This window comes from Salvia miltiorrhiza, chromosome 6 (assembly GCF_028751815.1).
Source record: "Salvia miltiorrhiza cultivar Shanhuang (shh) chromosome 6, IMPLAD_Smil_shh, whole genome shotgun sequence".
Lineage (NCBI taxonomy): Eukaryota > Viridiplantae > Streptophyta > Magnoliopsida > Lamiales > Lamiaceae > Salvia > Salvia miltiorrhiza.
The window spans coordinates 31,592,714-31,664,802 of record NC_080392.1 but is presented as its reverse complement, the minus strand read 5'-3'; the positions used below and the strand labels follow the sequence as shown (position 1 = coordinate 31,664,802).

General features: G+C 42.4%; 4 long non-coding RNA genes across 6 annotated transcripts; 3 read left to right on the top strand and 1 right to left on the bottom strand.

The window, feature by feature from the left end:
* Positions 1 to 24,178: 24,178 nt before the first annotated feature.
* Positions 24,179 to 25,866, bottom strand: LOC130989086 (uncharacterized). Of its 2 annotated transcripts, none has more exons than XR_009090456.1 (3): positions 25,779 to 25,866; positions 24,755 to 24,848; positions 24,179 to 24,474 (listed from the first exon to the last, which is right to left on the bottom strand). It is a non-coding gene; the product is annotated as an uncharacterized LOC130989086 (long non-coding RNA). The 2 variants fall into 2 exon arrangements; XR_009090457.1 differs by having other exon boundaries at positions 24,755 to 24,854; positions 25,779 to 25,862.
* Positions 25,867 to 30,494: 4,628 nt separating this feature from the next.
* LOC130989085 (uncharacterized) lies at positions 30,495 to 31,397 on the top strand. The gene is made up of 2 exons (XR_009090455.1): positions 30,495 to 30,861; positions 30,955 to 31,397. It is a non-coding gene; the product is annotated as an uncharacterized LOC130989085 (long non-coding RNA).
* Positions 31,398 to 41,172: 9,775 nt separating this feature from the next.
* On the top strand, positions 41,173 to 41,942 carry LOC130989084 (uncharacterized). The gene is made up of 2 exons (XR_009090454.1): positions 41,173 to 41,539; positions 41,633 to 41,942. It is a non-coding gene; the product is annotated as an uncharacterized LOC130989084 (long non-coding RNA).
* A 13,621-nt stretch (positions 41,943 to 55,563) lies between these two features.
* LOC130989083 (uncharacterized) lies at positions 55,564 to 57,227 on the top strand. 2 transcript variants are annotated; one of them, XR_009090453.1, is made up of 3 exons: positions 55,564 to 56,229; positions 56,328 to 56,489; positions 57,000 to 57,227. It is a non-coding gene; the product is annotated as an uncharacterized LOC130989083 (long non-coding RNA). The 2 variants fall into 2 exon arrangements; XR_009090452.1 differs by having other exon boundaries at positions 56,928 to 57,227.
* The last annotated feature ends 14,862 nt before the right edge of the window (positions 57,228 to 72,089 follow it).

Sequence of the window (72,089 nt, the reverse complement as noted above, 5' to 3'; positions counted from 1 at the left end):
AATCTTTTATATACAGCCAATGGCATCACATTAATGGAAGCTCCCAAGTCCATCATTTCCTTATCCATGTTTGTTCCGCCTATATTGCATGGTATGGTGAACATCCCTGGATCCTTCCGCTTCGTGGGTAGCTTTCGTTGGATCACTGCCGAGACACTCTCTCCCATCACGTAACGGACTTCTTCCTCCATCTTGACTTTTCTTGAACAAAGGTCTTTCAAGAATTTGACATATTTTGGAATTTGCCTGATAGCATTGAGTAGGGGTATGCTCAATTCAACCTTTTGAAACATCTTCGTCATTTTACTTGCCTCCTTCTCTTTAGTTTTCTGTCTCAGGCGTCCTGGGTAGGGTGCGTCGGTTGGGTTGCTACCTCCAGCTTGTTCATCAATTGGACCCTTACCACTTTTATTCCAGCTTCCTTGAATCAGCTCAGCCTCAGCTAACAACTCTTCTTCCTTTTCTCCTCCTTCTGGAAACTCAGTTAACACAACTTGGGCGTGTTCTCTGGGGTTGATTCCCATGGCTGGGAGCTTACCAGCGTTCTCTTCCAGTTTGGCCACTGCCTTAGTCAAGTGACTAATTTTCTGGTTGGTTTGGTTCATGCCGGCACGAATTTCATTGCGAAATTTCTCACTCTCCTTAGCCATGTTTTCGATGGCTTCTTCCCAAGGTGCTCTCCGGTGTGGTGGCTGGTAAGGGAGTTGTTGTTAATTCTGGTTGTGGTGTTGAGGTGGTCCCAACTGGTACTGTTGTTGAAGTTGGTTCTGATTATACTGAGGATGTTGCATATGTGCGCCCATATTGTTCTGCTGTTGGGGCTGGCCATCTTGCTTCCACCGAAAGTTAGGGTGATCTCTCCACCCTGGATTGTAAGTGTTTACAAAAGGGTCATACTTCCGTGGATTCCCATCATGTCCTCCGATGGCATTAACGTCAACAATATCCTCGCCCAAATTGGGACAATTTTTAGACTGATGTCCGGTGTGTTGGATTTGTATACTGAAAGCAAGAACGTTTTATGCTTGTATACAATGTTTCCTAAGTTCACTATCTAATCTCCTATCTGATTGTGTTCATGATTGCATATGTATGTTCTTTATCTCTATATAAGTAGATTATATGGTGTGTTGTAGATCACAGAAGACCATATAATTGGAATAACCTTAAGAGATATAATATAATCACAGCCGAAATAACTCTAGGACAAGTTATTGGTTTAGGCTGCGGTATAGATGGAAGTAGTTTGTCTTGACTACTTATCTATACTGGTACGTCATACGTATTGATAGGACTTCAGTGAGATATATTCTTCTATCTGACTTAAGTGAAGAATTAGAGATCTCGGTGACTTATAAGATCTTAATACTAATAAGATGTCAGATATATATGTTGATTCGTTTATCACTTTGACTTACTATGAGCAAGAGTTATATAGTAACTTGAGTACTCTGTATCTTGGGTGATAGCGGTTAATATATGATATCTGATTATCTGTATTAGTACTCGTATCCGATATAGGATAATGACATCCCCTTAAGGAGCTCAATAATGTTTATTGCGCTAAACCCTGCAGGTTGATTAAGTTCAGGCGCAATAATAAAGTTTGAGTGGTACTGCTTAAGGATTACAAAAGAGATTAATTAATTAAGGCTGTCAGAGCTGTAATTAATTAATGGATGTCGGAGATTTTAAATACGAGGATTTAATAAGTCTAAATACAAGCCCCGACTCATCACCGGCAATAAAGGGGTAAGTCAATATTGGTTCTCTAGTGGAATGAACTGATATTTATAAATTAATTATGGTCTGGGCTGACCATAGATAATTAATTTATTTGAGGCCCATCTTTATTCCTTGTATTTGGTCCCTGGACTGGCCCAAAGTCTCCTATCCCTAGAAGAAGAGAAAAACGCCTCATACACTAATTCTGTGTAAATACAGCTGTCAGCTCTCAGGAAAACACACTGATAAAATATTAGGGTTTCGGAGAGCTGTGGGGCGCAGGGAAACGTGTGGAGCTTTATTTCTCTCTTGGGACTTTCATAGAACGTTGTCCATCCAACGGTGAAAGCTGAGCGGGATACAGTTCAGAAGATCAGAGCTGGAGTCAGATTTTCCGCAGGAAATCAAGTTCTGGCAGTTTCGGTAAAACGGCCATAACTTCCTCCACAAAACTCCGATTCAAGCGAAACAGGCGGCCACGGAAAGCTCTCTCAAAGACGAAGAAGTCGTATTTCCGGGCAGAATACGATTTGAGGACGTTTGAGGCTTCAAACGAAGGCTTGAAGCTGACTGGTCTGTTCAGCGACGAGTTTGACGAATTCTTATGAATTCTTCAGGTATTTCTGAACTCCAACGTGCAGTACTTAAATACATAGGAGCATGTTAGGATTAATCGTTGTATGATAAATTAATAATAATCCATGAAACGATCTTCGGGTAAATCGAGTATTAAGTCAGTTTAATATTCCTTCAATTGGTATCAGAGCCCAGGATTAATTTCTTGGCTCTATTATTAATTTATGTACGATTAATAATGTGCGTTGTCTTACTGCTGTTGTTCTTCGTGGTCTGTTGATTCGTGGAATACGTCGTTTGACGTTGTAATCATTTTTCACCACGAGAAAATCCGTGGTTAGATTAGGATTTCAATTGTATTTTATTTTTCCGTTGTAATCTGTAAAAACTGAGGAACGAGACGGAGATGACGACGAATCAACGACGAAGAACGGTGTGAGGAGACACGACGGGTACGGTGCGGCACGGGCTGCTGGCGCCGAGGGCAGCGCGCGCACGAGCGCTTGCGCGCCGTGCGCCGCGCGCGCCTGGTCAGGCTGCTGGGCTGCCTCGTGCTGCTGTTACTGAGATTACCCAGGAGGCGAGGCGAGGCGGGCTGGGCGAGGCGAACGACGGGAAGCAGCGGGCAGGGGCGGTGCGCGCTCGGGGCTGCGCCTGCGCGCTCTGCGCGCTGCGCGCCCGGCGGGCGGCACGCTGCCGCTGTTGCCGCACGCTGGAGCCGCTGCTGCGCTGCTGTCGCCGTCTGTTGCTGCTGCTGGAGACGCCGAGGCCGAGCCAGGCGCTGGAGGCCGCGCCGGGCAGCTGCTGCTCGCACAGGGGGCTGCCGCCTTGCGCTTTGGTCGCCGGCTGATGCTGCTGCTGGAGACGCCGTGCGCTGCCGGCGAGCTGCTGCAGCGCCGGGTGTGTTGCTGTGCGGCGGAGGGCGGCTGTACAAGGAAGGAGGCGGCAGCTAGGGTTTCCAAACCCTAGCTGCGAATTCCAAACCCTAGGGGGCCCAAACCCTAGTTTTTCTAAAGACGGACCTAAGTGTTCGGGCCGAGTTTATGTTTTTGGGCTTTCATTTCTGTTTTAATTTTAATAGATTAGAATTGGGATTCCATGAATGGGTCACGAAGAATTTTAATTCTTTTAATTCTGTTCTTTGCATGTCGTGGTGTTAATCCTTTATGCTCTTTGCATGCTGTTTTGTCTTTGCTTGTTAATATGTGTTTATTAACTGCGCTTAGACAAGCATGCTAGGTTTATCGTTTTCTTAAGCATGATTTACATGTTGCGTTCTAGATGAGCATGTTTAGGATTATGTGTTGAGCATGATCAAACCTTTTTGAAAGAAAAAGACTAAGCTGTATTAATAATTTTATAGACGATTAAAATTATTTAGGTCTCCACAAACGGTCTCTAGACAAAGTGATTGGCGATGTGAGTAAACGTCCACCCGCGTGGCTTACTTCATATTTGTCCTTTCATAAGTTTGTCAGATGAAGTTTCTATAAAAATATTTAAATCCATTAAAGTAGTGGGAGTTATGCAGTAAACGTCCACCCGCGTGGCTTACTTATATAATTTTTCACGAGTACTTTAGACGATGGAATTAAATAAGATAACTAAGAAATTAAATTGAATGCGGCATGGTCCGAGTGAGTATGTCAAATTCGAAAATTTAATTTCAAAAGTTAGGTTGTGGTTACTACTTAATAATTTTATTCTTAAAATTATATAGACCTCCACAAGCGGTCTCTAGACAAAGTGATTGGCGATGTGAGTAAACGTCCACCCGCGTGGCTTACTTCATATTTGTCCTCTCATAAATTTGTCAGATGAGGTTTCTATAAAAATATTTAAATCCATTAAAGTAGTGGGAGTTATGCAGTAAACGTCCACCCGCGTGGCTTGCTTGTATAATTTCCACGACTACTTTGGAGAATGGAATTAAATAAGATAACCAAGATAATTAAATTGAAAGCGGCATGGTCCGAGTGAGTATGTCAATTTCGAGAATTTAATTATCAAGGTTAAATTGTGGTCATTGCTTAGATATCATATCAAGTACAATGTACAACTTCCCGAGGAGTCCCTTCTTGATTATGATATGGTCTAGTTAAGGTCCAACTATTAATTTCCTTTGTCAAAAGGTTAAGTTGACATGGATGGAAATTAAACGACTAGGTAAATAGTCTGGTTGAGGAGTTCGTGTGTAAACGTCCACCCGCGTGGCTTGCACATGGGATTCTTTGAGCGGTTGGAGGTTTCAATAATATTGTTTTATCAAAAGGTTACAATATTATTGTTACGAATTATGTGCTTTATGTTCGTTACTTTCAGATATGTCTATGTCTCCTGTTTCTTTATTCTTTATAAAATGGAAACGCAGTTTTATCTTTATCACAAACTAACACAATTTTTGTGTTGCTAACTACTCCACGTTCTTATGTCTGAACAATGAGTCAACTGATGAGAAAAAGAAATTACATAAAAGGTGGCATGAGACGAATAATATGGCTATATGTTATATTATGAGTATAATGTCACAAACCTTGTAGCTCCAACATCAGGGCATGGACCATGCTATTAGCATCATGCTGAATCTCAAGAAAGTGTTCGGAGAGTCGGACTGAGTTGCTCATTTAAATTTGATGAGAGTAATCTTGTTATTTTTATGAGTGAGCACAGCTCAGTGCACGAGCATGTCATGCAAATTTTGACGGACTTGACTTGCTCAGTGGGAGTATCGACGGTGAGGCAAAAGTCGATATTATCCTGAACCTTTTTTCCCAGGTCTTTTAATTAAGAACTTCCGCCTCAACGCTGTTATGAGCAAGAAAGATAATACTCTTTTTGAGTTGTTGAATGCTCTAGTTACGACTAAGGAAGTTGTGGGAAAGAGATGTGCAAGCACTTGTTATTGCCAAAGGGGAGCCATCTTCTTCGTCGAATGACGGGAAGAAGAAGGGTCCAAGGGCAAGAAAGACAAGGTTGCTGAAATGAAAATTTTATTGAAAAGAAAGAAAGAAAAGTTGTTACAAAACCGGTGTAACGAAAAGCAGTACAGCAAGGGACCAATGTAAGGCGCAACACGACCTAACGAAAAACCAAAAAACAAAACCACAGTTCAGGGGGACGGGAAATTCGCCGCCACAGATTACGGCCAAACCAAAACCCATCGGCGACTCGTCCCCCTAAGCCGGAAGAAACACAGCTCAAGCACAAAAGAGCCAACAACAAAACCCGAGGGGGCTGCACTGGCCATCCAGAGAAATCTGCATTGGCCGGACCAAGCCGAGCGTGCAGCACAGGATGCCCACCGAACGCATCATGAATCTTCCCTGCTCTGGTCACCTCCGGAACCACTTGAGACGCCGCATCAGCGCAAACGGGAAAAAGCGCAGATCTCAATTGACAACCCGAATGTAAGGAAGTTGCCGCCTGTCATCCTTCACCAACTGTAGGATATCCGGGATCGTAAAATTCCAATAGCCTTCCTCCGCTATAGAAGAAGCCAAACAGTCCGCAACCCGGTTCCCTTCCCTGTAGATGTGAGTGATAATAAAATGAAAACCAGCAAGGGAAGAGAGAACCTTACGCCACCGGCTGAAGAACCTCCAAGGAACCGTGTCTGACCGAGAACTGAAAAGATCCACCAAATAAGCGCAGTCAGTCTCGATCCAAACGTGTCTCCAACCATGATTGACAGATTGCTCCAAAGCAATGATGAGGGCAAGCAGCTCTGCCTCAAAAGCCCAACCACGTCCAGCAGAGAAATGAAAACAACCCAGAACGCTAGAAGAATCTCTGATAACTCCACCAGCGTGAATCAGAGGAGGGGATCCATGAACCGAGCCATCAATATTGATTTTGCGCCAAGGAGTCGGAGGCGGAATCCAGAAAACATAAACAAAAGAGGTCGGGCGACGAGGTCTGCTTGGCACCCCAAGACCATGAAGAATCAGTAAGTCCTCAACAGAGTTAGCCATCTCACCAGTACATAATTGGGAAGTTTCCAAAATAAAAGATTTGATCTGGATCGAAAGTGCCCTCTCAGAGACCGAAGCCGCATCAAATACAACTCTGTTACGAATATTCCAGATGCTCCAAATCGTGGACATAACACCCATTCGCCAAAGATTTACAACCTGCTTGCTAGTCTGCACCTTCATTGCCCAGAGAAGCAGACTCCCAATGTCGTGAATCAACGGACTATCCACCCTGAACCAGCCGAAAAGGGAGCGCCAAATTTGTCGAGCAAAAGTACAGTCCCAAAAAAGATGATCAATATCCTCATTCGCATTCCGGCAGAGAGGGCACCAGCCAGGACCAACCAGCCCCGAACGACGAAGAGAGCTAGCAGTCAGAAGACGCCCCAGAATCACCCGCCAAGTGACAATGGAACGCCGCATTGGGATAAACGGAGCCCAAATCCACTTACCCCAATCAACGGTCGGAAAGCAGGGACGAATATGATCCGAAGCAAGCGACGCGGAGACCTCACCAAAATGAGAATGGGTCCAAGCTCTTCGATCCTCTCCCTCGCTAATAGGAACCGAGACAATATCAAAGGCAATATCCGGAAAGATCTGCAAAAAATTCAAAGTAAAGTGCCAGGTATAATCAAAGTAGTAATCCGAGATCGGCTGCAAAAGAGCATGATGAAAAGTATCTGGAATGCCGATTCTATCAACCAGACGATACCCTAACCAGTTATCAGTCCAAAAAAGAATAGTAGAACCAGAACCAATAGAACAATGAGTGTCGCTGACGAGAGTCTGGATAGCAGCTCGGGTGCCCAACCAAATCATAGAAGAGAACCAAGGGGAGCGAGGTCTTAGGCACGCATCCAGATAGCGTTGGCGAAACAACTGAAAACCCATCGAGTCCGCAGTAATCAGCAACCAGCCTAACCTCAACATGAAACTCTGGCTGATGTGTGTAAAGGATTTTACATTAAGCCCACCCTGAGTCTTGGGGGCGCAAACTCGATTCCAAGCCACAGATGACTTAGGCCTAGAAGTAGTGCAGCCAGTCCAAATAAACGACCGACAAGCTCTATCCAAATCATGAAGAAGCTTAGTTGGCCAACGATATATCAGCATACTGTGAACAGCCGCGCTCTGAATGACTGAAGTGACGAGGCAAAGACGGCCCGCCATAGATAACTGCATGCCCTGCCATCTAGGAAAATGGGCGATGATGCGATCACGAGTGCTGATAAGACGGGCAGCAGAAGCACGACCAGCAAAAATGGGGACTCCCAAATAGATAAAAGGAAGGGAACCAGTTGAGAAACCCAGATCCCGCTGTAGTCGACGTCTCAGCTGAACAGAAACACCTTTGCCAAAGAAAACCTTGGATTTGGCCTTATTGCAAAACTGTCCAGAAACCAAAGCATATATATGAAGAATCGATTCAATCATCCTGCAGCTGCGCCAAGTAGCTTTACAAAAAAGTAGGACATCATCAGCATACAGTAGATGAGAGGGAAAAAGCAAAGAGCGGGACATCCTCATACGGGCAATGAATCCCCTATCAGCAGCGTCCGAGAGCATACTACTGAGGACCTCCTCCGCCAAAGCAAACAGAACCGGAGACAAAGGGTCTCCCTGACGAACCCCTCGAGAGCAACCAAAGTAACCATGTTGCTCTCCATTAAAGAGAACCGAAATTCTGGCAGATTGAAAAATAACTCTAATCCAGTGTCTGAAAGTTTGAAGGAAACCAAAGCAATCCAGCACAACCTCCACAAAATCCCAATTCAGGGTATCGAAAGCTTTCCGAATATCTACCTTAAGAGCCATGTTCCTCCCTTGAATTGAGCGCTCCATGCAATTCACTCCTTCAGAGGCCAGCAGAATACATTCCTGTATAGAACGCCCAGAGATAAACCCAAACTGATTGGCCGAGACAATAACAGCAGCTACCTCGTTCAACCTAGAGGCAAGAATCTTGGTGATGACCTTGAAAAGGAAATTTCCCAACACAATAGGTCGGAAGTCAGAGACAAGAACCGCATCAGTCTTCTTTGGGAGAAGGCAAAGCAAGTTGGAATTAAGGCCCTGGGGAAGATAGCTATGAGTGAAGAACCGACGAACGGCAGCAATAAGGTCCTCCCCAACCACCTCCCACGAATGCTTAAAGAAAGCGCCGTTAAACCCGTCTGGTCCAGGGGCACTATTCATGTCCATGGAGAAAACAGTCAGCCGAATATCCTCAGCAGAGGGAGTAGCAACGAGCATGTCAGACTGGGCAGGTGAGACTGAAGCTGGAATGTAACCGGAAATCCAAGATCTATCCACCGGCGGAGAAATCGGCTCCGAAAAGAGATCCTCATAAAAATGAATCACATGGGCCGCCATGACACCCGGGTCCTCCGAGATAACCCCATCAATATTAAGCTTCTTAATATTTTGATTGGAACGACGCCACTTAACCATAGAATGGAAGAAGCGAGTGTTCCTATCTCCATCAGAAAGCCAAGAGACCCTACTTTGCTGCCGCAGATGCTCAGACTTACGCAGAAGGACCGATCCTATGCGAGCTTGCAAGTTAACCTCTTGATCAAAGAGCTCATCTGTATACCCTCGTTCGTCAATATTCTCCTGAAGTGAACTCAGATCCTGCTGAAGATCGGCGAGGGTAACATTGTAATTCCCAAAAGTGTCCTTATTCCATGTCTTGAGAGTCGGGCGAAGACGTTTCAGCTTTTTCATAACCCGAACCATCGGGCAGAGACAATCCAGCGGTTGGGACCAAGAAGCACGGACCTGATCCAGAAATCCCTCGTGTAAGCACCACATATTAAGAAAACGAAATCGACGACCCTTGGGAGGAGTAGCCGTGTCCTGGCATTTCAACAGAATGGGGGAGTGATCGGATCCAAGTCTAGGAAGAACCATCGAATTGATAGAGTACCACATATCTTCGAAAGCTTGAGAGAAAAGAGCACGGTCCAGGACCGATTCAATCGGGGAAGGAAATCTCCGACGGTCAGTCCATGTGAAAAACGGACCCGAAGAGTCCGGCTGGATCAAGTTATGTTCATCAATGAAGGCCCTGAACTCAGTACAAGGGGTGGAAGCAGGGACACGTCTTCCCCTCCGCTCATGGGCCCCTAAGATAGCATTAAAATCCCCAATTATAAGGAAATGACCCACAATAAAAGGAATCATATCTAACCAAAGCTGACGACGCTCAACATAGTTACAAGAAGCATGAGTGAAAGCCAGAGTGCAATCAATCCCCAAAATAGTACACTGAATGACCACCACCTGAGCAGAGGAAAAAACAACCGTCGGAACTAAAGCGGGGTCAGCAAACACCCAAATATTGGAGCGCCGTCTGTCCCGTGAATTTTGATGCACCGGAGCGAGATGTAAAGAACGCCAAAAAGAACTTGGGATCCCAGAGAACCGTGTCTTAGGCTCGAAAATACCAAGAAAACACGGTTGATAAAGGCTGCAGTAGTGTGAAAGAAGAGCCATAGAGGAAGAGATGCCTCTAATATTCCATGCTAAGATATTCATTAAGAACCGAAAGAGAAGCCATCCTCCTGAAGAGGAACACTAATATCATCCACATCTTCATCTCCCCACCGTTTAGTAGAAGCCCGAATCGAGATATTTGACATACACTGGAGAGCGCCAGCAGTGGAGGAATCAATGGTGAAATTCTGGATAGAAGCACCAGCAGATTGAGCTGCTGAAACTTTGTCAAGGAAAACATTTGGCTCAGGGGATCGGCCTCTTCGGGCGACCATCACAGACTTCATTCCTCCACCAGGTTTCCTGGGAGGGTCTAAAGAGATACCGCTTGGTGAGGAGGAGCGCCCACCCCGTCCACCCCGGCCTTGAGGGAGAGGCGGTCTAGCAGCCGAAGCCTTCTTCGGATGAGGAGAATGTGGTCCGAGGCTACGGTTTGAATTCGACGAGAGGGTACCAGATTGATGTGTGATCGCCATCTTACAATGATCAGGCCGAGAAGAAGGGACATTGTTCTTGTCAGCCATGTAACCTGTGGTCTGTTCTTGAGAATGCACCTGGTCAGTATTCAGATCCTCCGGGTTTAATCTGCTCTGACTATCCTCATAACTCTGCTCTGTCCCCATGCACCGCTCGGTCCTCCAGGATTGCTCTGTGGAACTGTCGAGCTCCGGCATCTGGCACTGTTCCGTCGTCCAATTCTGCTCAGTCAACCGATTTCTCTGTTCAAACTGATGTTCAGACGCCATGATTAGCTCATCCTGCTCAGATTCCCGACTTTGCTCCGGAGTCCGGCTTTGCTCAGGCAGGCTGGATTGCTCAGGCACTCTATCATCGCTGGACTCATTAGTCTTCTGGTCGCTCCTTCGATCCGAAATATCTCTTAATTCCGAGATTAAGCAGCACTGCCCATCTCCCAATTGTTTACTAAACTCCGCCCTTTGAGTAGAATCCTTGATAATGCTCATATCATTCGGCCCCTTTCCCTGATCAATCTCAATGCCATCTTCAAGCATCTCAAACTTGTTGGATGTGGCAATACCTGAAGTAACAGTCCTCGAATTGTGATCGGCCTCAACAGCAATAGTCACCGATTTCTGAGGGACCGCCGCATTCCTCACCTTTGCGTCTTTATCCTCCGTAGGTCGAGGCCGCCAGATCGAGCGACTTCTCGCTCGCAGACGTCCCGACCTGTTCCTACGTCCCCTACCACGTCGGCCGGTAGCCTCATTCGAAGTATTAGTCGGAGAAGACGGCTCTGTCGCATTGTCATCAGCCTCCGAGGAGAGCTTGCGACAGTAATCTGTAGAATGTCCAATAGAAGAACAAAGACAACAGAAAAGAGGCATATCCTCATATCTAAATTCAATTTCGAACGTGTCATCGTCACATTTCACATCAATAAACGAAGGATTATCAATAGCAACATTTAAATCAACAAGTACTCTAGCAAATTGCCCTACGGACCCTCTAGCAGATAGCCCATCAATAAGAAGAGGAGTACCGACATGTCGAGCAATACCAGTTAAAACCTCAGGGTGCCAGATCTCATGGGGTAAATTGAAAATACGAACCCATACCTGAGCCATGGAGGATTCCAGCTTGTACGGGTTGAAATTCGGAGTCCAGGCTTGTAGAACAAGCATTCCGGCACGCAGACGCCAAGCATTCCTAGCAAAAGCAGTAGCAAAGTCTTCTTGTGACGAGAATTTTAACGTGAAAAAACCCTTACCGAGAGGTATCACTTCCCAGTAAGATGAGGGATTCCAAATTGCCGAGAGTTCCAAGTGAAGGTCAGCGGCGAATCTCGGTGATTGACCTTTTTTTAGTAGAATCCGGCCGTGGATAGCATGTTGAAAGGACTTGATTTGACGCATTCGGAAAGCCGAGGATATAATGAGACAAGGCCGATCTTCAACCATAGTCGGCTTCAAAACCGCGAAGTCATGCGCCGGAACATCGGGAGGTCGCCCAGAAGCAACCCTAAGGGATTCGGCAAACGTCTTCCCTTTAGGTCGGGGCTCTTGTGTATGTTGCTGCTCATCCGACCGAGCTCCATGAGGAGCAAAGTCCTGAACCGCTGTGGAGGCAACGATCAAAGAGTCCGTGTGGGGAAGACCCTGAGAAAATTTATCAGATTCCACAGCCGCCGTCGTCGCCTTCACGGAAACCCTAGTATTGATATCCGCCGTCGAAGTTGAAAAACCTTGAGATTGCGCAGCAACGTTATTCGCAGAGAAACTTCCGTCGAAAACCGTCTCCGGGTGGTCGGCAGAAACTCCATGCAGCAAATTCAACGGATCCCTATCAAAGTACGCCGTGGTAGAAGTCGTAGAACTATCAGACATACACAAATGAGAAACCCTTGATTGAAAGCACGCAATTTCTTGAACTTCCGGGAATAAGGAACCATCCCTAATTGCAGCCGCTTCAATGGAAAGAGGGGCAACCTCCGTCGCAGGAAAGCAGGTATTTTTCGCATTGATAACATGGTTGGAGAACACAATCCCATTGGTGACAGCACGTAAGGGGAGAACATCCGCCAAGGGTTTTCCCAACGTGGGGAACTCGATGATGGAAAGAGAAGTCATCTCGCCGGCCGGAGAAAACCAAAGCCGGCCGGCCGGACACGAGAACAGATAGCTGAAGCTAACACAGAATTTTGAAGACAATGTTTAGCAACTACTAATAATTCTGAACTGAGATTGCCACAAATAGGAATTTCCCCTAAACTTCTTCTTCTTCCCCACACACCACCACCTATTTCACACTTCTGCAATTCAATTCAGCGGAGCTCACAAAATTGTGGCAATATTCTGGCTGGGGCTGTTGGAGCTCCCCTGAAGTCAACCACACACCTTAACCAAATGGCGTCATCGGAGAAGCGGTGTTTAGACGGGGAGGCTGGAGCAATGCCATTTCTCACAAATGGATGGACGGGAATCTGAGTCCTTTGAGAATCTGAGACCGCGGAGATCTTAGATACAGAGCACCTCTACACGGGAATCTGAGTCAGCGGAGAGGAATCGATCAGGAAGAGTGGCAACGATGCCAGATCGGAGGTTTACTGTCGCCAGCGTCGATAGACCGGGCTCACCGGTTCTTCAGCGGCAGCGGCAATAAAGTGCAGATCCGAGGCTGGCTGGAGAGATGAGGGAGCTCGGGAATCGCCTCTTCTCTGACCGCCGGATGCTGTAAGATCTGGCCGTCAAACGCCGGAAGTCGACGCCGGAGATAGAGCTCCGCCTGAGACAGAAGCCGCGCGATCCGGATGAGACTGAGCAGAGGGTCGCGGCTCGAGCGGCGGACGGCGGTGCGGCTCAGACGGCGGGCCTTACGCAGAGCAACAGGAAAGGCGCTCCAAGGCGCTGCCGATCCAGAGCAAGGCGCTGCCCAAATCTACCACCGGAAACAACCTACAGCAGCTTCTTGTGCGGCCAGATGCAGGCGGCGAGGCGAGTAGAGATCCGAGCGCGCGGTGGTGGAGATCCGAGCGCTGGGTGGTGGAGATCCAAGCGCTGGGCTTCTCAGTTCAGCGCGGTGGTGTAACTTCTCCGGGCAAGAAAGACAAGGGAAATAGTGGGAGTAGTGGTGTGATAAGATTGAGTATTGGAGATTTTTTCTTTCAATACTCAAGGCAAAGGGTTAAGGTACTTCACTTGCTATAGTAACTGAGACATATCAGCTCATTTTCTACTCAGTTGTGAGTAGTGGATAATGAGAGAAACTGATAACGATTGTTACACCTTGCATGGCTTTTTATAAGCTGACAAGGAAGCTGAGAAGTGATGAGATGATTGTCTCCGTAGGCAACGTGACTAGAGTCGCAGTTGTTGCAATTGGAGACTTGTCTTTAAGTCCTAAAGACATAGTTTAGTTTTTTGAGAGTTCCTTATCATGTTCCAAAATTTTGAATAGATGGATCTTATGTCATTTTTGATAGTGGTGTTTCTATCATAAGAAATGATAAATTTGTCTATTCTGGTATTTTGAACATCTCTCTTCATACTATAACTTGTCTACAAAATACCTTTATATTGCATTTACATCATCGAACAAAAGAAAGAGAAAAGTTAAGGCTAATCTCTCATGAGGATCTTACACATACATTGATACCCTAGATTAGGTCACATCTATCTTAACAGGATCCAAAGGCTCGTGTCTAAATAGTACATTGGATTCTATCCAGGTTGTACCTTTTGGAACCTGCGAATCCTGTATAAGGGAAAAGATGGAGACCGGGTCATTCATGGCAAAGGGGATAAAGGGCCAATAATGTGTTAGGAATGATCTTTTCTGATTCATTGTCAGTATTTGGGATTCCAACCCAGTTTACTACACCGTGTAATCCCTACATAAAATGGTGTGGTGGAGAGAAGAAATAGGTCACTCTTGGAAAAATATGTTCGATGATGAGTTATGCATCTTTGCAATTAGTCCTAAAGAATCAGAAGGTGGTTATTAGCAATGACACACGATTCTTAGAAGTGGGCTATGGGAATAATCACTAATCCAAGTCAGATAGTGTGCTTCAAGAAATTGAAGACATTAGACAGGCGATTCCATCACCCAAGCCAAGTGTGCAAGAGTTTTTGTGGTAACAAGACACTGCACGCATTGTTGACACACATGTGCCACCACAGATCCATTGTAGTGGGAGGGTTGTGGGACAACCCGATCGATTTATTTTCTTGGGAGAATCTTTGGATTCAGTCTCTGGTAGTGAATATAAGAGAATCGACCCAGATATCTACTTGGAATTAGTGGAAGACGAGAATGTAGATTCCTGGCACGCCTCAATGGAGCAATCCATTAAGAATATGGTTGTATACTAAGAAAATCTTGCTACCAGAATGTCGTAAAGCCATAGGTTGCAAGTGAGTATACAAGAGAATGATAAGTCCGAATGAGCAAGGTCGTAGCTTTTAAAGCTAGACTGGTGGCGAAAGGTTATGCCCAGTGTGAGGGTATAGGTTATGATGCATGCCATGGAGGCCCAAGTTACGTTGCATATGTGGGCTGATTTAATAGAGTCTTTTATTTTGTTTTATCTTATAATTTTCGTGGGTTATGTTAGGGTGGCTGAAATTAGGCCTTAGTTGAGTCAATTTTGAGTTTTATACCTTGTTTTGACTAAGGATATGTTTCCTTATTAGATTAGGAGTTATTTTCCATGTTTATTCTCCTAGTTTGGTTAGGTTTTCGCATACCTTATTTGTATTCCTTATGATGGACGAAAATTAGGGCTTCTTTGCTTGGTAGTTAAGTTGTTTCCTTCTTACATTAGGGTTAGTCTTTGCCTATATATAGGCCTTCTTATGTTGGACGAAAATTAGCCTACTTTTATCAATAAACTTGTGAGTTTTATTTCTCTCTTGAGAATTCCGAATTCCTCTTGATTATTCCAAGACAAATTCAATTATCGACGTAACGGCGAGTTCAACCAACCCTCGTCGGGTGTCATTCAGCGTCCCCGAGTTGCTGCGTCAACTGCACGTTGGGGTTTAGGGATCCGTTCGCCTAAATCATTATGTGGGTTAGATTCAGAGGTTTTGGGATTTCCATCTTCTGTTCGTTTTTCAAGTCTTCCGTCTGCATGGTGTTCGATTGATCGGCAAGGATCATATCAGGTTATGACGATATTTTCGCCAATGCCATGCTCAGAACATTCGGACCATTTTTTCCCATAGCAGCTCACTTAAACCATCGAGGTCTGGCAAATGGATGTCATATATATTACCTTGAAAAAGGTAAGGACAGCCATGAGCAACAACCTGAAGGTTATGTGAGGGAGAGAGAGAAGCATCTCGTATCAATCGCTCTCGTGTCATCGGTGATGTGGTTTATCTTGCATTTTATGTAGATAATATCCTCCTAATTGACGACAATATGGAGCTATTGTCAAGACATAAAGTAATGGTTATCCGAACAGTCTCAGATGAAAGACTAAGGAGGTACAGTATACATCTTTGTGATCAAGGTTATAAGGGATCACTAGAAAAGGATGTTGGGCTTATCTCAAGTGTCTTACATTGATACTGTGAATGCTCGTTTTAGTATAATACCGCCAAGAAAGGATTGCTACCTTTTAGATATGGCGTTCCTTTATCTAAAGACTATGTCTTAAGATGCCTATTGTGGTTGAGGAAATGAAGGCAGTATTCTACGTTTCCGCAGTAGATAGCTTCATGTATGGATTGCTATGTACGAGATCTTATATTTGCTATGCAGTTAGCATGGTTGTAAGATATCTGTATAGTCCTAGTTAAGGACACTGAACAGTGGTAAATTATATTTTCAAGTCCCTGACTAGAGAATAAGGATAGTTTACCAGTTAGACAGTTTAGTTCCTTTTTGGATTATACGATTTCGGATTTCCAGGCTGACCGGAACAAAGAATAATTACCTCGAGCTATGTGTTTTCCTTGGGAGGTACAACCTTTTGGTTTGACCACTACCTCCAGGATCTAAGGGTGATTCCTAGTTTGCATGAGAGCATCACCTTCGTGATACCTCAAGTGCAGTTGCAAACTCTAAGGAATCCAAGAACCACAAGGGGTCAAACACATGGAGCAGTACCAAGTTATACGATTATTCATAAATCGAGGTTTTGTGCTCATAGAATAAATTCTCACATATTGGAGAAACCTACAAATCTTTTCACAAAAGGCTTATCGCAAATGGTCATTGAAAGATGGGAATGCGGTTGATGCCACCCACTTAGGAAACTTTAAGTATAAGTGGGAGAAGTGTTAAGTGATTGGTAAATAGACGCATTGTATACTAAAAGTTTGCTTTAGTATAAGTGGGAGATTGTTGGATTTGTATACTGAAAGCAAGAACGTTTTATGCTTGTATACAATGTTTCCTAAGTTCACTATCTAATCTCCTATCTGATTGTGTTCATGATTGCATATGTATGTTCTTTATCTCTATATAAGTAGATTATATGGTGTGTTGTAGATCACAGAAGACCATATAATTGGAATAACCTTAAGAGATATAATATAATCACAGCCGAAATAACTCTAGGACAAGTTATTGGTTTAGGCTGCGGTATAGATGGAAGTAGTTTGTCTTGACTACTTATCTATACTGGTACGTCATACGTATTGATAGGACCACAGTGAGATATATTCTTCTATCTGACTTAAGTGAAGAATTAGAGATCTCGGTGACTTATAAGATCTTAATACTAATAAGATGTCAGATATATATGTTGATTCGTTTATCACTTTGACTTACTATGAGCAAGAGTTATATAGTAACTTGAGTACTCTGTATCTTGGGTGATAGCGGTTAATATATGATATCTGATTATCTGTATTAGTACTCGTATCCGATATAGGATAATGACATCCCCTTAAGGAGCTCAATAATGTTTATTGCGCTAAACCCTGCAGGTTGATTAAGTTCAGGCGCAATAATAAAGTTTGAGTGGTACTGCTTAAGGATTACAAAAGAGATTAATTAATTAAGGCTGTCAGAGCTGTAATTAATTAATGGATGTCGGAGATTTTAAATACGAGGATTTAATAAGTCTAAATACAAGCCCCGACTCATCACCGGCAATAAAGGGGTAAGTCAATATTGGTTCTCTAGTGGAATGAACTGATATTTATAAATTAATTATGGTCTGGGCTGACCATAGATAATTAATTTATTTGAGGTCCATCTTTATTCCTTGTATTTGGTCCCTGGACTGGCCCAAAGTCTCCTAGCCCTAGAAGAAGAGAAAAACGCCTCATACACTAATTCTGTGTAAATACAGCTGTCAGCTCTCAGGAAAACACACTGATAAAATATTAGGGTTTCGGAGAGCTGTGGGGCGCAGGGAAACGTGTGGAGCTTTATTTCTCTCTTGGGACTTTCATAGAACGTTGTCCATCCAACGGTGAAAGCTGAGCGGGATACAGTTCAGAAGATGAGAGCTGGAGTCAAAAGATCAGAGCTGGAGTCAGATTTTCCGCAGGAAATCAAGTTCTGGCAGTTTCGGTAAAACGGCCATAACTTCCTTCACAGAACTCCGATTCAAGCGAAACAGGCGGCCACGGAAAGCTCTCTCAAAGACGAAGAAGTCGTATTTCTGGGAAGAATACGATTTGAGGACGTTTGAGGCTTCAAACAAAGGCTTGAAGCTGACTGGTCTGTTCAGCGACGAGTTTGACGAATCCTTATGAATTCTTCAGGTATTTCTGAACTCCAACGTGCAGTACTTAAATACATAGGAGCATGTTAGGATTAATCGTTGTATGATAAATTAATAATAATCCAAGAAACGATCTTCGGGTAAATCGAGTATTAATTCAGTTTAATATTCCTTCACGGTGGCATCGCAAAGGCCACACTGGCGAATCTTCTTCGGTATAGTCAGGCCCGACAGAAGTTCCCTAAGTTCGTTCATGCTCTTCTCCATAGTTTTCTCCAGTTTGGACATCTCCTCCTTCTCTTCAGTTTTTCTTGGTTTCTCCAGATTTCTTTCATGCCCTTCATCGCGTGATTCTTCTGCCATGGTGCCTAACAGTTGGAAGATCTCCAACGGAGTCTTACTCATCAATGATCCATTACAGGCTGCTAGGACCAAACTGCGATCGTTTCTCCGCATGCCCTTTACATAACTTTCCACTTGGTCTTTTGGATAGATTTGGTGATGAGGACAGTTGCTTAACATTCTCTTGAATCTCGTCCAGTATTCATAGAAGGATTCTACCATCTTGTCTGATGCTGTGGATATCCCATCTCATCCGCTCCACTCTTGATGCTGGGAAGAATTCTTCCAAGAAGGCCTGTTGCAGTTGTGCCCATGTAGTAACACTACCTTCGGGTAGATCATACACATCTTCTTGCGTTGTCCACCAAGGTAAAAGGGAAGAGTATCAACTTGACATACTCTTGCTGCTCTCACTGGATTGATGTATGATTGTCATTTCAAAATCTTGGAGATGAGTGTGAGGGTCATCTCCTTGGTATCCATTGAACTTCGGTAAGATCTGAAGTAATGAGGGCTTCAGGTCATACCGACGAGGTGCAAACGGATTCTCGGGTAAGGTGATTCCGTTTGGCCTCAAGTTGAGATTAGTTGGGTATGCCAACTGTCTGAGGGTCTACGCCTGCTCGGCTGCTGCTTGCTCTGCTTCTGCTTCTGCCATAGCTTCGCGTCTCGCTATTCGTGCTCCTGCGCGTAGTCGCCTCTCGTTGCGATCAATATCAGGGTCAAACACCAATGCTCTTACAGCTCTACGAGTTCCACGCATACACCGGTAGCGGAAAATGGAATGAGGAGAGAACAAAATTGATGCGCGTCACTCCCCGGCAACGGCGCCAATTTTGACACACACCCATCGTGCGGTGCGGGCAAAATACTTGTGTATGCCCAGTACAGACAATACATGCTCCTACGTCTCACAACAAGAACTCAGTCTTAGTGGTAAGTGTAGGGTCGAATCCCGCAGGGAGTGAGGAACCACTTTGTTCTCCAACGACAAACTGAGGTGTCACAAGTCTCAATCTGTATACTCTGCACAAGAAATTAACAAGATCAATAATAACAAAGGGGTGAGGTTATTCGGTTAGGTCATAACTGTTGTTAACATTTGTTTCGGTCATAGGCATACTGATAATCCGTCCATGATCCATATAAATCCAAGGTGTGGCCCAAAGACATTGGGGCATTTCAAAGGGTTATACTTCACATTTAGGATGGTTGATCCCATTGTGGTCACTTGGTCCGAGGGTCACACATTCCCCGGTCATAAGGCAGTGCTTCACTTCTCCTTAGATGGCAGTCATACCCGTTACTCACCAAGTTTGACCCTCACCAACCTTCTCTCCCGAGGTCCCCAACTCCGCACTTTGAGTGACACATGCCTCTTGGACACAACCATTTCCAGCTTGTCAGCCGACCAGTCATAGACATGCTACGGCGCAGAGATTGCTTTCCTCGTTTGATAACCATGGCTTTATGCCTCGTCACAGTTGATGGATAGTCTCTAGAGAAGCCCAAGACTGGAGAAGGACAGTGTATCCCATCAATCCTTTCCCCACCGTCCGGATCTACAACGCCTTTTGTTGACGTTGCTCAGCTACTCGGTCTTGGGTATACCGAATGTTATACCTTGGTACACCCTGGCCTTTGCTTGACATGGACAGCGTTTTACCGACTAGAGATCACCCGTTAGGCCCCCACTGCCCATGGTTTCGAACAGATCCTTTCAGAACCACGAGATTCAACCGAAAGAACAAATGCCTCACGAATGTTTACATGTTAACAATAATTATTTCCACCCCTAAAACCTCACCTAAGGAATTACTCACACATATCAGAATTCATAAATGCTAAATGAATTAAACACATCATGAAACAAAAGGAAATACTTAAATAAGATAAAGTAATACCTAAGGCTACGAGCCTTGAATCTTGTTCGAATGAAAACACAACGGAAATAGGAAATAGAGCTGGAATGTAAATTGTTTGGATGCCACACCTCGACAGAATTAAAGTGGTAAACTGAGTAAAACAAAGTTCAAAAGGGCCAAGAACATTTCCACGCTGCACATGATCATCCTTTTATACTGCTGCATGGTAAAGGTCCAACTCCAGCTGCGCCAACTTCATATCTTCAAAGAGATCTTCTTTCCTTCTTTAGCCCAATCCGTGATTGATCTGATTGAAGATAGCCTCCAGCTGCATGCTGTCGTCAACCTTTTCCTTTCTTCCGATGCTTCTAGCTTCTTCCTCCTCCTTCTCTTTGCTTCTTTCAAGTCCCCGAGATTTACTTTCCTTTTCTGGCTTTGGCTGTCTGCTTCGCATGGTAGTGGTCAGACGGATTGCTCTCTTCGGTGTGATTCATACCAGGTGAGTTGCTTCAGGTTCCCATGCCCCAAGTTAGACTGGAGAGGTACTGCGGCCGAAGCTCCTTGCTGGTAAACATGACATAGCAATCTGGGCTTGGTAATGCCCATTCCAACCACATTCTTTCCGTTTCCGCTCCACTGGACCTTCCTTCGTCAACAACTTCGTTTTCCCCCTGGACAGACATGAACTGACACAAATAAAGAGAAAAAATAGGGCCAAATGGCCCAAAAGTCGAAGACGCATCAGGGGCATATCATGTTAAAGACCATCGGATGAAAGCATATCACTGCAAAATTAATGAAATGAAACAAAAATTCATGGAGTTTAAAATCGAGCAGATTTCCTGGGAAGAAAATACAAAGGCAAACATGTTGGCGCGAATGGCCAGCGCAGTGGAACAGACGTGGAATGATGAGATCATATTGCTCTGCGATACCAGAGAAATGGGGACTTCACAGGTCTTTTCAGTGGAAATTAGGGATGATTGGCGGGCCCCAATGATACACTTTCTTAAGGCAGGGGAACGGTTGAGCAAAGAATCTAATCAGAGGGCTTGATACGAAAATTATTGTTTGATCAATGATCAACTGTACAAGTGATCTTTTACCCAGCCCTTGTTAAAATGCTTATCGCCTGAAGAAGCTAACTTTGCTTTAAAAGAAATTCATGCAGGTTGTTGTGGTGGACATACGAGATTCAGGGATCTCGTACGAAAAATAATTCGTGCAGGGTTTTACTGGCCTAACGTCAACAAGGACGCCAGGGAATTCATCCGCAAATGCGAGGCTTGCCAGAGACATGCAGGGAGAATCAATGTCCCAGGGGAGACCATGGGAGTCATGTATACTGCATGCCCATTCGACAAATGGGGCATAGACATAGTCGGAAAATTGCCCACAGCACCAGGAGGCAAGTGCTTTCTCATTGTGGCGGTGGACTACTTCTCCAAATGGGTCGAAGCCGAAGCGGTTGCAAAGATCGATGAAGTAACAGTGGAGCGGTTCATCTGGCGAAACATATGCTGTAGATTTGGCGTCCCTAGGATCATTGTATCAGACAATGGAACCCAATTCACAGGGCAGAGGATTGCTGACTTCTGTGATCGAATGGACATCACCCAGCGTTTCGTATCCGTGGCTCATCCTCAAGCAAATGGGCAAGTGGAGCTAGCAAACAGATCAATCTGCGAGGGGATCAAAAAGCGGTTGAATCAGAGCAGAGGGAAATGGGTCGAGGAGTTGGACACTGTCCTTTGGGCCTACCGAACTAGCCCAAAGACAGCAACCGGAGAGGCACCTTTCACCATGGTATACGGATCCAATGCAGTAATACCAGCGGAGGCCAGACTGAAGTCATATCGCGATACCACCTACGACACAGAGCAAAATTCCGAACTCTGAAGAACAGAGCTTGATCTTGTTGAGGCACAAAGGGACGAAGCTCAAGTCAGAGCAGCGAAGTACAAAAGCATCATCAAGGCGGGATACGACAAGAGGGTCAGAGCAAGGAAGCTAGCCAAGGGAGACCTAGTCCTCAAGAGGTCCGATGCATTGAAGCCGGTGGGCAAGTTCGAACCTAATTGGGAGGGTCCCTTCATTATCACCGAGGTCCTGGGCGGCGGAGTGTACACTTTGTCGGATCTAGACGGCAGAGCTCTCCCCAGACCGTGGAATATCAACACCCTGAAAAAGTTCTATGTATAATGTTGATTCGATGACATGTCAAATTGTAGACCGAATACTCTTTTTCCCCACAGGGGTTTAATGAGGTTCGGGGCCATGATATCAATAAAATCGGATACGTGGTTCTAGGGAATTCCCTGGTGTTGATTCATTTACTTTAAATTATTGCTTTCCAAATTACATATTTCACTTAACATGTTCATGCAGAGCATTGTACATGTCACCAGCGGGGGGAGTAGGGTATATACCCACAATCCACAATTTACAAATTCAAATTGCTGCTTAGCAAGGCAAGGAATAAATAAAAATCAAATTGCTACTTAGCAAGATAAGGGGAAAACAAACAACAAAGGTAGGGTCGAGGGCAGTGCAGAGGAATCACTTGAATCATAAGCCGCGAAAGTTGGTTGCACCCCCAGGGTCTTCCATGCTCCGCGCAGAGAGTTACTGTTGAATCGTAAGCCGCGAAAGTTGGTTGCACCCCTAGGGTCTTCCATGCTCCGCGCAGAGAGTTACTGTTGAATCATAAGCCGCGAAAGTTGGTTGCACCCCCAGGGTCTTCCATGCTCCGCGCAGAGGGTTACTGTTGAATCGTAAGCCGCGAAAGTTGGTTGCACCCCCCGGGTCCTCCATGCTCCGCGTAGAGGGCTACTACTTAACCGTAAGCCACGAAAGTTGGTTGCACCCCCCGGGTCTTCCATGCTCCGTGTAAGGTGTTCTCTTAATCGTAAGCCACGAAAGTTGGTTGCACCCCCCGGGTCTTCCATGCTCCGTGCAGGGTGTTCTTTTAATCGTAAGCCACGAAAGTTGGTTGCACCCACCGGGTCTTTCATGCTCCGCGCAGAGTGTTCCAACTAGCAAGAAGGGGAGCAGCGAGGGGAAGCAGCGAAGGAAAGAAGCAAAGGGAGCAGCGAAGGGATGGCTCAGAAGTAGGAGTCAGAGGAATCCTCGAAGCAGGAGTCAGAGAAACCCTCGAAGCAGGAGTCAGAGAAATCCTCGAAGCATGAATCAGAGAAATCCTCGAAGCAGGAGTCAGAGAAACCCCCGAAGGAAGAGTCAGAGCAATCCCAGAAGGAGGAGTCAGAGAGACACCCAGAAAGAGGAGACAGAGTAACCACAGAGGGACGAACCAAAGACATCCCCGGAAAGGGGAGTCAGAAGGATCATCCAGAGGTGTCAGACAGAAAGCATAACCAGGAAAGCTGCTTAGAAGAAAGCCGACCAGAGGAACCACAAATACTTCGACAAAAAATAAGAATTCTACTCTACACAACAAAAACATGCGTTACATCTCGAGGTCCTGGAATGCAAGCTCACATCAACTACAACAAACAATAAAATAATACGAAGGACGAATGAATGCAGAACCAACATAGAAATTAAAGGAAGAAAAGGGTCATGAAGAAATTTCATTCATAAACGCCGAAGCAGCGAAAACTGTACATGAAGATCGAAATAAATACTAAGTATTTACAAGTTCGAAGTTACAAAAAAAAATTCTGATAAGCTAGGGGAGGGGATAACAGGGCAGTCAAGAGGGAGGAGCAGAGACAGCAAACTCGGGAGCAGCAGAGACGGGGGGATTCACAGCAACCGAAATAGCGGCATCGACTTCAACAACAGCCTCAGAAGCCTCGACAGAGGGCCTCCTGCCTCAAACACTGGCAACATGCCACAGTCCTTCACCGCGGGGAGACGAGCTTCCACGTCTAACAACTTCAATGCCTCATGTGTATATTTTGTTTCATCTTTGTACAGGGCATAGAGTTTGTAACGCTCTCACAATTTTAAAATGAGCAACATTACAAAATCTTATTTCTAATAAATATTTATCTATATTAAAGCAGATCAAGCCATTGAATAATTAAAACTAGACAAAACTCTTTCTCTATATATATATTTCAAACAAAATATAGGCATGCCTAAGTAGCCATTTAACACAAAGCATAGCACATATATAAACATCAACTATTGGATCACGGCCCATTAGTCACCATTGGGTCACAACCCTCAACTACTCGCATATTCAAATACTAGATCATTGGGTCACAGCCCACCACAAACTTTTCCAGTAGTACATAAAGCAAAATATTATAATTTACACAAAATAGTATAAGTAGGAGAATATGAGCTCATCCGTGCTTGCCTTGCTCGTCGGCTCCTTAACCTGAAAGCAACATTAAAAGTAGGGCGTGAGTATGCTAGCACACTCAGTGAGGTAAACGCTGCAAGCTGTTATAAACAATTGTGTGATGCAGCAAACATAATGAACTTCTTTAACTTAGCCGATTTCATGAGACTAGTCTCAGTCCCTTGTGGACCTGACCCCTTGTGGGTAAATCAACTTATTTGATCCCTTGTGGATCTAACCCCTTGTGGGCCATATTAGCTCATATGCATGATGCACAACACAACAATGATTATAACAATGTGACCATTATGCTTACAGATTAAAGTAAACCCTACCTCAAAAGATGTAATTCGAAAGAACCTCTTCAAATTTTGTATGGTTGTCCGTCCTTGAGCCTGATTGCGCCGCTCCTGGCACTTAAGAATACTTTAGCTTAGTGATTAACTTTTCATGTATTAACTCTAGAGTTTAGATAATTTCCTTGTAATATTCTAGAAGCTTAAGGCATATTTACAAAATTAAACTCAATAAGAGCTCATTTGAAACATTCAATTCAGTTATGCAATCAAACTATGTTTATGATATAGTAATATCTCCAATTAATCCAATTTTTATGCTACTATCTTTTAAGTTAATAGCACAATATTGCATGTAAATGATCTAACAATTTATATAAGGTTCTATGAGCTCACAATACAATCTATTATAAAAGAATTAGAGCTTAAATAGGTCAAAATTCCTTAAACAGATTGAAATCAAGACAAGGTTAACTCAAATAAAAACCCAAAGTCTGATCCTAAATCTGGCATCGATGTGATGTCAAAATTTCAATTTTAGCAATGGCGAAACCCTTGCTTCGTCAAGCCGATTTTATGACTCTATTTCTCCTTCATTGAACGCTCAAAAACAAAATTGAAGACGTCAAGTTGTAGCCCAGACCATAGGCTTCAAAACCCCTCATATTGCTTCATGTTTAGACTTCAAAGAGACATAGAAAACACTACAACAAGGTGGCGCTGGATTTCCCGTCGGAATCCCGCGCACAGATTTGGTACCCTGACTTTGCAGGCTCATAACTCCCTCGTCCGATGTCGGATCGACAATCCGAAGGTACCGTTGGAAAGGTATCGACGAGAGCTTTCCAATGGTACCTATCTTCCTATGTTTTAGTTTCCGGAGCTTGCCGGAAATCCGCCGGAAAGTGACGGCCGTACAGACTCACCCACCCACAGAAAGATATACACACATACGCACAACACAAAGCAAAATATCAACAACCCTAACCAAAATCCCAACAAAGAAGATACTTGAAACAAGAGAATGAATGAAGAAAATCTTACCTCTAATTGCTGGAGTGAAACTGAAGAGAGAGAGAGAGAGATAAGAATGAATGTTTAACCCTCTAGAGAATTCTTATAATTATAAAAGTTATGGCTTCCTTTGGAAGTCATTTTATAATACTAATAATAATATAAAAATTAAAGGTATTTCTATTTTGTTATAACTAATATTAAGATTCTAGATTAGTCAAGAAATTGAATTCACTAACTTATTCTCATGTCTAAAATCATTTATTCAAATCTTAATTTTTGCCAGGGGCGCATCGTAGCTCCAAGAATCGGACAACCTGCCATTATAAAATGCAAAACTCATGACGATAAGGATTATAAAATAAATAGATTAACATTTATATGAAATAGTAAAGGGTCTAGAAATAATAATAATTATAAAATTTTAGAATATAAATTATAATTTAAATTTCAATAAAAAAGTGTAGGGGTATTACACCCTACCACCCTTAAAAAAATTTCGTCCTCGAAATTAACCTTCTAAACTTTTAATGTGAGGGTATCGAGCTAGAAGTTCATCTTTCGAGGGATACTTTTGACATAAAAATCATTTAAATAAAGCCATTTAAATTTCATATTCCAAAATAATCAACTGCAAGAACTTTATAAAATATACATTCATAACTTTCATAGCAGAGAGTGTCGGGCATTTACAATAAAAATAGCAACAGATCATATCAAGTGAAATATATATGAAATATATATAAATCATGCCTTGTGAGATATGATCGCACATTCCAATCTTTTTCCCGACACAGCCCATTCATACTCACCCCATATAACCTTAAATTTAGTAAAATAATGATAAATTTAGATGTTACCTCGGAGTCGACGTAGGGCAGCAATGATGAACTACAATTCCCCCAAAGAAATGAAATACCAAAATATCAAACACAATTTTTTTTAATTCGATTTCAACAAAATTTTATTTCAGAAAAAAAATAATTCGCAAGTCTACAGGAACGTAGACCTGCTCTGATACCAAACTGTAACAGCCCGGCTCCAGAGTTGACGACTGTCCCCACAGACCAACACGAGTCTTTTCTAGCGTGTTTTGTCCTCATTCGCACGCTCCCTGAGAAACTTCCCAGGGGGTCACCCATCCCGAAATTGCTCCAAGCCAAGCACGCTTAACCTTGGAGTTTCTTTCGTATAGGCACCAGAAAAGAAGATGTATCTTGTTGATATGAGTAGCACCTATCAAATCACTTAAGCTCTCCTCGAATATGCAGTCACATACCTGCATATTCTTGGAATCCCTCTCGTTCGGGTGTGTTTCGGTTCATCCCTGCGCCCCTCCGCTTGGAAGTCTTAACCGGAGCCGCTCATTGTCCGTACCTCTTTTGCACCGGCGATCACTCCGCACTTCGTCCCCGGGCGTCACAGGTGGTATTAGAGCCGAACCTCTCCCAATACGGTGTGGTTCGGGGACGAACCAAGCGGAAGCTGGTAGGCCTGTGACTCCCGGGGACGAAGTGCGGAGTGATCGCCGGTGCAAAAGAGGTACGAACAAGGAGCGGCTCCGGTTAAGACTTCCAAGCGGAGGGGCGCAGGGATGAACCGAAACACACCCGAACGAGAGGGATTCCAAGAATATGCAGGTATGGGACTGCATATTCGAGGAGAGCTTAAGTGATTTGATAGGTGCTACTCATATCAACAAGATGCATCTTCTTTTCTGGTGCCTATACGAAAGAAACTCCAAGGTTAAGCGTGCTTGGCTTGGAGCAATTTCGGGATGGGTGACCCCCTGGGAAGTTTCTCAGGGAGCGTGCGAGTGAGGACAAAACACGCTAAAAAAGACTCGTGTTGGTCTGTGGGGACAGTCGTCAACTCTGGAGCCGGGCTGTTATAGAGTTGATCCACCGCAGCAGAAAGGGGGGCTGGGTCTTCAAAGGCTGAGGACTGGAAGCCAGAAGGAAGAGGACGCTCCATGCTGAACCGCGAGAATCCCAAAGAGCTGTCACTAGCCTCACCCTTCAGCCGGTTCACGAACTTTGCCAGAGAGGCGCAGAAGGGAGGCCAGTATACGGGAGCAGCAGGCGCCGGTTCAGGGCAGACCCCAAAAGCAAATTGGGGAAGGACCTTCTCCAAAACTGGGTACCACCACTCAGGCTTCTTTGGGGACTCAGCAGTGATCCCCAAAAGTCTATTCAAATTTTCATCCTTGATGTTATCCATCAAGGCATCCATGTCCAGGGCAGCGATCTGCTCCGCGGACGCGCCCACCATCTCCACCGCCTTCGTCGCGGCCTGCTTTATTACATAGGTGAAGATGGAGCCGAAGCTCTCCAAATAATCCGGACTCCTCTGAAAGGTCGCCAAAGTACCCTCCAGTATCATACCCAGAAATTGTTGGCCTTGGGGAGACAGGAAGAACTCTAAGCGCTGGTCCCGGGCCCCCAGAGCGTAACCCCGGTTCTGAGCGCCCTCACAGGCTCTCCTCCAGCTACGTTTGGCCTCCTTATACTCCTCGTCATACCTCGCTCGGAATTTGGCGAGGTTATCATAGCCTTCTTTCTTGGCTCTCTCCAGTTCGGAGGCTAAGGAGGCCTTCTCCACCTCCGCCTGAGCAAGTTTGGCCCGCAGCTCGGCCACGTCTGCCTCGGCTTTGCTGTACCGCTCCACGGTACCGGCGATCTCCTCGTCGCATTGCGCCGTCCACTGCTTCTCTGCCTCCAAGTCACTCTCCAGTGCACCATAGTCATCGATGCACTTGATCACTTCCCCGACCCGGTACTCCAGCTGCAGAGAAATGATGGGAAAATATCAGAGCAGAGAAATTAAGAGGTTAGTACTAAAATCATTTAAACATGGTAAAAAATGCAGGGCACCTGAAGCACCAATTGGCTGAGTTGGTGAGCTAACGCTGCCTTCTTTATCTTCTGCGTGGCCTCCCTATCCTTAGGATGGATATGGGAGAGCAGAGCATGGACAAAGTCTCGCCCCTTCAAGGCCGAGATGGGTTTGGAGCCAGAAGCCTCGAACTCCCCCACGGGTAAGGCCGGTGCCTTGCCTCCTCCGGTATCCACGGAGATCGCCTCCGCATCACCTGCCGACCCAGCCTCAGGGTCCACAAACTTGCTGCCCTTTTGAAGGCTTTCCTTGCGTCTCTTTTCGGCAAGGGCCAGCGTGGCAGCTTTTCTCTTCTTTAGGACTAAGCGAGAATCCACCACTGGTGTCACAGCCCAAAACCATTTACTTCCTTTACAAATTTTATTTGGAAATTGTTATATTTTCGAGTTATTAATATATATATATATATATCTATGAGTCGAGTTTGTGATGAATCTAGTCGCGCCCCTAGTTAGATGTATGATTTTGAACTATAGATTATATCTATGGAAATAGAAGGTTATATTCAATTATTTTTAATTTAATTTGGACCTAAATACAATTATTTGCAATTATATATATATTGGGCCTTTTGTGCATTTATTTTCTTTGGGCTTGAATTGAATTAGAGCCCATAAACTTTTAGCAATTTCCTTCTTCAACAATCAACAGCAATCACGTGTCTTTTATTTTAGTCACAATTTGTTTCCATTTTCAGCCACAAATATTCATTCTTGTGCAGCACGAATTCGACCCAGTATATATATATATCTCCTTTACTCTACTGCTTTTATCCAACAAATCCAACAGAGAAAGTCTTTTATAATTCATCATGTTTCTTCCCACCGCCGAATCTCCATCGGTAATTCTTATAAACTTGTATAGTTTTATTTTCATGTGCAAAAATCTCTGCTTTCTTTCAATTTACAGAAAACAACCAAACTCCCTCAAAATTCTTGTTTTGATAAAATCAAACATGCATACATCTATTTTCTGTAATTCTATAGATATTACTAATTACATGGAAAAAGGAAATAGAAATAGAAGTGATTGAAAGAGAAATGGTGGTTTAAGAGTTTAGACAAGAGAAGGGAAGAGGGGGGATGGCTGCAGAACGGAGCCGCCGGCGCTGCGCGCCACGGCGGCCGACGGAGGAAGAGAAGGGGCAGCGGTGCGGTGGTCTTGGCCGCTGCTATGCTGGTCTGGTCGAACAGACGGAGAAGGCGCCTGGGCAGCGATGGCAGTTGCTGCTGTTGTCGGCGAGAAGGAGGAAGGAACGGGGTGGTGGTGCTGGCTGGCGGCGAGGGTCGCTGGAGAAGGGTGGACGCCGCTGTTGGGTGCGGTGGAAGAGAGTGAGAGGGAGACTAGCGGTGAGGAAAGGGAGAGAGGGCGGCTGCGGCTGGTGCGGCGAGAACAAGGCAGGGGAGGAGGAAGAGGGCGAGAAGTGAGGGGTGAGAGGGAGATAGGAAGAAGGGGGAAGAGAAAGGAGGCAGAGCCGCCGGCCTCCGGCGGCGGCGTGCCGTCTGGTGGCAGCGGCTGAAGGCCGAGAAGAGGAGAGGGAAGAGGGTTGAGAGAGGGAGTGAAGCTGCGTGAGTTATGTTGTGGAGATGTAAGGGTGTGAGTTTAATTTAGGGTGAAGGGAAAATGGGCTTGGGCCCTAGGTTAGATTAAATTGGTGGGCTCGATTTTAATTGGGTGTTTGGGCTGGGCTTCACATTTTAATGTTTCTCTAGTTAAACTGGATTTTCATTTTAAATCATTTCATAATCCAAATTTTCATGAGAAAATATATATTACTAATAAATTCATTAGGTCAATTATTTTTTTTACATAATCCTATAGTTTTAAATTATTTTCTAAGCACATTTAGGCCCTTATATGTTATTATTTGAATTTATCTGACTAGGTGCGGCGCGACTAGGACGTTACTTTTGATTGAATTACTCAAAGTTTACCTTCAAGTTCAAATTCAGGTGTGGGATTTATTTCAGTACATGCCGTGGTTAATTGTTGTCCATTTTAATATTATGTGTTTGCCATATGTGTTGTAAATTCAGTTATATCGCTAGGGGCCCGCTCAATGGGTCCAGGACTTCACCGTCCTTGGTATGCCACAATGCGATTTCATGTTACAGTTAGGGTTGCAACCTATTCGCCAGGGGCCTACTCAATGGGTCCAGGACTTTAAAGTCCTTGGTATGCCACCGTGCGAATTTCAGTTATCAGTACAGTGCAGTGCGTATGTGTTGACCATTTTATTAACGTGGACAATTATTGCATGTTTCCCACACTGAGTATATTCTGTATGCTCATCCCATATTAAACATTTCAGGTATTTTGACGTTGGAGACGCGTGGAAGGTCGAATGGGCGCATCGAGATTCAAGACATTTATCAAGTAGTTGATTTGATTTTCAACTAATTTAAGTATTTAAAGTTTTGCTTAGCACAAGTTTTACCTAATACCTGGATATTTTGATGACATCTTTATGTCATGCTTTGAAATAAGAGGTTGATTGTCGATTTTTAAATCAAAGTTAGCCTTTGAGTACATTATTTAAAAGTTTAATTTTTTTTAGGGTTTGCTCCCTTTGAAGTGTTTTCAAAATATTTTATTTAAAAATTTATTTATTTGATAATAAATCCAAATCTTTATTTTATGATATTTCCGCTGTCAAAAATTATTTACATTCATATTTAATACGTTAATTAGATTAGGGTGTTACAGCATGGTATCAGAGCAGGTCTACTTTCCTGTAGACTCTGCAAAATAAAATTTTTCTTAAAATGTTTCAAGTCAAGTGTGACAAGGCCATTCGACCACTACGCGCTCCGACTTCAAGGTAAAAGTTATTTTAAAAGTTTTCAAGGGGATGAGTATAAACTGTTTATATTCCGAATTTATGTTAAACTTGCTGCAATAATTGAAGTTATGATCAGAAAGTTCAAGTTCATTATTCAAGTTATTATGAGAAAGTTCAGTATACAATTCATCATGTTGAAGATTATTGCAGCTATGATTTTATTTCGGAATATTTCAGTTCATGATATTGAATTACGGGTTTTGAAATATTTATTTTGAACATCGTCCTCGAAATAGGAATAACCTAGAAATTTTCCTAGAAAAGCTTTGACCTATATCCTCTCAATTCGTAAGTGCGTAGAAACCTATATAAAATGTCCCTGAATATAGATCCATAAGAAGTACGCATGCCTATTCTCGTAGCTAGTGTAGAGAACACTAGCACGAACTACAAGGACGAAGCTAAGCAAAACAAACTCGTCAAACTAGTGGATGAGATTTCAAGAATCAATTTTGAGTGCATTACGAGGATTTGTCCAAACAACAAACCCAAGCTCAGGCTACGCGACCTAAAGTCAACTCAAATGCTTAACGCGATGGATAGTGCTGTCAAATGAACTACAACTCGCAATGATTCGATAGACTTGATAGGTAATTAGCAGTTGAAGAAGGGTTAGAGGAACTAGAACGAGTTTTCACTCATCTCAATTGTACCAACGGACAGAAAACATCATATGTTATCTTTCAACTTGTGGAGGAACTCTGAAACGACGATATCTGTGATGAAAGCAATGGAGATATTAGATCAATATTCTAGGAAGCGCCGTGTAGTAAACATTGAAGGAAAAGAAGACGAAGAACTTCCCCTCGAGAGTGTGCTAGTGGTACATGATTTTTCCTCAGCGTCACCTTGAGGATCTCGCTTGAATATCGCTGCTAGATAGACAAGTATAGTTCACGATCGATCTAGTACCTAGAGTTGCACCTATTTCAAAGCATCATATGATGGCGCCAAAAGAATTGAAGAATTAAATACGCAATTGCGAGAGCGTTTAGACATAAGGTTTATTGTCCAAGCATGTCGTCCTGGGAAATGCCATTCTTAATGGTCAAGAAGAAAGACGGAACGAATGATGTGTGTGTTTATTGTTTGGGCTAGATCGACTCACCATCAAGAGAAAGTACCATTTGCCACGGGTAGAAGATTTACTCAACCAATTGAAAGAAGTAGACGTGATTTCGAAGATCGACTTGAGATTGGGTTGCCATCAAATTAGGATAAAATAGAGTGATATATCGAAGACGACTTTCCAGATAAGTTAGTCATAGTTTTCATCAACAATATTTTGATATACTTAAGTAACGATGTGTGACGTGATGAATATTTCAAGATCGTCTTATTTACTTTATGGAACGCGAAACTTTACGCAGATTTAAGAAGTGCGAGTTTTCGTTAAATCGAGTAGTCTTTCTCGCTCGCGTAGTAATTGCTCAAGGAATCGAAGTGGACCCAGCTAAAGCAGAAGCTATCAATAATTGGAGGACGCTTACAAATGCTAGTGAGTAAAATGTTTCTTAGGACTCGCAGGTTATTGTAGAAGATTCATCAAGGCACGATTAACAAGGTGATCAGTCACGTTCAAATGACTGACAAGTGCGGGCATGATTTCAAGAATTGAAGAGAAGATTGACGACAGTACCAGTGTTGACCATACCAGCTGGATTAGACAACTCCGTATCTACACTGACACATTGAAGCAAGGAGCTGGACAGGAGACAGAAAAGATGGCTAGAGCTTGTGTTAGACTACGATTACACCATACAACATTACCAAGAAAAAGCTAATGTGGTGGCGTGGCACTTAGCAGGAAAAGATAAAAGACAACTCGCTTGGATGATAACTTAACAAGAGACCTTGATAAGAGAATTCAAAAGGTAGAAACTCGACGTAGTAACTTCGAATACTCAGAAAGTTAAGTTAGCAACATTAGTGTTCACGATACAAGATTAACTTAAGGAAGCTCAGGAAATCAACGACTTTTCTCCACCGAATGACGAATAGAGGTTTAAGAGACGATAATATGGATATTCATATTGGCACGTGATAGAATGTTTAGTAGGTAGACAGAATTTGGGTCCCCAAGGACAATAAACTGATGGAGAAAATTTTTCAAGAGCATCGCACGAGTTACACGGCACGCCCTGGAAACACCAAGACCTTCACAAGATGTTAAAGATGAAAGAAGAAAACGATAGTTGAGTTTGTTAGGAAGCTCATTTACCGTCGATAGAATTCACGAATAATAGCAGTTTTCCAACTACTATCAACATAGGCTCTATACGAGGCATTATATAGGAAAAAAATGTAGGTCATCTTTACATTAGGGATGTATTTGGCAAACGATAAGTGTTAGGCCCAAAAAAAAAAAAAAAAAAAAAAAATCGTGAAAGCAACCATCGAAGTAATTGCGAGACAAAAGGATCAAAATGGCACGGGACCGATAGAAGAAAGAAGTTCTATTTCGACGTTCTATTTCAAGGTTGGCGGAAGTATTCTCCTTAAGTAGCACCGATAAATAGAGTCCCGTGGTTCAGAAAGAAACGAAAATTGAGACCTCGATTTATAGGTTCGTTTAAAATTCGAGAACGAATAGGATGACGTAGCCTACCGTCTAGCTTTCACGCTACAACGGTCAGCAGTACAAATGTGTGTCTCGAGGATTGCGAAATACTTGCACGATTTCAGCCACATCATTCATCAGCGTACAAAAGAGAAGTCAATCAGTATATTAGATCAAAAGTACAAGCTTTACGAAGTCAAGAAGCACCGATAGTCAAATATAGAGTGAACTAGGCACGGACCCCAAGAAACTACATGAGAATGAGAAGAGAAATCCTAGCTCATTATTCCCATTTAGAACCTATTAAGTTAAATTTCGAGGACGAAATTTTTTTAAGTGGGTAGGTTTGTCACAGCCCAAAACCATTTACTTCCTTTACAAATTTTATTTGGAAATTGTTATATTTTCGAGTTATTAATATATATATATATATATATATCTATGAGTCGAGTTTGTGATGAATCTAGTCGCGCCCCTAGTTAGATGTATGATTTTGAACTATAGATTATATCTATGGAAATAGAAGGTTATATTCAATTATTTTTAATTTAATTTGGACCTAAATACAATTATTTGCAATTATATATATATTGGGCCTTTTGTGCATTTATTTTCTTTGGGCTTGAATTGAATTAGAGCCCATAAACTTTTAGCAATTTCCTTCTTCAACAATCAACAGCAATCACGTGTCTTTTATTTTAGTCACAATTTGTTTACATTTTCAGCCACAAATATTCATTCTTGTGCAGCACGAATTCGACCCAGTATATATATATATCTCCTTTACTCTACTGCTTTTATCCAACAAATCCAACAGAGAAAGTCTTTTATAATTCATCATGTTTCTTCCCACCGCCGAATCTCCATCGGTAATTCTTATAAACTTGTATAGTTTTATTTTCATGTGCAAAAATATCTGCTTTCTTTCAATTTACAGAAAACAACCAAACTCCCTCAAAATTCTTGTTTTGATAAAATCAAACATGCATACATCTATTTTCTGTAATTCTATAGATATTACTAATTACATGGAAAAAGGAAATAGAAATAGAAGTGATTGAAAGAGAAATGGTGGTTTAAGAGTTTAGACAAGAGAAGGGAAGAGGGGGGATGGCTGCAGAACGGAGCCGCCGGCGCTGCGCGCCACGGCGGCCGACGGAGGAAGAGAAGGGGCAGCGGTGCGGTGGTCTTGGCCGCTGCTATGCTGGTCTGGTCGAACAGACGGAGAAGGCGCCTGGGCAGCGATGGCAGTTGCTGCTGTTGTCGGCGAGAAGGAGGAAGGAACGGGGTGGTGGTGCTGGCTGGCGGCGAGGGTCGCTGGAGAAGGGTGGACGCCGCTGTTGGGTGCGGTGGAAGAGAGTGAGAGGGAGACTAGCGGTGAGGAAAGGGAGAGAGGGCGGCTGCGGCTGGTGCGGCGAGAACAAGGCAGGGGAGGAGGAAGAGGGCGAGAAGTGAGGGGTGAGAGGGAGATAGGAAGAAGGGGGAAGAGAAAGGAGGCAGAGCCGCCGGCCTCCGGCGGCGGCGTGCCGTCTGGTGGCAGCGGCTGAAGGCCGAGAAGAGGAGAGGGAAGAGGGTTGAGAGAGGGAGTGAAGCTGCGTGAGTTATGTTGTGGAGATGTAAGGGTGTGAGTTTAATTTAGGGTGAAGGGAAAATGGGCTTGGGCCCTAGGTTAGATTAAATTGGTGGGCTCGATTTTAATTGGGTGTTTGGGCTGGGCTTCACATTTTAATGTTTCTCTAGTTAAACTGGATTTTCATTTTAAATCATTTCATAATCCAAATTTTCATGAGAAAATATATATTACTAATAAATTCATTAGGTCAATTATTTTTTTTACATAATCCTATAGTTTTAAATTATTTTCTAAGCACATTTAGGCCCTTATATGTTATTATTTGAATTTATCTGACTAGGTGCGGCGCGACTAGGACGTTACTTTTGATTGAATTACTCAAAGTTTACCTTCAAGTTCAAATTCAGGTGTGGGATTTATTTCAGTACATGCCGTGGTTAATTGTTGTCCATTTTAATATTATGTGTTTGCCATATGTGTTGTAAATTCAGTTATATCGCTAGGGGCCCGCTCAATGGGTCCAGGACTTCACCGTCCTTGGTATGCCACAATGCGATTTCATGTTACAGTTAGGGTTGCAACCTATTCGCCAGGGGCCTGCTCAATGGGTCCAGGACTTTAAAGTCCTTGGTATGCCACCGTGCGAATTTCAGTTATCAGTACAGTGCAGTGCGTATGTGTTGACCATTTTATTAACGTGGACAATTATTGCATGTTTCCCACACTGAGTATATTCTGTATGCTCATCCCATATTAAACATTTCAGGTATTTTGACGTTGGAGACGCGTGGAAGGTCGAATGGGCGCATCGAGATTCAAGACATTTATCAAGTAGTTGATTTGATTTTCAACTAATTTAAGTATTTAAAGTTTTGCTTAGCACAAGTTTTACCTAATACCTGGATATTTTATGATATTTCCGCTGTCAAAAATTATTTACATTCATATTTAATACGTTAATTAGATTAGGGTGTTACAGCATGGTATCAGAGCAGGTCTACTTTCCTGTAGACTCTGCAAAATAAAATTTTTCTTAAAATGTTTCAAGTCAAGTGTGACAAGGCCATTCGACCACTACGCGCTCCGACTTCAAGGTAAAAGTTATTTTAAAAGTTTTCAAGGGGATGAGTATAAACTGTTTATATTCCGAATTTATGTTAAACTTGCTGCAATAATTGAAGTTATGATCAGAAAGTTCAAGTTCATTATTCAAGTTATTATGAGAAAGTTCAGTATACAATTCATCATGTTGAAGATTATTGCAGCTATGATTTTATTTCGGAATATTTCAGTTCATGATATTGAATTACGGGTTTTGAAATATTTATTTTGAACATCGTCCTCGAAATAGGAATAACCTAGAAATTTTCCTAGAAAAGCTTTGACCTATATCCTCTCAATTCGTAAGTGCGTAGAAACCTATATAAAATGTCCCTGAATATAGATCCATAAGAAGTACGCATGCCTATTCTCGTAGCTAGTGTAGAGAACACTAGCACGAACTACAAGGACGAAGCTAAGCAAAACAAACTCGTCAAACTAGTGGATGAGATTTCAAGAATCAATTTTGAGTGCATTACGAGGATTTGTCCAAACAACAAACCCAAGCTCAGGCTACGCGACCTAAAGTCAACTCAAATGCTTAACGCGATGGATAGTGCTGTCAAATGAACTACAACTCGCAATGATTCGATAGACTTGATAGGTAATTAGCAGTTGAAGAAGGGTTAGAGGAACTAGAACGAGTTTTCACTCATCTCAATTGTACCAACGGACAGAAAACATCATATGTTATCTTTCAACTTGTGGAGGAACTCTGAAACGACGATATCTGTGATGAAAGCAATGGAGATATTAGATCAATATTCTAGGAAGCGCCGTGTAGTAAACATTGAAGGAAAAGAAGACGAAGAACTTCCCCTCGAGAGTGTGCTAGTGGTACATGATTTTTCCTCAGCGTCACCTTGAGGATCTCGCTTGAATATCGCTGCTAGATAGACAAGTATAGTTCACGATCGATCTAGTACCTAGAGTTGCACCTATTTCAAAGCATCATATGATGGCGCCAAAAGAATTGAAGAATTAAATACGCAATTGCGAGAGCGTTTAGACATAAGGTTTATTGTCCAAGCATGTCGTCCTGGGAAATGCCATTCTTAATGGTCAAGAAGAAAGACGGAACGAATGATGTGTGTGTTTATTGTTTGGGCTAGATCGACTCACCATCAAGAGAAAGTACCATTTGCCACGGGTAGAAGATTTACTCAACCAATTGAAAGAAGTAGACGTGATTTCGAAGATCGACTTGAGATTGGGTTGCCATCAAATTAGGATAAAATAGAGTGATATATCGAAGACGACTTTCCAGATAAGTTAGTCATAGTTTTCATCAACAATATTTTGATATACTTAAGTAACGATGTGTGACGTGATGAATATTTCAAGATCGTCTTATTTACTTTATGGAACGCGAAACTTTACGCAGATTTAAGAAGTGCGAGTTTTCGTTAAATCGAGTAGTCTTTCTCGCTCGCGTAGTAATTGCTCAAGGAATCGAAGTGGACCCAGCTAAAGCAGAAGCTATCAATAATTGGAGGACGCTTACAAATGCTAGTGAGTAAAATGTTTCTTAGGACTCGCAGGTTATTGTAGAAGATTCATCAAGGCACGATTAACAAGGTGATCAGTCACGTTCAAATGACTGACAAGTGCGGGCATGATTTCAAGAATTGAAGAGAAGATTGACGACAGTACCAGTGTTGACCATACCAGCTGGATTAGACAACTCCGTATCTACACTGACACATTGAAGCAAGGAGCTGGACAGGAGACAGAAAAGATGGCTAGAGCTTGTGTTAGACTACGATTACACCATACAACATTACCAAGAAAAAGCTAATGTGGTGGCGTGGCACTTAGCAGGAAAAGATAAAAGACAACTCGCTTGGATGATAACTTAACAAGAGACCTTGATAAGAGAATTCAAAAGGTAGAAACTCGACGTAGTAACTTCGAATACTCAGAAAGTTAAGTTAGCAACATTAGTGTTCACGATACAAGATTAACTTAAGGAAGCTCAGGAAATCAACGACTTTTCTCCACCGAATGACGAATAGAGGTTTAAGAGACGATAATATGGATATTCATATTGGCACGTGATAGAATGTTTAGTAGGTAGACAGAATTTGGGTCCCCAAGGACAATAAACTGATGGAGAAAATTTTTCAAGAGCATCGCACGAGTTACACGGCACGCCCTGGAAACACCAAGACCTTCACAAGATGTTAAAGATGAAAGAAGAAAACGATAGTTGAGTTTGTTAGGAAGCTCATTTACCGTCGATAGAATTCACGAATAATAGCAGTTTTCCAACTACTATCAACATAGGCTCTATACGAGGCATTATATAGGAAAAAAATGTAGGTCATCTTTACATTAGGGATGTATTTGGCAAACGATAAGTGTTAGGCCCAAAAAAAAAAAAAAAAAAAAAATCGTGAAAGCAACCATCGAAGTAATTGCGAGACAAAAGGATCAAAATGGCACGGGACCGATAGAAGAAAGAAGTTCTATTTCGACGTTCTATTTCAAGGTTGGCGGAAGTATTCTCCTTAAGTAGCACCGATAAATAGAGTCCCGTGGTTCAGAAAGAAACGAAAATTGAGACCTCGATTTATAGGTTCGTTTAAAATTCGAGAACGAATAGGATGACGTAGCCTACCGTCTAGCTTTCACGCTACAACGGTCAGCAGTACAAATGTGTGTCTCGAGGATTGCGAAATACTTGCACGATTTCAGCCACATCATTCATCAGCGTACAAAAGAGAAGTCAATCAGTATATTAGATCAAAAGTACAAGCTTTACGAAGTCAAGAAGCACCGATAGTCAAATATAGAGTGAACTAGGCACGGACCCCAAGAAACTACATGAGAATGAGAAGAGAAATCCTAGCTCATTATTCCCATTTAGAACCTATTAAGTTAAATTTCGAGGACGAAATTTTTTTAAGTGGGTAGGTTTGTCACAGCCCAAAACCATTTACTTCCTTTACAAATTTTATTTGGAAATTGTTATATTTTCGAGTTATTAATATATATATATATATATATATATCTATGAGTCGAGTTTGTGATGAATCTAGTCGCGCCCCTAGTTAGATGTATGATTTTGAACTATAGATTATATCTATGGAAATAGAAGGTTATATTCAATTATTTTTAATTTAATTTGGACCTAAATACAATTATTTGCAATTATATATATATTGGGCCTTTTGTGCATTTATTTTCTTTGGGCTTGAATTGAATTAGAGCCCATAAACTTTTAGCAATTTCCTTCTTCAACAATCAACAGCAATCACGTGTCTTTTATTTTAGTCACAATTTGTTTCCATTTTCAGCCACAAATATTCATTCTTGTGCAGCACGAATTCGACCCAGTATATATATATATCTCCTTTACTCTACTGCTTTTATCCAACAAATCCAACAGAGAAAGTCTTTTATAATTCATCATGTTTCTTCCCACCGCCGAATCTCCATCGGTAATTCTTATAAACTTGTATAGTTTTATTTTCATGTGCAAAAATCTCTGCTTTCTTTCAATTTACAGAAAACAACCAAACTCCCTCAAAATTCTTGTTTTGATAAAATCAAACATGCATACATCTATTTTCTGTAATTCTATAGATATTACTAATTACATGGAAAAAGGAAATAGAAATAGAAGTGATTGAAAGAGAAATGGTGGTTTAAGAGTTTAGACAAGAGAAGGGAAGAGGGGGGATGGCTGCAGAACGGAGCCGCCGGCGCTGCGCGCCACGGCGGCCGACGGAGGAAGAGAAGGGGCAGCGGTGCGGTGGTCTTGGCCGCTGCTATGCTGGTCTGGTCGAACAGACGGAGAAGGCGCCTGGGCAGCGATGGCAGTTGCTGCTGTTGTCGGCGAGAAGGAGGAAGGAACGGGGTGGTGGTGCTGGCTGGCGGCGAGGGTCGCTGGAGAAGGGTGGACGCCGCTGTTGGGTGCGGTGGAAGAGAGTGAGAGGGAGACTAGCGGTGAGGAAAGGGAGAGAGGGCGGCTGCGGCTGGTGCGGCGAGAACAAGGCAGGGGAGGAGGAAGAGGGCGAGAAGTGAGGGGTAAGAGGGAGATAGGAAGAAGGGGGAAGAGAAAGGAGGCAGAGCCGCCGGCCTCCGGCGGCGGCGTGCCGTCTGGTGGCAGCGGCTGAAGGCCGAGAAGAGGAGAGGGAAGAGGGTTGAGAGAGGGAGTGAAGCTGCGTGAGTTATGTTGTGGAGATGTAAGGGTGTGAGTTTAATTTAGGGTGAAGGGAAAATGGGCTTGGGCCCTAGGTTAGATTAAATTGGTGGGCTCGATTTTAATTGGGTGTTTGGGCTGGGCTTCACATTTTAATGTTTCTCTAGTTAAACTGGATTTTCATTTTAAATCATTTCATAATCCAAATTTTCATGAGAAAATATATATTACTAATAAATTCATTAGGTCAATTATTTTTTTTACATAATCCTATAGTTTTAAATTATTTTCTAAGCACATTTAGGCCCTTATATGTTATTATTTGAATTTATCTGACTAGGTGCGGCGCGACTAGGACGTTACTTTTGATTGAATTACTCAAAGTTTACCTTCAAGTTCAAATTCAGGTGTGGGATTTATTTCAGTACATGCCGTGGTTAATTGTTGTCCATTTTAATATTATGTGTTTGCCATATGTGTTGTAAATTCAGTTATATCGCTAGGGGCCCGCTCAATGGGTCCAGGACTTCACCGTCCTTGGTATGCCACAATGCGATTTCATGTTACAGTTAGGGTTGCAACCTATTCGCCAGGGGCCTGCTCAATGGGTCCAGGACTTTAAAGTCCTTGGTATGCCACCGTGCGAATTTCAGTTATCAGTACAGTGCAGTGCGTATGTGTTGACCATTTTATTAACGTGGACAATTATTGCATGTTTCCCACACTGAGTATATTCTGTATGCTCATCCCATATTAAACATTTCAGGTATTTTGACGTTGGAGACGCGTGGAAGGTCGAATGGGCGCATCGAGATTCAAGACATTTATCAAGTAGTTGATTTGATTTTCAACTAATTTAAGTATTTAAAGTTTTGCTTAGCACAAGTTTTACCTAATACCTGGATATTTTGATGACATCTTTATGTCATGCTTTGAAATAAGAGGTTGATTGTCGATTTTTAAATCAAAGTTAGCCTTTGAGTACATTATTTAAAAGTTTAATTTTTTTTAGGGTTTGCTCCCTTTGAAGTGTTTTCAAAATATTTTATTTAAAAATTTATTTATTTGATAATAAATCCAAATCTTTATTTTATGATATTTCCGCTGTCAAAAATTATTTACATTCATATTTAATACGTTAATTAGATTAGGGTGTTACAACTGGAATGGCGGATCTCCCTCCAGTTTGGCCAGAGCCAGAGCCCCCTGCCACCTGGCTATCCGGGCTAAACATGGGCAGCACCTCCATGTCCTTCCCCTTGCCAGGGGGGAAGTGCTGCACAGGAGTGGTCTCCCCGGGAGCAACAGGTATCAGTTGGGAGACGTCCACCCCAGGGTTCACGGGATGCCAAGAGCCCTGTCCCTCCTCGCCAGAGGGACGGTCAGACGCGAGATCGGCTCTGCACTTACTTCTCCACGACATCCCTGCAAACAAATATGGCTTTATCAACAAAGGCAAGGTAATAAATAATTTTTACATATCTGCTAACGCCTATTTTTACCTATAGATCCAGGAGGATACAAGGGAAACAGGCCGATGGCAGCTAAGGCCGAATTATCCTCAGTTAGCTTCTTACAAGGGAAGGAAGCATCTTCATTGAGGGAATTAAGAAAGTTTAGTACATTCAAATCAAACTCGGAGGGCTTTCCTGGAGCACGAGGCTTATATGTGGTCCGGAACTCATGCCATTGCAGCTCTTGGGCATCATATTGACGCCAGGAGCCCCGGTTGGTTTTCACGAAACAATAGAGGGATATGAAGCCCTTGTCGTGGGAATTGAGGGAGCTAAGGAAGGTCGTGGGGTAGGTTTTGCGAGTGGCAAAACTGTATAAAGGGTGGCCCTGCCACCTAAGAGTTTGAGTCTGAAGGAATAATTTAGTGGTGTCTTGGACACCGTGGGCCGTGCAAAGAATATGAAATGCGAATAACCTCCGAAGAGCGGAGGGAGCCACTTGGAAAAAGGGGATGTGGAAATGGTTACAGACTTGTGCTAAGAGGGGAGGAGGGGGAAGCCTTAAACCAGCATCCACTTGTGCTTGGAAAAGGGGAATTTTATTCATATGGAGTTTCGTAAAGGGCTCAGAAGCCTTAGAATAGGGCTCGAAGGTTAAGCCCTCTGGACGTTTACATCTATCAAACATCCTCTGCATCGCCGCCACACCTAAGCGGGATGGAGGAATGGTCTTGGGGGATTTGGGAGTGGAGGGGTGAAGTTCGGACCAGGCTGGGGAATCCTGGGGCGATCTAGGGTTGGAAGGAGGGGGAGAGGAAGTCGGAGAAGCTAGAGGAGAGGGAGAAGAGGAGGGGGAGAAGTCAGGCTGGGCGACGGAGGTAGAGGCCATGATCGTAAAAACTTGAAAAAATGCTAGGGTTCCACGCTTAGTCAGAGCACCAACAATTCCAGAAAACACTATACACTAAAAATAAGTACCGGGAGAGGAGGATACACGATTTACCTAAGATAAAAATTGGAGCGGAAAGGTCGCAAGAAATACGCTGGAACAGGGAGAGGATTGCCGGAAATCGAGAGAAAATCGCGAAGAGTAAAAATGGAGAAGATGAATAGTAAGAATTTGAATCGCCTAAGTATAACGTACGCGGGCAACCACCAACTAGCGGGATGGGCGACACGTGGCGCAAAGAAAATAATCAACGGTCAAGGATTCCTACTGAGACGAAAAGATGCGAAGGTTAAAAAGTAACCTCGAAAAGCGGAAAAGTACATTGTAAAAGGGGTGGGCATTTAATGCGGATGACGTCAGCCACGCGGATGAACACTCTGACTAGATTACTCCGCTCCAGAGCGAACTAGTCAGACCAGAGGGGGGAGTAGCTGATGAGGAGTAATATGTGCAGAGCAGAGAAGTGGTATAAGCCAGAGGAGCGGGCTTCATCAGAGAAACGGGCTTCCACAGAGAAGTCAGAGGGATGGGCCTTGTCAGAGGAGCGGTCTGCATCAGAGAAACCACTCTCGACAGAGAAATGGTCTTCGCCAGAGGAATCATCAAAAGAGCTGGAAAATCTCCCGCTTAAGGGCAAAATTACTATTATGCCCCCGACCACGCAATACGCATGTTCCAACGATGGAATTATCATTTTACCCTTAACGTGTAATCTATAAATAGCCTTGAGCATGTACCTTGTAGATTTACGCTTACTTCACTTGCAATACAACAGCAACCGGATTCTCGTGCTCTCAACTTTGCTTTTCTCTTTCGTTTTCCAAACAACACTAGGTATAATTCGAAATCCAACAATAATATACCAATCAAATCTATACCCGTTCAATCATAATTCACCAGTATGATATCAGTCTGACTGATCTATCTTCTGATAGTCAGGAAGAGTGTTATCATCTCTGTTTTTAGCAAACTCGACTGAAGCTCTTACGTGCATTAGTTAAGTTCCAGCAACTTAACTGATAACTCCCTACTGAAGAGTTTTCAATATCAGCCATTAACCCTGTTTGGTCAAAACTGTTTTCAGTAGAACATGCGTCTTTGTTTGCGTGTAAAGTTTTGTTTTGATCTCTATCTGAGATCCCTCTGATTGAGGAGTTTAAAAATAGCCCATAGGTGTATTCACCCCCCATATACCTATTCGAGACCCTCAGGACCTAACAATTGGTATCAGAGCAGGTTGTTCGCAATAACTCTCTGTATCTGATTAGGTTCTAATTGAACTAGATCCTAATGAGGGCATTTTGTTTTTGATCAAAATCTTTTCTCAAGATTCCTCTTGAGATTGCTTGCTCCATGTTCTCTTCCTGTTTCCTGTGTGTTTCTCCCTGTTTTCTCTTCAATGTACAGAGACAAGAAAGACTCCTCCAGCGACTATGTCCATACATATTTTCGAGGAATCAACGGACTGGAAATTGGGACATTGGATTCTGACGAAGACGTCAGATTCATCTTCCCAGAAGAAAATCAGAGCCCAACCCATTCACAGTCGGAAGGAACGAGCAGATATGATCAAACACGTCTAGAGTATCAACACCAGATAGATCGATCAAGTGCAAGATGCTCGAAGGATCCTGATGCGCTACTTCATTACAGATGAAGATGAAGCTGACAAAAGAGATGTTCAAGAGCGCAGACTGATCAATAGACAGAAACTACTTCAATCTCAGAAACAAGAACTTCTGCCACGTCTCGAGGAAATAGAGACTGAATTCAAAAAGGCGTCAGAAGACTTTAAAGAAGTGATTCATGAAGGAACACTTCAGTTCAGAAGAATGATGAAACGAGAAAGGAACGTGCAGCAATAGTCGACAGATTAGAAACGGAAGGAGAACTAGTCATACACTCCAGGGGGAACTTGCACTTCAATCATCGACTAATTTAGTGGCAGTCACTGTGTAAGCATCCCTCAACAAACCTAATTGTACTTATGACTGATTTTCTTTATCTTTCTCGATTGAAATGTGCTTAGTCTGACGTGTCATTATATTTACATTTTCATTTCTTTTTAATTGACACGTGCAAACTTCGTTCAAAAATAGATGACGCACGATCACACGATCCCGCTCTTTTTACTAACAAGCGGATTGATCCACGTGCCACGTCTCCATTTGCACGGATTTCAAAAGTTTATTGAAACCGCCTCGTGCACGATCTTTCACGTTCTCTTCAAAAATGTTTTATCTTCAACAAAAGATTTACTCAATCTTAGAGAAATCATTTGTGCAAAACTCTTTGAGTGTGCTATCTCTGCAAGGCTAACAGTGAAAATCCACAGTTCAATCTCTGTGAGAACCAATTTACAGATTTTTGCAGAAATCCTCTACACTCAAAATTCCACATGGGAAAATCAGCATCTCAACAAGTTGTGTGTTACGAATCCCTTGTAACATTGGAGGCACTCTAGAATCTTGATGATTTCAACAAGATCAATGAAATCTTGGAACGTCATGGATGGATTAAATTCCTTCAATGCTCACCGGAGTTTCTTCTCGACGAGTTGACCATCAGAGAATTCTACGACAACATCGAGACTGATGAGTCAACTGGTGATCTCAAAACCGAAATCTCTGTGTTCACAAATGGAGATTTCTCAGACTCCACAAAGATATCCATCAACATTTCTCAAGCGGCAAGAGAAGTGTTCAATCTCCCAACTGACGTGAAGGAATATTAAACTGAATTAATGCTCCGTTTGCCCGATGATCGTTTCTTGGATTATTATTAATTTATCATACAACGATTAATCCTAACATGCTCCTATGAATTTAACAGTTGCACGTTGGTGTTAGGAATACTTACTTGAAAAGTGTATACAGAGGCTGTCGATAATCGAATCAAAAGACTCCAGTTCTGATCTTCTGAACTGTATCCCGCTCAGCTTTCATCGTTGGATGGACAACGAACTATGAAAGTCCCAAGGCAGAAAGCTCCCACACGTTTCCTGCGCCTTTCTGCTCTCCCAAAACCCTAAATAATTTGTGTGTGTATTTCCTGAGAGCAGACAGCTGTATTTAAATAATTAAATACGTGTATGGGGCGCAGATTAGGTGTAGGGGGCGACTTCTGCTCCTTCTAGGGCTAGGAGACTTTGGGCCAGTCCACGGACCAAATACAAGGAATAAAGATGGGCCTCAAACAAAATAATTATCCATGGTCAGCCCAGACCATAATTAATTTATAAATATTAGTTCATTCCACTAGAGAACCAATATTGACTTACCCCTTTATTGCCGGTGATGAGTCGGGGCTTGTATTTAGACTTATTAAATTACCGTATTTAAAATATCTGACATCCATTAATTAGATAGAGCTCTGAAAGCTTAAATTAATTAATCTCTTTGTAATCCTTAAGCAGTACCACTCAAACTTTATTATTGCGCCTGAACTTAATCAACCTGCAGGGTTTAGCACAATAAACCTTATTGAGTTCCTTAAGGGGATGTCATTATCCTATGTCGGATACGGGTACTAATACAAATAATCAAATATCATATATTAACCGCTATCACCCAAGATACAGAGTACTCAAGTTACTATATAACTCTCACTCATAGTAAATCAAAGTGATACACGAATTAACATATATAGCTGAAATCTTATTAGTATTAAGATTTTATTAAGTCACCGAGATCTTGATTCTTCACTTAAGTCAGATAGAAGAATACATCTCACGGTGGCCCTATCAATACGTTATGACGTACCAGTATAGACAAGTAGTCAAGACAAACTACTTCCATCTATACCGCAGCCTAAACCGATGACTTGTCCTAAGGTCATCTCGGCTGTGATCATATTATATCTCTTAAGGTTATTCCAATTATATGGTCTTCTGTGATCTACAACACACCATATAATCTACTTATATAGAGATAGAGAACATACATATGCAATCATGAACACAAACAGATAGGAGATTAAAACAGTGAACATAGGAATCATTGTATACAAGCATAAAAGGTTCTTGCTTTCAGTATACAAATCCAACAATCTCCCACTTATACTAAAGCAAACTTTTAGTATACAATGCGTCTAAATACTAGCTATTACACAATCACTTCACTTCTTCTCCCACTTATACTGAAAGTTTTGTCTAAGTGGGTGGCATCAACCGCAATCCCATTCCTCGAGCATGCTTCTCGTAGGCCTTTTGCGGCAAGCTCTTCGTTAAAGGGTCAGCTAAGTTCTCCAAGGTATCAATCTTCTCAACCAGTACATCTTCTCTGTTTACGATTTCTCGTATAATGTGGTACTTTCTTTCTATGTATTTGGTTACCTTGTGGGTCCTTGGTTCCTTAGAATTTGCCACTGCACCTGAGTTATCACAATAAATTATGATGCTCTTAGGTAAATTAGGTACCATTCCTAGATCCAAGAGTTAGTTTCGGAACCATACAGCCTCTTTAGCAGCTTCAGAAGCATCTACATATTCGGCTTCCATAGTGGAGTCTGCAATGCACTTCTGCTTTGCACTCCGCCATGATACGGCTCCACCTCTCAAGGTAACACATATCCAGAGGTAGATCTCTTCTCATCCCGGTCAGCCTGGAAATCCGAATCGAAGGAGTTAGACTGTCTGATTAGTAAACTAGCCTATAATCTCGAGTCCTTTTCAGGTACTTGAGAATATGCTTTACCGCAGTCCAGTGTCCTGGTCCAGGGTTCGACTGATATCTTGCAACCATGCCAACGACATAGCAAATATCAGGTCTCGTGCAAAGCATTGCATACATGAGGCTACCTACAGCGGAAGCATATGGTACCTTCCTCATTTCCTCAACCTCACTAGGCGTCTTAGGACACATGTCCTTAGACAGAGGAATGCCATGTCTGAAAGGTAGCAAGCCTTTTTTGGCAGTTTGCATGCTGAAACGAGCAATCACAGTATCAATGTAGGACGCTTGAGATAAGCTCAACATCCTTTTCTGGCGATCACGAACAACCTTGATCCCAGGATGTACGCTGCATCTCCTAAGTCCTTCATTTGAAACTGTTCAGATAACCACTTCTTTATGTCTGATAATAGCTCAACATTGTTGCCAATGAGGAGGATATCATCTACATAAAGTGCAAGGAAAACCACGTTACCATTGGCATCTAAACGGTACACGCAACTTTCGTTTTCAGAACGAGTAAATCCATAGAATTTAATAACCTCGTCAAAACGCTTGTTCCATGACCTCGAAGCTTGCTTAAGTCCATAAATGGACTTCTTCAGCTTCCATACAAGATGTTATTCGCCCTTTTTCAGAAACCCTTCGGGTTGCTGCATATAGATGTCCATTCCTTCTTCAAGGAAACCGTTTAAGAAAGCGGTTTTGACATCCATTTGCCAAATCTCAAGGTTCATGTGGGCTGCTATGGCAAGGAGTATTCGGATAGACTTGAGCATGGCAACCGGTGAAAAGGTTTCGTCATAATCTATACCCTGTTCCTGGGTATATCCTTTCGCCACCAGTCTAGCTTTAAAAGCTGCGACTTCGCCATCCGAATCTCTCTTTCTCTTGTATACCCACCTACTACCTATAGCTAAAAAGCCATCAGGCAGTTCAGTTTTCTCGTATACTCGTATACATCCATAGCTGTCATGGATTCTATTTCAGAAATCATGGCGTCGTACCATGAATCTGCATCTAGATCTTCCATCGCTTGTCTAAAGTTATCAGGGTCGATATCCTTTTGTTCATCAACAGGAAGAAGATCCGAAGATTCTCCCAAGAACATAAATCGATCGGGTTGGACTATAACCCTTCCACTACGATGAAGCGGTGGTGGTACAGCTGTGACAATGGTTTGTGCAGTATCCTGTGGTGCATTCACTTGCACACTTGGCTGAGTTGATGGAATCGCCTGTCCATTGCCTTTGATTTCTTGAAGGACAATCTCGGACTTAGACTTGTGGTTATCTATATAATCCTTTTCCAAGAATCGTGCGTTGGTGCTAACAACCACTTTCTGATCCTTAGGATTATAGAAATAACCACCTTTCGTTCCCTTAGGATATCCTACAAAAAGCATTACTTCACATCTAGGTTCCAGTTTCTTCGCTTCCTTGTCTAGCACGTATGCAGGACAACCCCATATCTTTATATGGTTTAAGCTGGGCTGGCGCCCAGACAATAACTCGATAGGAGGCTTAGGAACCGATTTGGACGGTACTAGATTTAGCAAGTAAGCCGTTGTTTCCAAGGCATATCCCCAAAATGAAATAGGCAACGATGCATAACTCATCATTGATCGTACCATTTCCAAAAGAGTTCTATTTCTTCTCTCCGCTACACCATTATGTTGGGGAGTACCAGGTGCAGTCAATTGGGATGTAATCCCACCGCGATCAGACCGCAATGACTTGATAGATTTACCCAATCTCTTCTCCACTTCCGCCTTGAATTCTTTGAATTTCTCAAAACATTCAGACTTGCGTTGAAGTAGGTAAATGTACCCATATCTTGAGTAATCGTCAATGAAAGTGACGAAATACTCATACCCTCCACGAGCTTTTGTGGACATCGGTCCACACAAGTCAGAGTGAATCAATTCTAACACATGCGAGGCCCTATTCCCCTTAGCCTTAAAAGGCCTTGTCGTCATCTTTCCTTCTATACAGGATTCACAGGTTCTAAATGGAACAGCTTGAAAGTCTTTCAAGATTCCATTTGACACGAGCCTTTGGATCCTATTTAGATTGATGTGGCCTAATCTTAGGTGCCATGCATGTGTATATTGTTCATGAGAAAAGTGTTTCCTCTTATTTGGATTTGGACAGATTTGTGATGTAGATGCAACATGGACAGAGTTATTAGCTGGACATGTAATAGTATAGAGAGAGTTGTTCAAAATTCCGGAGCAAATAGTCATGTTATTTTTCATGATAGAGACACTTCTATCAAAAGTAACAGAATATACATCCAAAAATAACTTTGAAACAGAAATTATGTTCCGCCGAAAATCCGGCATATATAAAATATCTCACAAAACTAAAATGTCATCACCAACACATAAAGATAAATCTCCAATAGCAACAACTGCGACCTTCGACGCATTGCCCATGGAGATGGTGATCTCGTCACTTTCCAGACTCCTTATCGGCTTGAAGCCCTGCAAGGTGTAACAAACATGATCAGTTGCCCCCGTATCCACTACCCAAGATGAGTAGAAAACGAAGCTAAACATGTCTAAGTTACTAGAACTTGTAACGTACCTTGTCCCTTTGCCTTGAGCACCGGACAATCTTTCTTCCAGTGCCCAGTCTTGCCGCACTTGAAGCACTTTCCCTTTCCTGTTGGCTTCTTTACGCCGCCAGTAGGGCCGACCGCCTTACCACTCCCACTTGCTTCCTTGCCACCTTTGCCCTTTGGACCTTTGCGCTTCTTTTTCCCATCTTTCGACGAAGAAGCAGGTCCCTTGGCAGTGACAAGTACTTCTTTCCTGTTGCCCAAGACTCCCTCTGCCGTAACTAGAGCATTCAACAACTTATTAAGAGTATAGTTGACCTTGCTCATAACGACATTGAGACGAAAGTTCTCAAAGGATTTGGGGAGAGTGTTCAGGATGATATCGATCTTGGCTTCGCCTTCGATACCTTCTCCGAGCAAGTCGAGCCTGTCAAACAGATTTATCATGTTCATGACATGCTCGTGTACAGAACTGCCCTCGCTTATCTTACATGTTAAGATTTCTCTCATCATGTTAAAGCGAGCAGATCTCTCGGACTCCCCATAAACCTCAGAGAGGTTCAGCATGATGCCAGCCGCGTCAACCATGACCTGATGCTGGAGTTGCAAAGTTTGTGACATAGTCATCATAATATAGCACTTCGCCATATTATTAGACTTGTGCCACCTTTTATGCGCCTCACATTCCGCATCGGTTGACTGATCAGTTAGGGCCGCGGGACGTGGAGTGGTAAGCACAAAACTGTGCTCCTCAGCATCAAGAATGTACATAATGTGGCGTTTCTATTCAGTATAATTTGGACCGGTGACAGGATTGTTTGCAAGAATAGAGATGATTGGAGACATAGACATATCTGAATGTAAACAAAATAAACATGTAAGAACATGAAGCACATTAATTCGTAACAATAATATTGTAACCTTTTGATAAAACAATTGACTCATCCAAAAAAAAACACCTAGCGGATGGACTCGAATTTATACGAGGTCGTCCTAGGGCGGTAAGGTGACTCAAGTCGTCTCACACGGAAGGCTTAGCAGGGCTTTAATTGTATTACTCACAAGAAACGGAAAGGAAACCTAAACACTCTAATCGGGTAGTTGGGTCTGGCTCTATCTCGCACTCTAATCACCAAGACATAAACGGAAGGAAGCAATAAACATTAACTAATGCAGTAGACATGTAACAACAAAGAACATAGAGATTAAACATTAAGCCTATCAACTAGGGTTTAAATCTAGTACTCTAGACAAAACGATCATAAACTCATAAACAACAATTAATTGCTACCTAGGCATGAAAACTAAATCAAGCATCGGATTCAAATTCAAAGAGAGATTTAATCACCATAAGAAAGATTCCTAAACATTCACAACTAAGATAAATCCGTAGGCAAACAACGACGAACCAACGAAGCACATAAATTATCAAGATTCAACCACATCAAGGAAAATAATCTAAGATCATCACATTCATCACAAGCATAAGCGAATATGGAGACAACCAAAGGATTAAAATAAACTTAAGAGAATCAAGTGAGTTCTTACAAAACGTAGCGATCAAAGTAAACTAATCCGATGGAATGTTGATTGACATAAACGATGATCCAATGAATCCAAAAGCAAATGTTAATGTTTTGAATCTCTAAAAACCAAGGAAAAATAGTGGAATTCGCCCTAGAGGCTGCTGGGATCGAGAGTGGGTGAAAAAACCCTAAAATTTGGCTTTATATGGCAGAAAACGTAACTGCCGAAATGCTCGGGACGGCGGCCGCCGTAGGACGGCGCCGCCGTGGGTGCCCTTCGCAGATCTTCTCCACAAATGCACGGCGCACGCTGTGGGGCCGCGGCCGGCGTCTTGACGGCGGCCGCCGTGGCACGGCGGCGGCCGTGAGCTTGCCTTCAAAATTTGCTCGAAACAATGCCAAAATGCTCAACCACTCTCGCATCCTGCACACGACAGTAGTACACCCAAAAGATCATCGAGCACGTGAAAAATAGGGCAAAAAGATATGAAACATGCTCGAATGCACAGCAGAAACACACGCAAAAACTACCCAAACACGAGGTAAACAACAATATTAATGAAACCTCCAACCGCTCAAAGAATTCCATGAGTAAGCCACGTTCGTGTGGATGTTTACACATGAATCCCTTAACCAGACTATTTACTTAGTCATTTAATTTTCATCCATGTCAACTTAACCTTTTGACAAAGGAAATTAATAGTTGGATCTTAACTAGACCATATCATATTCAAGAAGGGACTCCGTTGGGGAGTTGTACATTGTACTTGAAATGATATCTAAGCAATGACCACAATTTAACCTTGATGATTAAACTCTTGAAATTAGCATACTCACTAGGACCATATTGCTTTCAATTTAATCTCTTGGTTATCTTATTTAAAATCCATCCTCTAAAGTACTTATAAAAATTACACGAGTAAGCCACGTTCGTGTGGACGTTTACCGCATAACTCCCACTACTTAAATGAATTTAAATATTTTTAATAGAAATCTCAACTTAACAAACTTGTGACATCAAATACGAAGTAAGCCACGTTCGTGTGGACGTTTACTCATATTCTCAATCACTTTGTCTTGAGACCGCATGTGGAGGTCTTATAATAATTTTTAAAAGGTTTTAAAATTATTAAAACTGCTTAGTCTTTTTTTATTCAAAAGGTTTGTTCATGCTCAAGCACATAATCCTAAACATACTCTTCTAGAACGCAACACGTAAAACATGCTCGCAGAATTCTAAAACATGCTTAAGAAAACGATAAACCTACTATCATGCTTGTCTAAGCGCAGTTAACAAAAACATATTAACAGGCAAAGACACAGAAAAACGGGTAACGAGCATAAGGGATTAACACCACGGCATGCAAAGAACGAAATAAAATAATTAAATTCTTCGTGACCCATTCGTGGAACCCCATAATTCTAATCTATTACATTTAAAACAAAAAAGAAAAGCCCAAAAACTAAACACTTGGCCCGAACAGCTTTATCAGGCCCGTCTTTGGAAATTAGGGTTTGGGCCCCCTAGGGTTTGAGAAAACAACCACCCAAGGTTTGGAAACCCTAGGCGCCGCCGCCCATTCCTCGACAGCCCGGCGTGCGGCAGCAGCCCCCTCCCGGCAGCAGCAGCCTCGGCGTACAGCAGCCTCAGCACAGCAGCAGGCCCCGGCGCGGGCGCAGCAGCAACGGCAGTAGCGGCCGAGCGTCGCCTGCTGGGCGCGCAAAGTGCGCAGGCGCTGCCCCGGGCGCGCACAGCCCCTGCCGCCCGCCTTCTCCTTGCCAGCCTGACCCGCACAGCAGCAGCAAAGGGCGCACGGCGCCTGACCAGGCGCGCGGCGCACAGCACGCAAGCGCTCGTGCGCACGCTGCCCTCGGCGCCGGCAGCCTTGCTCGCTCCACACCCGGCACGGCTCCAGTACTCCAACTCCAAACTCCGTTCATCCGTTGTTGATTCGTCGTCGTCCTCGTCTCGTTTCTCAGTTTTACAGATTACAAAGAAAAAACAAATACAATTTGAAAACCTAATCTAACCACGGATTTATCTCGCGGTGAAAACCGATTACAACGTCAAAATGACGTATTCCACAAATCAACAGACCACGAAGAACAGCAGCAGTAAAACAACGCACATTATTAATCGTACATAAATTAATAATAGAGCCAAGAAATTAATCCTGGGCTTTGATACCAATTGAAGGAATATTAAACTGAATTAATGCTCCATTTGCCCGATGATCGTTTCTTGGATTATTATTAATTTATCATACAACGATTAATCCTAACATGCTCCTATGAATTTAACAGCTGCACGTTGGTGTTAGGAATACTTACTTGAAAAGTGTATACAGAGGCTGTCGATGATCGAATCAAAAGACTCCAGTTCTGATCTTCTGAACTGTATCCCGCTCAGCTTTCACCGTTGGATGGACAACGAACTGTGAAAGTCCCAAGGCAGAAAGCTCCCACACGTTTCCTGCGCCTTTCTGCTCTCCCAAAACCCTAAATAATTTGTGTGTGTATTTTCTGAGAGCAGACAGCTGTATTTAAATAATTAAATACGTGTATGGGGCGCAGATTAGGTGTAGGGGGTGACTTCTGCTCCTTCTAGGGCTAGGAGACTTTGGGCCAGTCCACGGACCAAATACAAGGAATAAAGATGGGCCTCAAATAAAATAATTATCCATTGTCAGCCCAGACCATAATTAATTTATAAATATTAGTTCATTCCACTAGAGAACCAATATTGACTTACCCCTTTATTGCCGGTGATGAGTCGGGGCTTGTATTTAGACTTATTAAATCCTCGTATTTAACATATCCGACATCCATTAATTAATTAGAGCTCTGACAGCTTAAATTAATTAATCTCTTTGTAATCCTTAAGCAGTACCACTCAAACTTTATTATTGCGCTTGAACTTAATCAACCTGCAGGGTTTAGCACAATAAACCTTATTGAGTTCTTTAAGGGGATGTCATTATCCTATGTCGGATACGGGTACTAATACAAATAATCAAATATCATATATTAACCGCTATCACCCAAGATACAGAGTACTCAAGTTACTATATAACTCTCACTCATAGTAAATCAAAGTGATACACGAATTAACATATATATCTGAAATCTTATTAGTATTAAGATTTTATTAAGTCACCGAGATCTTGATTCTTCACTTAAGTCAGATAGAAGAATACATCTCACGGTGGTCCTATCAATACGTTATGACGTACCAGTATAGACAAGTAGTCAAGACAAACTACTTTCATCTATACTGCAGCCTAAACCGATGACTCGTCCTAAGGTCATCTCGGCTGTGATCATATTATATCTCTTAAGGTTATTCCAATTATATGGTCTTCTGTGATCTACAACACACCATATAATCTACTTATATAGAGATAGAGAACATACATATGCAATCATGAACACAAACAGATAGTAGATTAAAACAGTGAACATACACTACAACAAAAATTGAAATAGAAACCACTAAAAAGAAACCGGTTTTTGCTTAAAACCGGTTTCATAGCTTAAAAAACCGGTTTCGTAGGTACAACCGGTTTCTATTTAAAAAAAGTGCGCTAATAGAAACCGGTTTTTCATTACCAGTTTCTTTATTGCGGTGTCGTAGTTACATTATGACACCGGTTTTAATTAAACATATTAAACCGTTTTTAAACCGGTTTTAAAGGCTTATTCAGAATTTAAAAAAAAAATGAAAAGAGAAGAAATCAGATCGTTCAAACAAATTAGCCCTAGCTAATTAACCCCTTAGCGCCGCGCCTACCTTCTTCTTCCCAAATCTTCTTCTTCCCAAATCTGCCGCCTACGATCTCTCCGGCGCTGACTCACCCCGACCAACGCCACTCGTTCCTTGCGCCGCCGCCGTCGTATCAACAGTCAACGCAGCCACGAACCACGTCCTCTGTCGCCTCTCTCCAATCATAAAATTGAAGGTTTCCTCGCCGCCGCCGCCGCCACAATCTCCGCCGGTCAGCAAGCAACGGAAAACGAAGGTTTCCTCGCCGCCGCCGCCGCCACAATCTTCGCCGCTGCTTTGAGCTGCTGCTGTACTCCAGAAACGACGCTGCTGTCAAGTTTTCTCCGGTCGCCGCCACGCTGCTCTGGTTTACCTTGCTGTACGGCAGCACGTGCATTGCTCTTCCGGTCTGTTCTCGACTTAGCCGCTGCTCCTTGAGGTTAGTTTTATGTTTAGCTTGTTTCATCCGAGTATAATTATTTGTTTGTAAAGCAACGGAAAACGACGCTACTCTGAGTGTTTTTCTGATCCCCTTAGCGCCACACTTCGCCGCTGCTTTGAGCTGCTGCTGTACTCCAGAAACGACGCTGCTGTCAAGCTTTCTCCGGTCGCCGCCACGCTGCTCTGGTTTACCTTGCTGTACGGCAGCACGTGCATTGCTCTTCCGGTCTGTTCTCGACTTAGCCGCTGCTCCTTGAGGTTAGTTTTATGTGTAGCTTGTTTCATCCGAGTATAATTATTTGTTTGTTGCTGCACTACAAAGTAGAGACGTTATTTAATGATTTCAAAAAAACGTTTCGCAGGTTAATGTGACAGCTGACCACCGCATAGTATATGGTGCTGACTTGGCCAAAAATATTGGTCAATACCTAAGGTATGTAACTTCCTAAAAATAAAATAAATGATAAGGAATAAACTTTTCATTAACAATTTAATTTGAATGTAGGTTCCTAAACAACCCGACAACTCTCAGTGTGGTTTTTATGTCATGAGATATATGAAATATATTATTGAGTCTGCTAATTTTGAGAGGATTAGCTCGCTGCAATTATTGGTACGTAATTATTATAATTATATCTTGTTGAATATATTTGATGGTTTGCCATATTCTTATGAGGCATATCTAGTACTTTACAGTTCAATAGCAATAGTTATTCTAGTGTGGAGATTGATGAAGTGCGGAGGGAGTGGGCTGATTGTGTTTTGCAGGTAATATGATCAAAGCTAACTTGGATGCAAAGAGGAAAGAAGACCATATTTAGTTTTTGAAAAATTGAGGCTTCAAGAACATTTGATTTTGAGAGTTGATATTAGATTTTGTCTTCCTAGAAACTTGATATTAGACTTTCTATTGTTATATTGATAGTTGAAACTTGGTGCGAGACATTGGAGATGATTGTAACGTACATTGGTGCTAATTGATTGTGTAATTCGATATTTGTTGTCATTAGTTATATATAATTTTATTTCAAAAACTGTTTTTATAGGGCCTACAAAATGTATTTAAAAATTATTTTTTTTCCCTTTAATTTAGCTACGAAACCGGTTATAAACCGGTTTCTATAAGTGACTTCTTTGCGGTTTCTTTTATGGTAATAGACACCATTAACTGTTGTTCTAATAGAAACCGGTTATAAAACGGTTTCTAATCTATCTACGAAACCGGTTTACAACCGGTTTCTATCAGCGCCCACTTATAGCGGTGTCTATTACCGCAAAAGACACCGCTAAAAAGTCACGCTAATAGAAACCGGTTTTAAACCGGTGTCATAAGTACTTACGAAACCGGTTAATAACCGGTTTCTATTAGCGCCTTTTTTAAGACACTTATAACACCGGTGCCTACGAAACCGGTCATTTTAGTACATAGAAACCGGTTTTTAACCGGTTTCTATCAGCATTTTTGTTGTAGTGATAGGAATCATTGTATACAAGCATAAAAGGTTCTTGCTTTCAGTATACAAATCCAACATGACGGACCAGCCCCATTCTTCGCCGATGACGAAGCCACAAATCTCATGAGAAATACGCTGATGAGTGATGCAACCGCCGACCACAACATCATAAATGTTCTGAGCTTATCAAGACTTCATCCTCATCTTAGACCTATCGCCAAAATGATCAAGAAATGCTGGTTTGGCACTCTTGGATCTCCTGGTCATCTCTCGAGACCACACAAACTGGTGCTGATCGCCCTGCTTCAGAAAGGCCCATTCAACTGGGAGAAGGCCTATCTTCAGATCCTTGCTGAAGAAAAGAAGGAACCCCATTCCACCAAGCATCTACGTCAAGGAACCAGAGTTTCATCACTGATTCTTCACAGTGCAAAAGAGACTCAATGCTTCTGGAAGAACACCACTCAAGTGTCTTCCACCGTCCGTTTGTTCGAAGGACAGAAAAGCTCAACCAAAGGGAATGTCAGTCTGACAACTGAAACCCCTCTCTCCACTGCAGAGCCACGCTACAAGACTCGAGGCTCGATCAAAAGAAAGTTTGACAGTTTGTCATCTCCAGTCAAGATCTCACTTGACACTCCTCAAAGGTCTCTCAATGGAGATCATGAAGAAGCTGCACAGAAAGCTTCAGAAGAAGTGCTAATTCCAAGCACTGAAACATCTCAGCAACATTCTCCCACTGTTCCTCCACAAGATGAAGGAAATCAACAGCTAGAGGAGACACAAGCAACCGACACCAGAGAAACTGTTTCAGAAGAACTTCATCTTAGAGGATTCTTCCACTTCTGTCTGGAAGGGTTCGACAAGAAGGCGAAGTTTGATGAACCTGCTGACATTAATGCCGCATCCTCATCCTCAGCCACTGTCAATCAAACTGCCCTTCTAAAAAACTTTGTGACACGACTGTCCCAACACTGTGTCACAACCACCTTTCCCTCTATCATAGCAACCCTGAATCCTGAAGAGTTTCGGGATCTTGTCAACTACTTCTTCTTCATCTTCGTCAAAACCTTACCCAAATCTCAATACAAGGAAATTGATGAAGTTCTCACTGAGGAAGAAATGAAAGCCTTAGAGAACAGTATCTTTGAGAAATTCAAAGTCACTAATCTTTGGGATGCTATCCATGACTGGCACCCAACTTTAAGTTGTACCTGATTTCCAGAGGTCTTCTCAAAGAAGATGACACTGAGGACACTGAAGTCCACCGTGAGTCTCCACCGCGTCAGATTGCTCCAGCCGACGCAAGAGGTGAAGAAGTACCTGCTGAAGATCAAAGACCTGCAAGACCTCTCGCTGATGAAGGATTTCAAATGCTGGACGAGAGGTTACTCATTCAAGAAGATGCAACTTATGAGCTGAAAGTCAAAATGGCTATTCTTGAATCAACAGTCACACATCTTCAACAGCAACTGGAAATACAGAACAAGTACAGCGGTGTTCCTGAGTCTGATGACAAAGACAAACGAGAAGAAGACAAGAAGGGAAAAGGGAAGATGATTGAAGAACCAAAAGGAAGTCCTCCAAGGAAACCAAGCAAACAGCTCCGCATCAACTAAGGACTAAGGAAGATCAAGGAATGTCATCTAATCAGAAACTTTTTATTTTGTAAATGATATTCTTAGATTGTCATAGTTCATTCTTCCTTGTTTTGTTCTTCTGCACACTTATGCAAATTTGTCTTTCAATGAATGTCAAGCTGATTTACGATTACTACTTTTACTCAGTCGTTGTTCCCTGTGTCTTATTACGTGTGTTGATAATGGATTATCTAATTTAGGGGGAACTCTGCTTAAGCATTATCAGCACTTGACTGTTTTCCTGACTGATTGTTGGGAACTTGTTTTTATTCGCTTTTATCTATGATTGATAAAGAAAATAGGGTTTATATGTCATAATGATTAACTGGCGACTTTGCGTTTAGTATTGGACTTTCAATTTCTGAACACCTCTTTTTGGGCATATCTTTTCAAATCATTGCATGCACTGTACGCCGCCTATTTTCAGCAAGAGATCATGTCCAATATTCCATATCAGTTTAAATCTCTTATTTTAAGGTATTCCTCTGATGGGCATTTATTACGGACGTCAAAATTCATTAAACCTGACTTGGCGCGCAGATTTCAAACCACCCACGTCTTTTCAATTGCCCTAGGAAACTGTTCATCCTCCACGATCACACTTCCTCCATTACGCCCACTCCTCCATCATCCATTACTTTTGCATTTTCTCTAACTCCAAAAATCCACAGCACTATACTGTGAGATTACTCTCTACAAATTTTTCTTCTTAGGTTTCATATTCGAAATGGCCAAGACCAACATCAAGAAGAACGACAACAAGAAGGAGGCTTCGATCGAGAAAGAAGTCAGATATGAACAGTCCGTGCACAAGGAATCTTTCGAGAAGAAGCCTGAATACGCGAAAGTTTCGACAATTCTCGACCGGCACGGATGGACCAAATTTGTCACCAGTGAAGCGAAATATCTACTTGATGAAGCAGTCAGAGAATTCTACAAGAATCTCTATTTCAACGACTACGAAGAACTTATCTCAAAAGTCAGTGTCTACACCTCGACAGATTGTGTTGTAGAGACTCTCAACGTCTCTCAGATTGTCAGAAAACTGTTCAAACTCCCGAACAGTGGAACTTCCTTCTCCAGACTGACTGATAAGGAAGCGAGCAAGACTCTCAAGTCTGCTCTAAAGGATGAATCTGAATCGACGGAAAGTCAAGTCACTCTTTCCCACCTCCATCCTAAGTATGCCATGCTGGGCAAGATAATCCAGAAATGCTGGATAGGTGCAACCGGAACTCCCGACAAAGCTTCTCAACCTCAGAAGAATGTTATGGCAGCTCTTCTGAAGAACGAATCCTACAACTGGGAAGAAGCTTATCTGAAGCTTCTCTACAACGAAGTGCACAACACAAGGCCTGCGACAATGGTTCGACAAGGGAACAGGGTCTCCCAGATTATCATCCAAGGAACAAAGAAGCACAACTTTGTGCGATGGTCAAAGATGATTGACTTCACAGACAGTCTTCGTCTCTTTAACCCGGCAAGAAGAGAACCCAAACATTCTCCGAAGACGAAGGTAATCGATATCTCCTCTCCACAATCATCTGAGTCTGACGCCCCAGATTCATCTCCATCAAATCCTCCTGCTCACACGAATGTGCCCCGCCGATCCCGTTCCATCCTCCCCCAAAAACCCTCCAGAAAGCCAAACGAGATGCCTTGGAAATCCTCTCCGAAATCCAAAGGCAAAGTTGTCTTGGAAGTTTTCCCTGAACTAGCTCCCACTATTCCTTCAAAAGGGACCCAGGAAGTCATTGAACTTCAGTATGAAGCTCAACGAGATGGTACAAATCACCTTCGTTGTCTCCTTGGTGATTTTGATACGTCACTAGAAGTCTACTGGAACCTACATAGACTTCTCACGTATACCTTCCTGAAGAATGCACCCTGCCCGGGAATCAACAGTCTTCAAAGCACTGAAGCTGAAGACTCATTCGAGATGGAAGAGACATCCTTGATCAGCCTCTTTCAAATTGAGAAAGTTTGGGATATGATTTATGGTTTTGACAGATTCGCCATGAATTATCTGAATTCTTCCAAACAGTTCAGACATCTCACTTATTTCAATAACGATGCTGGCACTTCGAAGGCATCTGAAGTGCCCTTCATTTCTGAACCAGTAGCTGATTTACTCAGCTCTCTAGCATGCGACAATGCTCCTCCGGCGGAATCTGCAGCTGATCCTACCGTCTCTGAACAGCTGATGACTGATCCAATCAGTCAGTTGAACTTGCCATCAACTCCTCCAACAATCTCTGCTGAAGATATTCAACCTGGTGTCATTGAAATAGATGCACCTCTCTGCTCTTCGCCCGCAGCAGAACTGAGATCGGCTTACAATGCTGATCCCCCAGCCTCTGAAGGACGAGTCGAGGATATCACCAAGTCTCCTCAGCCTTCATCATCACCCCTCTTGAACACTGATGCGCCTACTCCTCTTGAAGGCATCACCATCAGTCAAGAGCAGACGAGTTCTCAGCCTCCTGCTGAAGAAAGAGCTAAATGCACTGCTCCACCGAGCACAGCCGAGGCATCCACTTCAAAAGCTCCATCTGACGATCAACAAGCGAAGATCTCTTCTGTCGATCCAAAAATTCCAATAGAACAAGTCGAGCTTCCTCGTCCATCAGGACCTGTTCTATTCGATTCAGACGAAGAAACTGACAAGCGTCTTACTATTTGGAAACACAATCGGCCGCACAAGAATCAGATTCTGATTTTTGAAGATGTAGAAGATCCGATCGCTATCCTACTTGAGCACATCTCCGATCAAGAACATGAAATCGAGTCACTCCACCATGAGCTCGAACGTCAGAACATCTATGGAGAAAAATTTGTGAAAAAACTCAAAGAAGTCCAGGAATAGGCAACTGCAGACATGATTCATCATTCCGTGTTGATCAATAAGCTCCAACTTGAGTTGAAAACAGAGGAAGTTGCTCTTATCAAATACAAGAAGGAAATGCTTGATCCTGACAACGGTATTCCCAAAATCAAGAAGGATCACGATAACTTGTGCAATTTCTTTCTTGAAACAGAGATACAGACAAAGACGCAACTTCTTGAGCTCAAAGAGCGGGTCAAGGAAATGGAACTTGAATTCTTGAAGACGTTCATGCCTTCAACTGAAGTCAGATACCTCGTTGCAGACACAGTACGTCCTATCCTGGAACGCCTTGCGAAAGTTGAACAGCAAATCCAACGACCTCAAGAGTCCCCTGACTCTGCCCTTCTTCAGAAGATGTTTAATGATCTTCAAGAGCTGAAAAGCCAACTTCCTCCCGATGATGCCAAAAAGGGGGAAGAGGATATGCTGAAGCGCATCCGAAGGGAAGAGGATTGGATCCCTTCATACTTTAACAGGGCTGAAGAGATTATCTCAAAGGTTGCTCCTACCATATCCTCAGTCGAACTCAACAGAAAGAGAGCCAGAGCCAAAGCTCTTCAAATGAGCCAGAGCCAAAGAAGATGAAACTCGACTTCGTATCAACTCTTAAGGAAGGTCAAAAGCTCACGCACTACTTTAGTGAAGGACTGATGATATCATACTTGGAAAAGTTTGAGCGTCCAGACAAATGGATACCATCTGAGTTGAACGAATGGTGGGAAAAGACAAAGGAATGCTACACCAAGTGGATGGTTTTTGCTAACATCCAAGGTGACAGGGATTACAGGAATGATGCCCGGAAATATTTCCTGATGCAACTGCCAGAACGAGCTTTGGTCTTAAAAATGCAAGAAGCTCAAAGAAGACTCGGAACAAGCATTCCTGATCCTCAGAAGAAGACTGTGACTCCACCAAGGATTAAGAATGGAGTCAACGGAGACAGAATCAAGACAGAATTCAAAGCCATCTGCAAGATCTGGAATTTGCATCCAGACTCCAGTGCAGCCAGAGATATCTGGGAAGCAGTCTTCAAGCTATATAATCAGAAACCGTGAGTCTTTTAGTTGTCTTCTGTGTTGTTCTTTTCCGTTTCCAAACTGTAATTTAGACTGATGGCTAGTCAGTCTTTCTTTAATGAAAAGAACTTCTTTTTTATCTCAACCTGAAGATAATGACTTTTTGTCCAGGCTCTGATTATGTTTTTCTGTCTTCTCCTTGTTCTGTTTTAGAACTGTTTCGTTCTTAACTCTAAGTACAAGTTTTTAGGTTCCATTGTTAAGAGGGAACTGTTTTCACCCCAGTTTTAGAACTTGTGCTATGAGTTCAGTCTTTTTGTTGTCTAGAACTGCTGTGTGGTTTTGGCATCATCAAAAAGGGGGAAATTGTTGGGAACCTTGTGGAATATCCTAATCCTTGTTTTGATGATACCAAAATTCATAGGTCGTAATTGTAATAGACTAGAATTGTTTTGAACTCAAGTGTTAGAGTTCGTTTCTAGTTTAGTTTGCGGTTTCGAAGACTGAAGACTGAAGACTGAAGAACGAAGGACTGAAGACTGCAGATACCAACTGAAGTATCAGTTGAAGAATCAGTTAGGAACTGATTACTTAATGCGCGCAATGGACTGATACTAATGGACTGATACTAAAGTCAAGTATCAGTTGAACATTCCTCCTCGGACTGATCTTCCAACGTTCAGAGGAAGCCACGTACTCACAAAGTACAGCCGCATTAAATGCAGAGATCTCAGGATATCCTTATCTCTACAGAGGTCATTCCTATCTGGTGGTTACTTTTTCAGAGACGTCACACTCCTGTCCATCAAGAGAGCCGTTTCCACCCAGGCAAGGAACCTCGAAGATTGAAGCCTCAGCCCAAATTCGAATTGCTCTCCAACGAAAGAAATCTTGATGATGTTCTACGCCAACGGATCTATTCAAGAGTTTTCCTACAAATAGCGCTCGAGGATCACTTCAACCTTCACCGATTCAACGACATAAGCTGAAGTTCTGCTAAAATTGCTACTCAGTCTAAAGCTTAACCTCCCCAAAGCTTGAATCGAAGAAGAGAATTCCAAAGCCAAAATCAGTCACTGCTGATTACACATATTCTCTTAGACCTTAGGCAAACCTCTGTTTACCCAGTAGCCAAGGTCAAACTTGCTTCAAAGAACTTGTTCTTTGTAGTAAAGTTGGCACTCGTTCAAACCTCCCCCCAAAAGAGTGTTTGAGTGATTCGGAGTTCAAGAAGGTACTCTGACTCTAAGTGAGAAGTCTTAGCACGGGTTGTGCTGAGCAAGAGAAATCCGACACGAGTGAAGTGTGGGTACTGAAGAAGGGTTTTCTTCAGTGGAACGGTTGTGTGCACCCGGCAAGCACACGGTTTGGTTTGTAGTGCACCTGTTAAGCACTTGCGGAGTGGATTGTTGGTCTGATCAACCGACCGTGGATGTAGGAAAGGGTTTTTTCGAACCACGTAAAAGTCTCTGTGTTGTTTACAGCTTTCAGTTTTATATTCATACTTGTGTTATATCAATTGATAAACTAAACACTGATTAACTGCAAAGAGAAACCTAAGACCAACAACGTGCTCAACCGAGGCCATTGCGAAACTAAGTTTAATTTCCGCTGCGTATGATATCAGTCTGACTGATCTATCTTCTGATAGTCAGGAAGAGTGTTATCATCTCTGTTTTAGCAAACTCGACTGAAGCCCTTACGTGCATTAGTTAAGTTCCAGCAACTTAACTGATAACTCCCTACTGAAGAGTTTTCAGTATCAGTCGTCAACCCTGTTTGGTCAAAACTATTTTCAGTAGAACAGGCGTCCTTGTTTGCGTGTAAAGTTTTGTTTTGATCTCTATCTGAGATCCCTCTGATTGAGGAGTTTAAAAATAGCCCAAGGTGTATTCCCTCCCCCCCCCCATACACCTATTCGAGAACCTCAGGACCTAACATTAACAAAAAAAATCTTATGCAACTAGCTTATTTTTAATTTGATAACTTAATTGTTACTTTCTCTGTCCCATCTATCTTGAGATAAAACTTTTGGACACGAGATTTAAGAAATTAGTATTTTGTGTGTTAAGTGTGGTAGGTGAAAAAGTAAAAAAGGTTAATAAAGGGTAAAATATTTGCCAAATAAGAAAATGTCTGAAGATAGGTGGGGCAGAAAGAGTACTATTTTTAACTCTGAAAATAAAAATAAAAGGGGGATAGGTAAAAGAAACAAAGTCATATAGATTGCTGACATATTCCTAGCAACCTATTACTATTCTAGAATGAAAAGAAAATTTAAGAAAATATGTTAGTGATGCAGCCCAAGGTTCGCCGTTAATGCAAGAAGTTTGGAAGCAAGAGTTGATGAAGAAGCCAATCGGAGATGGTGGAGTTGGAGCGTTGGATAACCCACGTTTACGTTTGATTTTTATTTACGTGTATTTGGGCCGAAGTTGGAAGACTTTATTTATTTTATTTTCAGTCTTGTTATTTTAGAGCTCAATAGTTTAGCTTATTATGTTATTTTTGAAATTTATGGAATAAGGGCCTTGTTTGGCTGATTAGGATTTTATTTAAGTTGTTTCCTTATTAGACTATGTTAGGTCTGGAGGGTCTCGAATAGGTGTATGGGGGGGAATACACCTATGGGCTATTTTTCTCCTCTAAAACAGAGGGATCTCAAGATAGAAATCTAAACAAAACTTTACACGCAAACTATGACACCTGTTAACTGAAAAGAGTTTTGACCAAACAGGGTTGACGACTGATACTGAAAACTCTTCATTAAGGAGTTATCAGTTAAGTTACTGGAACTTAACTGATGCACGTAAGGGCTTCAGTCGAGTTTGCTAAAACAGAGATGATAACACTCTTCCTGACTATCAGAAGATAGATCAGTCAGACTGATATCATACGCAGCGAAAATAACTTTGTTTCGTAATAGCCTCGGTTGAGCACGTTGTTAGTCTTAGATTTCTCTTTGCAGTTATTCAGTATTCAGTTTATCAATTGAAACAACACAAGTAAGAATGTAAAACTGAAAGCTATAAATAACACAGAGACTTTTACGTGGTTCGGAAAACACTTCCTACATCCGCGGTCGCTTGATCAGACCAACAATCCACTCCGCAAGTGCTTAACTGGTGCACTGCAAACCGAACTGTGTGCTTGTCGGGTGCACACTTCCGTACCACTGAAGATTCCACTCTTCAGTACCCACACTTCACTCGTATCGGATTTCTCACTCCAAGCACCCGTGCTAAGATCTCTCAGAGTCAGAGTACCTTCCTGAACTCCGAAACACTCAAACACTCGACTCTTTCTCTCGAAATGAGGTTTGAACACTTGCCAACTATACTTCAAAGAACAAGTTCTTTGGAGCAAGTTTGACCTAGGCTTCTAGGTAAACAGAGGTTTGCCTAAGGTCTAAGAGAATGTGTGGAATCAGCAGTGACTGATTTTTGGCTTTGGAATTCTCTTCTTCGATTCAAGCTTTGGGGAGGTTAAGCTTTTGGCTGAGAAACTATTTTGGTAGAGTTTCAGCTTGTGTCGTTGAATCGGTGAAGATTGAAGTGATCCTCGAACGCTATTTATAGGAGAGGTCTTGAATAGATCCGTTGGCGGAGAACGTCTTCAAGATTTCTTCCGTTGGAGAGCATTTCGAATTTGGGCTGAAGCTTCAATCTTCGAGGTTCCTTGTTTGGTGGGAACGGCTATCTTGAAGAGCAGGAGATGTGACGTCTCTGATAAAGTAGCCACCAAATAGGAATGACCTCTGCAGAGAGGGATGATCCTGAGATCTCTACATTTAATGCGGCTGTACTTTTGTGAGTACGTGGCTTCCTTTGAACGTTGGAAGTTCAGTCCTAGGAAGAATGTTTAACTGATACTTGACTTTAGTATCAGTCCGGTGAGTCCACGCGGCATGCATTAAGTAATCTGTTCCGAACTGATTCTTCAACTGATACTTCAGTTGGTATCTTCAGTCTTCAGTCTTCAATCCTTCGTCCTTCAGTCTTCAGTCTTCAGTCTTCAGAACCGCAAACTAAACTAGAAACGAACTCTAACACTTGAGTTCAAACAGTTCTAGTCTATTACAATTAAGACCTATGGATTTTGGTATCATCAAAACAAGGATTAGGATATTCCACAAGGTTCCCAACAGACTAAGTTTAGTTTTGTTTGCCTATATAAGGCTTCCCCTCATGGACGAAATTTTCAGTTATCATTAATCAAAATTGTGAGTTTATTTCTCCCTTGAGAGTTTTTAAATTCCTCTTGCAATTCCAAGAAGAATTCATCTATCGACGTAACGCCGAGTCAACCAATCCTCGTCGGGTGTCATTCACCGTCCCCAAGTTGTTGCGTCAACATTACGTTGGGGTACAGGGATTCCATCGCCTATATCATTCCGTGGGTTAGATTCAGAGGTTTTAGGATCTTCCATTATCTATCGTTCGTTCTTAAGTCTTCCGTTTGCATTTTCGTTTGATTGGTCGGCAAGGATCATATCATTTGGCACCAGAGCCGCGTTCGTATCCAGGTTTTGTTTTTTTCTTTCTTCGTGTCAAGGGTAGATGTTTTAGGGTTTCCGTATACTTCATATTTCCGTTCCGTATTTTTCATGTTTAAGATTTTCGCATTTCCCATATTTCCGCAGTTTAGAGTTTCGCCTGTTCCAATTCTAGGTTTTTGCGTTTCGTATAATAGGGTTTTTGTATTCTAAGGTTTCCGTGTTTTCCATATACTTCTGCCATAACTGTTCGAATTTTTCCATATTTTTCCCTACGAGTTTTCATCCGTATGTTGGAGTACCATAACATACACGCCCATACACATCCATTCACATCGCCAAATTCATATGCTTCATATTTTCGTGTATAGAAACTTCAGAAAATTCGTTATGTGCAGTTTTGTTCCTTTGATTCCTTAGGTCATGTAGAGTCTTTTGGGGCAGTTTCTGTGTGCACTTTTCCGACTTTTCAGTTAAATCTCGTAGTGTTTTCCGGGTTCCTTGGGTAGTATAGATAGTTTTGAGCACGAATCTGTGCAGCACGTTTTTTATTTTTCAGTTTTTGTTTTTTCGTGCCTTGCATTGTGTTGGTGTGGTATCTTGTAGGACATCTCTTTCGGTGGTCTCGTTTGTTATTGTTGGTGTTGAATTCAAGTGGTAGATTGAGGGAATTTAATTCCTTGAGAGAGAACTTGAGTGGAAAAAGACAAGAGAGAGTGAGATTATTAGAGTGAAAAAAAGTCATTGATTTGAATGATACACGAGTGCTGAGTGATTCAATTGTTGAGTGATACACGAGTGCTTGAGAGGTGGTGAGGTCCTTTTGTTTTACTAACCTTTGTTTTCTGTGTCAATATGTCTAAGAAAGATGAACAGGGTTCAGAGACGGCGGATCAACCTGTCATTGATCCAAAGGCGAAGTTCATGATGGATGCACTTAAATCAAAATTGGGCAAGATTATGAGATCAGAATTAGAGACGGTGCATGATAGGATCGACCAGATCGAGCAATCTCATTCTAGAGAGACCAATTCCACTCAAGGAGGTCGAGGCGGTAGAGGAGGACGTGGTGGTAGAGGAGTTCGACCCCAGTATCGTCAGTATGAGGAGCATGTAGAGGATACAGAATATGACGAATAGGACGAGGGGTACTGGCGTAGAGATGGTGGTAGGAATGCACAAGATAACTATCTGGGCAACATCAAGATGAATATTCCCTCCTTCCTAGGGAAAACGATCCAGATATGTATCTTGAATGGGAGAGAAAGGTGGAGCTTCTGTTTGACTGCCATAACTATTCAGAGCTCAAGAAGGCGAAGTTGGTTGCGATAGAGTTCTCAGATTATGCACTTGTTTGGTGGGATCAGATGGTGACGAGTAGGAGGAGAAACGGTGAAAAGCCTATTCAGACTTGGACTGAGTGAAGGCTGTGATGAGGAAGCGATTTGTGCCTAATCATTACTACCGAGAGCTTTTCAACAAGTTGCAGAATTTGAAGCAATGGAGTAGGAGCGTCGATGAGTACTTTAAGGAGATGGATATAGCCATGATTCGAGCCAATGTTGTGGAGGAACGAGAGGCGACTATGGGGAGATTCTTAGCTGGTTTGCATTGGGATATTCGTGATAAGGTGGAGTTGCAGCACTATGTTGAGTTTATGGTCCACATGGCCATAAAGATAGAGAATCAACTCAAGAAGAGGGGCATTAACAACAACAACCAGGGACAGAATCAGTCCAATTGGAGGCAATCCCAACCAGTTTCTAGTGGTTCCTCGTGAAAAGGGAACCAATAGAAAAAGGAGACGCCACCAAGAGACGAAAAGAAGCTGTTCTTTAAGCCCCGATAGGGGTGGATCGGTACGATATGCTGAAAAATTTCCATCATACCTATACCATACCGTAAATTGCGGTATGAGAATTTTCATACCGTTGTCGCACCGTACTTTTCGGTATACCGAAGATCGGCATATCAAAAAGTTCGGTATGAACTTTTCTCATGTCGATGTCGTACCGATAGTGCGGTATACCATACCGAAAGTCGGTTAACCATACCTTACGGCATACCGAAATTATTGATATATCGTTTCATGCCTTACCATATATTTGTACGTATCGAATATGAATAGCAAATAAAATTTGAAAGATATTCGAGTAACCCTTGGAATATGCAATTATTTTTACGAATATAAATTGAATCCAATAATATTTGCTTCAATTCAATTTGTTTACTTTACATCCCTAAAATTTGCTTACTCGATTTTCTCAAATAATTAGATTTATAAATAAACCAATTAAATCATGAATACTTTTACTCACAAAAATACTTGATGCAAATCATTCTTTAAATTAATCACACAAGTCCAACATTTTAAATAAAGGCCGCCGCCTCCCTCATTCTCAGATCCGAAGACCCACACCTCTCTCGCTCCGATTGACAGTAACAAAGTCGTCGTCGGAGCCCTAGCCTCAACACCACCGACTTCACACTTCCTTGCTCCAATTCCTGGCGACAGCAGCGAGGACCGCCGCCGACCGCCGCGCCTGACATCCAGTCCAGCCCTCTGCAACCCCTCTGTTTCCGGCGAGCAGCAGCGGAAGCCGCCACTTCGCCGCCCCCCCCCCCCCACCGACTCACACACATACCGCACATACCCAACAGGACACACATACACACCAATCAAGCCTCGACACAGCAAGTTCGAAAGTTAAAGCTTCAAAACTCTTCTTTTATCCTTTTTCTTTTGTATAAAACTGACATGCTTCGTGTATATAAGTATATATATATTTATATATATATATAAACAGAGTGTATGCATATGTATTTCTTGTATTGGCTCAGTGTGATAATGTTATGCTTGATCTGAAATGAATGGATGAATGCATATGTTTCTCCAATTGGAGCTTTTGACTTAATTAAAACTCAAGAAGTTAACATAAGTTAAAGATAGAAACCTTTTTGAAAAAAATTCAGCTGGTTTGTTGCGGGGAGAAATCTGCCGAAGAAAAATTGTTGATGAAGAATTGTTGCTGGGTGAAAAATTTGGTGAAGGAGGCTTCTTTTGAAAGAATAGATGAAAATAGTAAAGGGCTACATAGATACACCTTTTCCACACATTTTTTTTTATCACAATTAGCAAAATGCTAATTACAATTAACAAAATATCTAGAAGGTTATTGAATGGAATGGCTCAATAGTGGCTCAATGGGCTTCATCCTCACTACTTCATAGCAATTAAAACTAGGTAAAAAATAAAAAATAGAATAATATATGAAATCAAAGTCCAACACACATAAATAATTAAAGTCCAATATAGACTTTAATTTAAATCTTGTAAAAATATTTTAGATATTCACACACTCATATTTAAATTAATATGCAATGCACACAAATTTAAATAACTAAATATTTACAAAAGCTTTTGTAAATCATTTTTGTTGGAATTAAAGATATATTCATTTTCTTTTATCCGGCGTAAATCATCTTAACTTCTAAGTTCAAAATTTATTCTAAACTTAGTAGGAAAAGAATGGGGTATTACACATGGAAATAGATCGGTGGCGTCTTAACCTTGTACCAAGGTGTTTGTCCTGCTCCGCCAATCAATATTTCCGTCTGTTTTACTCCTTTTGATAAAAGTAAAATTTTCTTTGAGAAATCCCTTCCCGCAATTCGAGGCAGTTCTTCTTCAACTTCTGCTGGAAAGACTCCTCTTTTTGCCGTACAGATTCCTGCTCCTGAATCTACATAAGTAGCAAAATATTCTGCTTTGAACTTCTCGTATAACATCCCTACTGAGATGTATATTGAGAATGGGCTTGTCATTGGATCATCAACCTTCTTCCGCCGATTGAGATTTCCATTCCATTTTCTTTCCATGACCATGGTTGATATTGGTCAAGGAAATTGCGTCCTAGGATCAAGACATCAGCTTCTTGTCCGGCTTGGCCTTCAACTTGGATTTCAAAGCCTCCGACCTCCAGAATTCCGATATATCGGTTGCTTTCTGGATTCGCCAAATAATACAACGTGTTGCAAGGAAACTGATTTTCCCTTTCGGTTGTATCAAATCTTGTGGAAACCCTTTTCCATCCTTCGGGACATTTGAGTTTTACCCTCATGTCTGGAACTGGTGTTTCCTGAATCGCTCTTCTCTCATATAAATGAGAGAAACTCCTTTCCAAAGGCCTTGAAGTCAACCTATCTCCTTGGAATGATAGCCTCGGTGCTCCCAATCTGAGACTCTGATTGTAGTTTAGCACCTGCTTGTCTCCTACTTCGATGTCAATTTCCCGAATCTGGGGAATTTCCACTCGGTTCGGATTAACCGCCTTGGCTACTTCTTTGAATATTTTTGGAACTTCAA